The sequence below is a fragment of the Arachis stenosperma genome, chromosome 2, assembly GCF_014773155.1.
Source record: "Arachis stenosperma cultivar V10309 chromosome 2, arast.V10309.gnm1.PFL2, whole genome shotgun sequence".
In the NCBI taxonomy this organism is placed as follows: Eukaryota; Viridiplantae; Streptophyta; class Magnoliopsida; order Fabales; family Fabaceae; genus Arachis; species Arachis stenosperma.
In genome coordinates, this window is record NC_080378.1 from 100,244,606 (window position 1) to 100,305,553 (window position 60,948).

At 34.6% G+C, this 60,948-nt stretch overlaps 3 protein-coding genes, 2 long non-coding RNA genes and 2 other non-coding genes across 7 annotated transcripts; 2 read left to right on the plus strand and 5 right to left on the minus strand.

Annotated features, from left to right (window-relative positions):
- Positions 1–7,057: 7,057 nt before the first annotated feature.
- On the plus strand, positions 7,058–7,165 carry LOC130964895 (small nucleolar RNA R71). The gene has a single exon (XR_009080961.1). It is a non-coding gene; the product is annotated as a small nucleolar RNA R71 (small nucleolar RNA).
- Positions 7,166–23,911: 16,746 nt separating this feature from the next.
- On the plus strand, positions 23,912–24,016 carry LOC130964158 (small nucleolar RNA R71). Its single transcript, XR_009080265.1, has one exon. It is a non-coding gene; the product is annotated as a small nucleolar RNA R71 (small nucleolar RNA).
- Positions 24,017–30,504: 6,488 nt separating this feature from the next.
- LOC130961186 (aquaporin PIP1-1-like) lies at positions 30,505–35,690 on the minus strand. The gene is made up of 4 exons (XM_057886931.1): positions 35,262–35,690; positions 33,704–33,999; positions 31,180–31,320; positions 30,505–30,943 (listed from the first exon to the last, which is right to left on the minus strand). Exons 1-4 carry the CDS (start codon positions 35,596–35,598, stop codon positions 30,851–30,853), a joined length of 867 nt encoding a protein of 288 aa, XP_057742914.1. The 5' UTR covers positions 35,599–35,690; the 3' UTR covers positions 30,505–30,850.
- Positions 35,691–46,877: 11,187 nt separating this feature from the next.
- LOC130960658 (uncharacterized) lies at positions 46,878–48,763 on the minus strand. The gene is made up of 3 exons (XR_009079189.1): positions 48,706–48,763; positions 48,489–48,617; positions 46,878–47,052 (listed from the first exon to the last, which is right to left on the minus strand). It is a non-coding gene; the product is annotated as an uncharacterized LOC130960658 (long non-coding RNA).
- A 3,313-nt stretch (positions 48,764–52,076) lies between these two features.
- Positions 52,077–53,712, minus strand: LOC130963276 (uncharacterized). The gene is made up of 3 exons (XM_057889406.1): positions 53,062–53,712; positions 52,144–52,932; positions 52,077–52,091 (listed from the first exon to the last, which is right to left on the minus strand). The coding sequence occupies exons 1-3, from the start codon at positions 53,710–53,712 to the stop codon at positions 52,077–52,079; spliced, it is 1,455 nt and encodes a 484-aa protein (XP_057745389.1).
- Positions 53,713–54,372: 660 nt separating this feature from the next.
- Positions 54,373–56,258, minus strand: LOC130960659 (uncharacterized). Its single transcript, XR_009079190.1, has 3 exons — positions 56,201–56,258; positions 55,984–56,112; positions 54,373–54,547 (listed from the first exon to the last, which is right to left on the minus strand). It is a non-coding gene; the product is annotated as an uncharacterized LOC130960659 (long non-coding RNA).
- Positions 56,259–56,808: 550 nt separating this feature from the next.
- On the minus strand, positions 56,809–57,917 carry LOC130963277 (uncharacterized). Its single transcript, XM_057889407.1, has 2 exons — positions 57,884–57,917; positions 56,809–57,314 (listed from the first exon to the last, which is right to left on the minus strand). Exons 1-2 carry the CDS (start codon positions 57,915–57,917, stop codon positions 56,809–56,811), a joined length of 540 nt encoding a protein of 179 aa, XP_057745390.1.
- Positions 57,918–60,948: the final 3,031 nt, after the last annotated feature.

The window sequence follows — 60,948 nt, forward strand, 5'->3', positions numbered from 1 at the left end:
CTTGTAGAACAGAAGTGGTTGTCAGGCACTCGTTCATAGGTGAGAATGATGATGAGCGTCACATAATCATCACATTCATCATGTTCTTGGGTGCAAATGAATATCTTAGAACAAGAACAAGCGGAATTGAATAGAAGAACAATAGTAATTGCATTAATACTCGAGGTACAGCAGAGCTCCACACCTTAATCTATGGTGTGTAGAAACTCCACCGTTGAAAATACATAAGAACAAGGTCTAGGCATGGCCGAATGGCCAGCCTCCCAATGATCTAAGATAGCATAAAATGAAGATAGCTACCCCGATGTCTCAATACAATAGCAAAAGGTCCTACTTATAGAAAACTAATAGCCTAGGGTGTACAGAGATGAGTAAATGACATAAAAATCCACTTCCGGGCCCACTTGGTGTGTGCTTGGGCTGAGCAATGAAGCATTTTCGTGTAGAGACTCTTCTTGGAGTTAAACGCCAGCTTTTGTGCCAGTTTGGGCGTTTAACTCCCACTTTGGTGCCAGTTCCGGCGTTTAACGCTGGAATTTCTGAGGGTGACTTTGAACGACGGTTTGGGCCATCAAATCTTGGGCAAAGTATGGACTATCATATATTGCTGGAAAGCCCAGGATGTCTACTTTCCAACGCCGTTGAGAGCGCGCCAATTGGGCTTCTGTAGCTCCAGAAAATCCACTTCGAGTGCAGGGAAGTCAGAATCCAACAGCATCTGCAGTCCTTTTCAGTCTCTGAATCAGATTTTTGCTCAGGTCCCTCAATTTCAGCCAGAAAATACCTGAAATCACAGAAAAACACACAAACTCATAGTAAAGTCCAGAAAAGTGAATTTTAACTAAAAACTAATAAAAATATACTAAAAACTAACTAGATCATACTAAAAACATACTAAAAACAATGCCAAAAAGCGTACAAATTATCCGCTCATCACAACACCAAACTTAAATTGTTGCTTGTCCTCAAGCAACTGAAAATCAAATAAGATAAAAAGAAGAGAATATGCAATGAATTCCAAAAACATCTATGAAGATCAGTATTAATTAGATGAGCGGGGCTTTTAGCTTTTTGCCTCTGAACAGTTTTGGCATCTCACTCTATCCCTTGAAATTCAGAATGGTTGGCTTCTTTAGGAACTTAGAATCCAGATAGTGTTATTGATTCTCCTAGTAAAGTATGATGATTCTTGAACAAAGCTACTTATTGAGTCTTGGCTGTGGCCCAAAGCACTCTGTCTTCCAGTATTACCACCGGATACATACATGCCACAGACACATAGTTGGGTGAACCTTTTCAGATTGTGACTCAGCTTTGCTAGAGTCCCCAATTAGAGGTGTCCAGGGTTCTTAAGCACACTCTTTTTGCCTTGGATCACAACTTTATTTCTTTCTTTCTTCTCTCTTTTTTTTTCGTTTTCTTTTTCTCTTTTTTTTTTCATTGCTTTTTCTTGCTTCAAGAATCATTTTAATGATTTTTCAGATCCTCAGTAACATGTCTCCTTTTTCATCATTCTTTCAAGAGCCAATGATGAGCGGATATTTTATACGCTTTTTGGGGGTAATTTCATGTAGATTTTAGTATGTTTTAATTAGTTTTTAATAGAATTTTATTAGTTTTTAAGCAAAAATCATATTTCTGGACTTTACTATGAGTGTGTGTATTTTTCTGTGATTTCAGGTATTTTCTGGCTGAAATTGAGGAAGCTGAGCAAAAATCTGACTTAGGCTGAAAAAGGACTACTGATGCTGTTGGATCCTGACCTCCCTGCACTCGAAATGGATTTTCTGGAGTTACAGGAGTCCAATTGGCGCGCTCTCAACGGCGTTGGAAAGTAGACATCTAGGGCTTTCCAGCAATATATAATAGTCCATATCTTGCGCGAAGATAGACGATGTAACTTGGCGTTGAACGCCAAGTACATGCTGCTGTCTGGAGTTAAACGCCAGAAAAACGTCATGATCCGGAGTTGAACGCCCAAAACACGTCATAACTTGGAGTTTAACTCCAAGAAAAGCCTCTACTCGTGGATAGCTTTAGTCTCAGCCCCAGCACACACCAAGTGGGCCCCAGAAGTGGATTTATGCACCAATTATCTTAGTTTATTCATATTCTGTAAACCTAGGTTACTAGTTTACTATTTAAACAACTTTTAGAAACTTATCTTGTACCTCATGACATTTTCAGATCTGAATTACATACTTTTTGACGGCATGAGTCTCTAAACTCCATTGTTGGGGGTGAGGAGCTCTGCAGCGTCTCGATGATTTAATACAATTCCTTTGTTTTCCATTCAAACACACTTGTTCTTATCTAAGATGTTCATTCGTGCTTAATTATGGAGAAGGTGATGATCCGTGACACTCATCACCTTCCTCAATCCATGAACGTGTGCCTGACAACCACCTCCGTTCTACATCAGATTGAATGAGTATCTCTTAGATTCCTTAATCAGAATCTTCGTGGTATAAGCCGGATTGATGGCGGCATTCATGAGAATCCGGAAAGTCTAAACCTTGTCTGTGGTATTCCAAGTAGGATTCTGGGATTGAATGACTGTGACGAGCTTCAAACTCCTGAAGGCTGGGCGTTAGTGACAGACGCAAAAGAATCAATGGATTCTATTCCAACCCGATTGAGAACCGACAGATGATTAGCCGTGCTGTGACAAAGCATAGGAACGTTTTCACTGAGAGGATGGGAGGTAGCCATTGACAACGGTGACACCCTACATAGAGCTTGCCATGGAAGGGACTTTTCGTGTATTGAGGGATTTTAAGGAAGAGTTGAAGTTCGAAGGACGAAGCATCTCCAAAACTCCAACATATTTCTCATTACTGCACAACAAGTAACGCTGTTATTCTCTTTTATTTTTCTAATCAAATCTAGTAATTTCACTTATAATCCTATTGGCCTCCTGACTAAGATTAATAAAATAAATATAGATTGCTTCAAACCAATAATCTCCGTGGGATCGACCCTTACTCACGTAAGGTATTACTTGGACGACCCAGTGCACTTGCTGGTTAGTTGTGCGGATTACAAATTCGTGCACCAGCCAACATTCATGAACCACAAATTCAAAAGACATATGCACTGTTTAAGCATACATTCAGAAGACAAAAGTAATGCCACCACATCAAAATAATTAAACTGCTATAAAATTCAAAATTCATGCAATTCTTTTCTTTTTCAATTAAGAACATTTTTCATTTAAGAAGGGTGATGGATTCATAGGATATTCATAACTTTAAGGCATAGACACTAAGACACTAATGATCACAAGACACAAACATGGACAAACATAAGCATTAATTTTCGAAAAACAGGAAAATAAAGAACAAGGAAATTAAAGAACGGGTCCACCTTAGTGATGGCGGCTCTTTCTTCCTCTTGAAGATCCTATGGAGTGCTTGAGCTCCTCAATATCTCTTCCTTGTCTTTGTTGCTCCTCTCTCATGATTCTTTGATCTTCTCTAATTTCACGGAGAATGATGGAGTGTTCTTGATGCTCCACCCTTAGTTGTCCCATGTTGAAATTCAATTCTCCTAGGGAGGTGTTTAGTTGCTCCCAATAGTTTTGTGGAGGAAAGTGCATCCCTTGAGGTATCTCAGGGATCTCATGATGAGTGGGGTCTCTTGTGTGCTCCATCCTCTTCTTAGTGATGGGCTTGTCCTCATCAATAGGGGTGTCTCCCTCTATGTCAACTCCAACTGAATAACAGAGGTGACAAATGAGATGAGGGAAGGCTAACCTTGCCAAGGTAGAGGACTTGTCCGCCACCTTATAAAGCTCTTGAGCTATAACCTCATGAACTTCTATTCCTTCTCCAATCATGATGCTATGAATCATGATAGCCCGGTCTATGGTAACTTCGTACCGGTTGCTAGTGGGAATGATTGAGCGTTGGATAAACTCCAACCATCCTCTAGCCACGGGTTTGAGGTCATGCCTTCTCAATTGAACCAGCTTCCCTCTTGAATCTCTCTTCCATTGGGCGCCCTCTTCACATATGACTGTGAGGACTTGGTCCAACCTTTGATCAAAGTTGACCCTTCTAGTGTAAGGATGTTCATCTCCTTGCATCATGGGGAAATTGAATGCCAACCTTACACTTTCCGGACTAAAATCCAAGTATTTCCCCCGAACCATAGTAAGATAATTCTTTGGATCCGGGTTCATACTTTGATCATGGTTCTTGGTGATCCATGCATTGGCATAGAACTCTTGAACCATTAAGATTCCGACTTGTTGAATGGGGTTGGTAAGAACTTCCCAACCTCTTCTTCGGATCTCATGTCGGATCTCCGGATATTCACTCTTTTTGAGTGAAAAAGGGACCTCGGGGATCACCTTCTTCAAGGCCACAACTTCATAGAAGTGGTCTTGATGCACCCTTGAGATGAATCTTTCCATCTCCCATGACTCGGAGGTGGAAGCTTTTGCCTTTCCTTTCCTCTTTCTAGAGGTTTCTCCGGCCTTGGATGCCATAAATGGTTATGGAAAAATAAAAAGCAATGCTTTTACCACACCAAACTTAAAAGGTTTGCTCGTCCTCGAGCAAATTAAGAAAGAAGAGAGTAGAAGAAGAAGAAATGAAGGAGATGGGAATGGCTTTTGTTTTCGGCCAAGGGGAAGAAGTGGTGTTTAGGTTGTGTGAAAATGAAGGAGTGAAGATGGGTTTATATAGGAGAGGGGGAAGGGTAAGGTTCGGTCAAGTGAGGGTGGGTTTGGGTGGGAAAGTGGTTTGAATTTGAATGGTGAGGTAGGTGGGGTTTTATGAAGGATGGATGTGAGTGGTGAAGAGAAAGAAGGGATTTGATAGGTGAAGGGTTTTTTGGGAAGAGGTGTTGAGGTGATTGGTGAATGGGGAAGAAGAGAGAGAGAGTGGTGGGGTAGGTGGGGATCCTGTGGGGCCCACAGATCCTGAGGTGTCAAGGAAAAGTCATCCCTGCACCAAATGGCATGCAAAATTGCGTTTTTAGCCATTTCTGGCGTTAAACGCCGGGCTGGTGCCCATTTATGGCGTTTAACGCCAGGAGTTTGCCCTTTTCTGGCGTTTAACGCCAGTCTGGTGCCCCTTTCTGGCGTTAAACGCCCAGAATGGTGCCAGACTGGGCGTTAAACGCCCATCTGCTAGCCTCACTGGCGTTTAAACGCCAGCAAGCTCTCCTCTAGGGTGTGCTATTTTTCTTTCTGTTTTTCATTCTGTTTTTGCTTTTTTCATTGATTTTGTGACTTCTCATGATCATCAACCTACAAAAAACATAAAATAACAAAAGAAAATAGTCAAAATATAATATTGGGTTGCCTCCCAACAAGCGCTTCTTTAATGTCATTAGCTTGACAAAGGACTCTCATGGAGCCTCAGAAATGCTCAGAGCTATGTTGGAACCTCCCAACACCAAACTTAGAGTTTGAATATGGGGGTTCAACACCAAACTTAGAGTTTGGTTGTGGCCTCCCAACACCAAACTTAGAGTTTGACTGTGGGGGCTCTGTTTGGCTCTGTTTTGAGAGAAGCTCTTCATGCTTCCTCTCCATGATGACAGAGGGATATCCTTGAGCTTTAAACACCAAGGATTCTTCATTCACTTGAATGATCAACTCTCCTCTATCAACATCAATCACAGCCTTTGCTGTGGATAGGAAGGGTCTGCCAAGGATGGTGGATTCATCCATGCACTTCCTAGTCTCTAGGACTATAAAATCAGTAGGGATGTAATGGTCTTCAACCTTTACCAGAACATCCTCTACAAGTCCATAGGCTTGTTTTCTTGAGTTGTCTGCCATCTCTAGTAAGATTTTTGCAGCTTGCACATCAAAGATCCCTAACTTCTCCATTACAGAGAGAGGCATGAGGTTTACACTTGACCCTAAGTCACACAAGGCCTTCTTGAAGGTCATGGTGCCTATGGTACAAGGTATTGAAAACTTCCCAGGATCCTGTCTCTTTTGAGGCAGTTTCTGCCTAGACAAGTCATCCAGTTCTTTGGTGAGCAACGGGGGTTCATCCTCCCAAGTCTCATTTCCAAATAACTTGTCATTTAGCTTCATGATTGCTCCAAGGTATTTAGCAACTTGCTCTTCAGTGACATACTCATCCTCTTCAGAGGAAGAATACTCATCAGAGCTCATGAATGGCAGAAGTAAGTCCAATGGAATCTCTATGGTCTCATTTTGAGTCTCAGATTCCCATGGTTCCTCATTGGGGAACTCAGTGGAGGTCAGTGCACGCCCATTGAGGTCTTCCTCAGTGGCGTTCACTGCCTCTCCTTCCTCTCCAAATTCGGCTATGTTGATGGCCTTGCACTCTCCTTTTGGATTTTCTTCTGTATTGCTTGGAAGAGTACTAGGAGGGAGTTCAGTAATTTTCTTGCTCAGCTGTCCCACTTGTGCCTCCAAATTCCTAATGGAGGACCTTGTTTCAGTCATGAAACTTTGAGTGGTTTTGATTAGATCAGAGACCATGGTTGCTAAGTCAGAGTGGCTCTGCTTAGAACTCTCTGTCTGTTGCTGAGAAGATGATGGAAAAGGCTTGCCATTGCTAAACCTGTTTCTTCCACCATTATTGTTGTTGAAACCTTGTTGAGGTCTCTGTTGATCCTTCCATGAGAAATTTGGATGATTTCTCCATGAAGAATTATAGGTGTTTCCATAGGGTTCTCCTAGGTAATTCACCTCTTCCATTGAAGGGTTCTCAGGATCATAAGCTTCTTCTTCAGATGAAGCATCCTTAGTACTGCTTGGTGCATTTTGCATTCCAGACAGACTTTGAGAAATCAAATTGACTTGTTGAGTCAATATCTTGTTCTGAGCCAGAATGGCATTCAGAGTATCAATCTCAAGAACTCCTTTCTTCTGATTAGTCCCATTGTTCACAGGATTCCTTTCAGAAGTGTACATGAATTGGTTATTTGCAACCATTTCAATTAGTTCTTGAGCTTCTGCAGGCGTCTTCTTCAGATGAAGAGATCCTCCAGCAGAGCTATCTAAAGACATCTTGGATAGTTCAGAGAGACCATCATAGAAAATACCTATGATGCTCCATTCAGAAAGCATGTCAGAAGGACATTTTCTGATCAATTGTTTGTATCTTTCCCAAGCTTCATAGAGGGATTCTCCATCCTTCTGTCTGAAGGTTTGGACTTCCACTCTAAGCTTACTCAATTTTTGAGGTGGAAAGAACTTTGCCAAGAAGGCATTGACTAGCTTTTCCCATGAGTCCAGGCTTTCTTTAGGTTGTGAGTCCAACCATATCCTAGCTCTGTCTCTTACAGCAAAAGGGAATAGCATTAGTCTGTAGACCTCAGGGTCAACCCCATTAGTCTTGACAGTGTCACAGATTTGCAAGAATTCAGCTAAGAACTGATGAGGATCTTCCAATGGAAGTCCATGGAACTTGCAATTCTGTTGCATTAGAGAAACTAATTGAGGCTTAAGCTCAAAGCTGTTTGCTCCAATGGCAGGGATAGAGATGCTTCTCCCATAGAAGTCGGGAGTAGGTGCAGTAAAGTCACCCAGCACCTTCCTTGCATTATTGGCATTGTTGTTGTTTTCGGCTGCCATGTGTTCTTCTTCTTTGAAGATTTCTGTTAGGTTCTCTGCAGAGAGTTGTGCCTTAGCTTCTCTTAGCTTTCGCTTCAAGGTTCTTTCAGGTTCAGGGTCAGCTTCAACAAGAATGCTTTTGTTTTTGTTCCTGCTCGTATGAAAGAGAAGAGAACAAGAAAATGTGGAATCCTCTATGTCACAGTATAGAGATTCCTTGAGGTGTCAGAGGAAAAGAAAAATAGAAGAAAGAGGTAGGAGAATTCGAACTTAGTGAGATAGAGTTCGAATTGTGCATTGAAGAGGAGTGATACTCCATAAATAGAAGGATGTGAGAAGAGAGGAAGAGCTTTTTCGAAAATTAAGTTAAAGAATTTGGAAACATTTTGAAAAACACTAATTAATTTTCGAAAATAAGGGTGGGAAAGAAATCAAGTGATTTTTGAAAAAGATTTTGAAATTAGAAGTCAAAAAGATTTGATTGAAAATTATTTTGAAAAAGATGAGGTTAAGAAGATATGATTGGTTTTTAAAAAATATGTGATTGAAAAGATATGATTTGAAAACAATTTTAAAAAGATTTGATTTAAAAAAAATAATAACTTGGCTATCAAGAAAAGATATGATTCAAACATTAAACCTTTCTCAACAGAAAAGGCAACATACTTGAAATGTTGAATCAAATCATTAATTGATAGCAAGTATCTTTGAAAAAGGAAAGAAATTGATTTTGAAAACATTTGATTGAAAAGATATGATTTGAAAAAGATTTGATTTTGAAAAACTTTGAAAACTTGAAAAAAATTGATTTGAAAACAAAAATCCTCCCCCTTGTGCCATCTTGGCGTTAAACGCCCAGAATGGTGCACATTCTGGCGTTTAACACCCAATGCACTACCTTTTTGGGCGTTAAACGCCCAACTAGGCACCCTGGCTGGCGTTTAAACGCCAGTCTGTCCTTCTTCACTGGGCGTTTTGAACGCCCAGCTTTTTCTGTGTAATTCCTCTGCTGCATGTTCTGAATCTTCAGTTCCCTGTACTATTGACTTGAAAATAGAACCAAGATCAAATAAATAATGCATGCAAGACACCAAACTTAAAATTAGACACTAGACTCAAACAAGAAACATAAAATATTTTTGGTTTTTATGATTTTGAAATTTTTTTGGATTTTTCGAAAATTATATGGAAATAGAAAATAAAGGTATCAAAATTCTTAATGAGAATTCCAGGAATTATGCAATGTTAGTCTAAAGCTTTAGTCTAAAGGAATTAGACATGGATAGCCAAGCTTCAGCAGGACATTGCATTCAAGAGCTAAATTGATGATAATCAATCAGCTTTGGTGATGGTAAGATCATCACCTTGAAACACTAGAATTCACTCTTAAGAATTCTGAAAAGTACCTAATCTAAGCAACAAGATGAACCGTCAGTTGTCCATACACAAAACAGTCCCCGGCAACGGCGCCAAAAACTTGGTGCACGAAATTGTGATCACTACAACTTCGCACAACTAACCAGCAAGTGTACTGGGTCGTCCAAGTAATAAACCTTACGCGAGTAAGGGTCGATCCCACAGAGATTGTTGGTATGAAGCAAGCTATGGTCACCTTGTAAATCTTAGTCAGGCAAACTCAAATGGGTATGGTGATGAACGAATAAAACATAAAGATAAAGATAGAGATACTTATGTAATTCATTGGTAGGAACTTCAGATAAGCGTATGAAGATGCCTTCCCTTCCGTCTCTCTGCTTTCCTACTGTCTTCTTCCAATCCTTCTTACTCCTTTCCATGGCAAGCTTAAGCAAGGGTTTCACCGTTGTCAGTGGCTACCTCCCATCCTCTCAGTGGAAATGTTCAACGCACCCTGTCACGGCACGGCTATCCATCTGTCGGTTCTCGATCAGGCCGGAATAGAATCCAGTGATTCTTTTGCGTCTGTCACTAACGCCCCGCCCTCAGGAGTTTGAAGCACGTCACAGTCATTCAATCATTGAATCCTACTCAGAATACCACAGACAAGGTTAGACCTTCCGGATTCTCTTGAATTCCGCCATCAGTTCTAGCCTATACCACGAAGATTCTGATCTCACGGAATGGCTGGCTCGGTTGTCAGGCGAGCACTCGGTTGTCAGGCGATCAACCATGCATCGTGTATCAGGAATCCAAGAGATAAATATTAGAGCCTTGTTTGCTTGTAGAACAGAAGTGGTTGTCAAGCACTCGTTCATAGGTGAGAATGATGATGAGCGTCACATAATCATCACATTCATCATGTTCTTGGGTGCAAATGAATATCTTAGAACAAGAACAAGCGGAATTGAATAGAAGAACAATAGTAATTGCATTAATACTCGAGGTACAGCAGAGCTCCACACCTTAATCTATGGTGTGTAGAAACTCCACCGTTGAAAATACATAAGAACAAGGTCTAGGCATGGCCGAATGGCCAGCCTCCCAATGATCTAAGATAGCATAAAATGAAGATAGCTACCCCGATGTCTCAATACAATAGCAAAAGGTCCTACTTATAGAAAACTAGTAGCCTAGGGTGTACAGAGATGAGTAAATGACATAAAAATCCACTTCCGGGCCCACTTGGTGTGTGCTTGGGCTGAGCAATGAAGCATTTTCGTGTAGAGACTCTTCTTGGAGTTAAACGCCAGCTTTTGTGCCAGTTTGGGCGTTTAACTCCCACTTTGGTGCCAGTTCCGGCGTTTAACGCTGGAATTTCTGAGGGTGACTTTGAACGCCGGTTTGGGCCATCAAATCTTGGGCAAAGTATGGACTATCATATATTGCTGGAAAGCCCAGGATGTCTACTTTTCAACGCCGTTGAGAGCGCGCCAATTGGGCTTCTGTAGCTCCAGAAAATCCACTTCGAGTGCAGGGAGGTCAGAATTCAACAGCATGTGCAGTCCTTTTCAGTCTCTGAATCAGATTTTTGCTCAGGTCCCTCAATTTCAGCCAGAAAATACCTGAAATCACAGAAAAACACACAAACTCATAGTAAAGTCCAGAAAAGTGAATTTTAACTAAAAACTAATAAAAATATACTAAAAACTAACTAGATCATACTAAAAACATACTAAAAACAATGCCAAAAAGCGTACAAATTATCCGCTCATCACCTGCTCTGTTTGTTCTTCCAACATTGGTCGTCAGAGTTTATTTTCCACCATGGTATTATGAGCAAGTTTATGACCAAGTGAAACAGAGTTTGATTCCAACCGCTTGCATTCTTTAAGTTAAATTTTAGTTTTAGCACAAGACTTGATCAAAATTGTACTTTTAGTTTATGGCTTGTTCATTATTTCAGATACTGCGCTTATTTAATTGATCTGCATTTATTTATTTAATTTCTCTATAGAGATTTGTTTTTGAATGAATGTTTTTGCTGGATATGTTTAGGATTGTTTTAGTTATAATTATATGTTAAATGTATTGGTTGATATGACCCTGAGTTCTCTTACATTGACCAGAATAAAATAAAAGAAGCATTTAATGCCTTTATTGTGTGTGTTTGTAGGCAAACAAGAAGATAGCAGATGCTAAATTCGCGAAAGATTTTCAGGCCGTGTTGAAAGAATTTCAGATGGCACAACGACTTACGGCAGAGAGGGAAATAGCTTACACCCCATTGTTCCACAAGCAGCTCCATCCAGGTGATTAGTCAACCATTAGTGGAATCTTACAGTGGAAGACTGTGTTTATTTGTGTGGCTTAATGCTTATGTTGATACGATTTTATATATTGAACTCATTCTTAAAGAAGAATATGTTACTATTGGTGATCAATTTTGCTTCTCTACTGGCTGCCATCAATGCACATAAGACTTATTATTTGGGCTTTTCTCTTTGCAGCTATACAGCTAATGAAGCAGATGCTAATAATTTTAATTTTTAACTTACTATTCACCTGCAAAATGCTTTTACTTAATTCTGATAATAAAATTTGTTGACTAAATTTTTATATTTTTTATCCCAAGAGAGTCAAAAGGTATACTGCAGCTTCTTGTTATGTCTAGTCATGTCTTTTGAAGGGGTAGAAGCTAGAAACCACTCGTTTCAGCAGTTTGAAGTTAAACAGCAGAACTCAGTTTCATTCACTTTATATTTTAGTTAGTTTTCACCTTAGTAGTAACAGAGGTTATGGATTCTATTGTAGCATCACACTAATGACTGCTATGGTTATGTATTTGTATGTTATTATTTTTCTTTTTTATTTATTCATATGGATTACGGGATTAGGAAATATTGCGTAGTGGGATTTCTTCTTTTAACCTTTTCTGTTTACCTCTTTGTAGGATTTTACTGTTGTCCCTGCTGTTGTTGATCTGGCTTGCGTGCGTGATGCTATGAATAGACTTGACAATGATTCTAACAAGATCAATCCTCTGGTACACATCGCTCTTATTTCTTATAACTTTCATGTGCTTTGGTTGCATACATACATGTGAAATCATTCCTGGAGGCCACCAAACTGATTTCAATTTTTAAATATGCATGCTTTATAGAATTCTAGAGTCTACTTCAATGGTTAGTTTTAGCCAAAGACCCAAAGTTGGAATAGGAATAACCTATAGGAAGGACCAAACTTATCACTAAATGTTTTAAGCCTATATACATTATAACCCAAAAAAAACTTAAAGAGGCCAAATAAACACATTTTATTGGTAAAGCATAATAAAGACAGGAAATTGAATTGAAAGTTTGGTTGAATACTAAATAAAGAATAGAATCAAGTGTTGTACCTAGAATTCACGCTTATCCAAGTCAAGTTAATTCAGTCTTTCTTATCTAGTTCATTGACTATGCATTATATTGAAAGTCAGTTTATTAAGGATGGCACTTGTTTATTACTTGTCAGTTAATGATAAAAAGGTCAATGTACTATAGAGAAAGCACTACTTATAGATGCTATTATGATGCATATCATTTTACTGGCATAATGGTTCATACTAAAGTGACTTTGAGGATTATTTTCCTCTAATATATTGCCTTATTGCTCATGGCATGGAATATGATGAATCAGGAATCCACTATAAGTTCTGGCATGGATTGTTCTTTGGTTCCTTTTATTGTGATTTATGAACTTATCATGTATGATCATGCTATCACTTCATATTTTGATGGGTTTCTTATTGTGCAGCGGTCTGATTTAGATAGTTTATTAGAGTAGAATAATGTAACATCTTTAGCCAAAATAATTGTTGGCTCAACACCTCTGAAGCAGAATTAAAGGCATGAAGGTAGTGCAAGGATTATTAGCAGCATACTCTCAAACAAGGAAATGCGCCAACGTCAGTTAGCCAGGCCTCAATCGGAGCAGGCAATACCAACATCTAATCTACAAAAAGAAAGACAACCACCTCGCCTTGTACATGTGCAATTGATTTTGAAGTAATTTATTTTTAGAGAAATAAATTGTATTATTCCTAAATAGAAGATCTTATGGCTGCTAATTTATTATGGCAACCTAAATTTTGTTTAAGGATAATTTTTATTATTTAAAGAATATTGGATTGTATTATTATGTATTTATTTTTATTTTATAATATTTTACTAATTTAATTAAAAATATAGGATTATATATATAATTATATTATTAAATATTAGATTTTAGAAAAAAATTAATATATATATATATATATACAGAAAATAAAAAAAATAATGAAGGACTTAAGGCTACACTTATATACAATAGCTATGGTATACTAAAAAAAAAAGAGGAACCTAAGGCTACACTTATAAACGGTAGCCATGGTATACAATGTGGCTACGCTTTTCAGGTGATGTAGTAGCACTGAAAAGCGTAGCCTATTCTGGTAAAAATAGAGGCTGAAAAGCGTGGCCTTTGGTCCTGAACAGCATCATTTGAAAATCGCACCCTATTCCCAAACCCCAAAAATGTAGCCCTTGGTGCAGAAAAACGTAGCCTTTGAGAATAGGCAACGGCCGAATAGGAATCACCCCAAAAAACGTAGTCGTAGCCCAGAAAGCGTAGCCGTAGTCTAAGACATCATTTTTTCACTTTTGGCTACACTTTTCAAGTGTACCTGAATGGGTGTTTTTCTTGTAATGACTTGACATATGAAGGGGACAATTTGTCCAGAAAATAAAAAAAAATGAATTGCAATGGCAATAAGGTCTTAGCCAGGTTTCACATTCATTTTCCCGTCTTGTTGTTCTTCTTCCTACTCTACGTCTCTGTTTTTTTTATTTTGGTAAATTTGTTGCTGTTGTATCTAATTTTTTTAAAATAATATTGGAAAAAAATTGTTGATAGAGTTTATTTGAGAGCGTATTATAATGGCCAAATTTTATTTTAGACATCTGAAGGTGTAAAATTGATGTGTGAGAAGATATATCCTCATATATTGAAAAGAATTACTAGTGTTGTGTACAGATATCCTGTAATAGTATTTGGAGGATTCATACTATTCGAGATGAAGTATGTTACTGATAAAGCAACGATGCAAGAAATATTTTCAATAGATCACGAAAGTCGACAACAAGACTTTGTCATCAAACTATACAATGAGTTCGAACACTTGACTTATAGTGTTGAAGAAGCCGATGGAGACATGGATTGGAAAGGCTACAGTAGTGAAAGCGAAGATGAATTTGAAGGCAACTATAAAATATATGATCCAAACATAGGTGGAGACGATGTTGATTACATTAATGAGCTAGATGTAGAAGAAGTGGCAAATGTCCTAACAAGCCAACATCCATTTGAGAAGCCGTCTTTTATGCGCACTTTGGACCTTGTGGCGTTGAATGCATCAGAGTTTTTTGAGTATTTGACGGCTTGTATGTGAATATGATATTAAGAAAGTAGATATATTTTTTGTACTATGAATTGATTATTCTATCGTGGTTTGGTAAATTATATTGTATAATTGCTTTTTGTGGTATTGTTGCAGACCCACCTATTGTTACAGACGATAAATTTGTAATTGGGATGGAATTCAGTTCCAGAGAAGTTGTAGTTGTAGCCATCAAAGGTTATACAATTCGTAGAGGAGTTGACTACTAGGTATACGAGTCTAAACCAACGACATTTTATGCCAAATATGTACAATATGGCAACAATTGTAATTGGCTTATCAGGGTAAGTTTGATCCGAAAGAAATATTATTGGGAAATAAGACATTATAACGGTAGCCACACTTGCACCAAATCTACCATTTCTTAAGACCACTGCAAGCTGGATTCAAATACAATTGCAGAAGCGATAAAGTCATTAGTTGAAGCTGACCTATCTTTGAAAGTGCGATCTGTGATTGGAGATGTGCAAGCAAAGTTCAATTACACCATGAACTATCACAAAGCATAGTTGGTAAAACAAAGAATATTGGAGAAAATTTTTTGTGGTTGGGAGACCTTATATGAGGCTCTGATCCATGCACTCATCCATTAGGAGGCTTTGACTGCTTATCGTTAACCTTAAAATTGGCATGCCATCAGACCGAAGGACAAGAATTATTGCTACATCCTCCAATGTTATCGTGCATTCACTAGTCGGAAGATGGAAGGTGTGTGTGTATTTGGATGCCATTTTTCAATCAAGGATGTCAACATTGTTGAATGCCTTTACACTCTTCCAATACGAGATATGTGTCCAAATTCAGTCTCATTCAAAAATTCAGTAGCAATTGGATCAATAGTTCTAAGACCTTCAAATGTCTGGATTCCAATAATCTTAAACTCTGATAACCAAATAGAAAATTACGATAAAAATTAAATTTAGAGCATATATCATTAATTTTTTCTAACTCTAGTTTCTCCTCCTTTTTCTCTTCTAACAGCTCTTCGATTTTCTTCTCATCTTCCTTAAGAACCTCCTTGTTAACCACCATTCCACTCCTTAGGGAAATAGCCTTGAATTCCTCTCTAAGGTTTGGAATTTGTCACTTGGAAAGGAATTAACTGGCTACTCTGCCTATTGCTTGACAATTTGTCCCACTTGCACCTCTAGGTTTCTGATATAAGCTTCTTGATTTTTGAAGTTTGCTCTTGTTTTTTGTATGAAGCTTTGGGTTTCTTGCATAAAGGTGGCAGTGGATTGAGAACATTTCTCTATAGCGAGCTCGAGCGGTGATAGTTTCTGAGGGTTGGCTTGCTGTTGGTATAGGACATTCCTTTGTGCTTGATTTTTTAACCACAATTAGGGTGATTCCTTCAGCCAGGATTATAAGTTTTTGAGAATGGGTCGTTGACAAACCCCATTTTGACGGTTTGTCTTGCATTGATTTTAAGAGATTTTAATACCTTTTACCCTCATTTATCCATTGAAATAGCATGGTTTTGTGATTGTCTCCTTATTTGTGTTTAGATGTGAAAACATGCTTTTCAACCCTTAATTTGATGGTTTTAATCTCCCTTTGATTCCACTAGATGCCTTGATATGTTTGTTAGTGATTTCAGATTGAAAAGGGCTAGGAATTGATCAAAGGAGTGAAGAGGGAAAGCATGCAAAGTGGAAAAATCATGAAAAGTCAAAGAAGTTGAACTCGCCCATGGACGCGCGCGCGCACCTGGCGCTCGCGCGCACCTGCGAATCACTCCATGGACGCGTACGCGTGCTGTGCGCGTACGCGTCGGTGTTGGTTTATGATTTTTTAATGAAAACGTGGCCAACGAATTCTGAAGGGTTGTGGGGCCCAATTCCAACCAACTTTGGCGCCAAAGATGCTATTTAAAGCCAAGGATTGAAGAGCAAAGGGGATTCCAACTCATTAGTTCATACACACTCATTAGGATTAGTTTAGAGTTAGTTTCTAGAGAGAGAAGCTCTCACTTCTCTCTAGAATTAGGATTAGGATTAGGATTAGTTCTTAGATCTAGGTTTTAGTCTTTTACTTTCTTCTACTTTTACCTTTCAATTTCTTTGTTGTTACATTCATCTTCTTCTATTCTTTTGTTGTAATTTCCTTTATGTTGTTCTTAGATTTTGTTGTAGATCTAGAATTGCTCCTTCTACATTCTTTCAATTCAATAAAAGGTAATTCTTAATAAATGTGTTTCCTTTGATTTGTTGTTGTTAATTCCTTGTAATTGAGTAGTGTAGATTTACTTTTCTTGCAATTTACTATGCTTTCCTTTTATGCCTTCCAAGTGTTTGATGAAATGCTTGGTTGGATTTTAGAGTAGAATTTTATACTCTTGGCTTGGAAAGGTAACTTAGGAACTCTTGAGTTACTAATGTCCAAGTGATTGATGATTGGGATCCATTGACTCTAGTTCTCACTAATTGAATTAGTGGAGAGTTAGGACTTATGGACTAGGATTGATATAGCTCATTTGACTTTCCTTTACTACTAGTTAGAGGATGATTTAATGAGATTAATCCTTGCCAATTCTCATATTGTGGTTAGTGATTAGGATAGAGATCCTTGACCACCAACCCTTGCCAAGACTTTTTTTAGGCCTTAGTTTACTTTCTTGCCATTTATCTTTCATGCCTCTTATCAAAACCCCAAAATAACTCACAACCAATAACAAGACACTTTATTGTAATTCCTAGGGAGAACGACCCGAGGTTTGAATACTTCGGTTTATAAATTTTAGGGGTTTGTTTTAGTGACAAACAACTTTTTGTATGAAAGGATTATTGTTCGGTTTAGAAACTATACTTTACAACGAGATTTTATTTGTGAAATTCTAAACCATCAAAAATCCAATCGTCAAAATGGCGCCGTTGCCGGGGATTTGCAATGGTGTTATGTTATTGGTTATTGTATATATGTGAATAGTGTGAATATGTTTGCTTTTATTAGCTCTTACTAGTTTTAGGATTTAATTTTCTTGCTTCTTATTTGATTTTGTTTTCATTTTCCTCTTGCTATCATGAATTCTCACCTTGGCTATGAGTTTGGTTATCAACATGTTGTAGGAAATGAGGACTATAATGAAGATGTGTATCAAGAATGGGATAATCAAAGGTGGGAGGAGCCATATGCTTATGATCAATCTTCATGGCAACAACCTCCACCGATGCACTATGAAGAAGAGCCATTCCATGATGCATACCAATCCAATGGCTATGGTGAATCTCCTTGTGACTTTCAAGAACCACCACCATATGCCTATGAGTCATATCCTCAACATGAGCCTCAACCACACTCTCAAGCCTATTTTCACCAAACACCTCCATATGACCATGATTCATATCCACTACACCAACCACCTTTTGAACCATATGAGCCATACATGGAACCACAATTCCAAGACTACTACTCCCAAGAACCACCTCAATATACACCACCACCTTACCAAGAAGAACCACCTTCCTATAATGAACCCTTTCTCCAAGACAATGAACCCTCTTATCCACTCCAATCCTCAATGGATGAAACCCTTAGCCTTATACTTCAAGGGCAAGGAGAAATGCAAAGGGAGACACTAGAATTTATGGCTACTTTGACCAAGGTAGTAAGCAATTTAGTCTCCCAATATTTGAGTACTCAAGGCACTCCCATGGTTACATGTGGAGAATCAATTGAAAAGCATAGCATGAAGGAGAGATTGGAAACTCCGGTGGAGAGTGAGGAATGCTACTTTGTGTTAGAACAATTGGAGGAACCTATGGCCATTGAAGAAGAGGAAGAAGTGGTTGAAGACCTAGGAGATGCGGAACCCCCTTGGGAACTTAGAATTGAAGAAAACCCCTCCAAGAAGATTGAATTTGATGTTGAGGAGGAAAGTGCACAATCTCCAAAACAATTTTTGAATGAAGACTTGGAAGGAATGAAGCAAGAATTGAGTTCCCTTGGTGATGAAGATCATGCATCCAATTTTCTTGGTGGAAAATCCTTTAAATTTGAAGAACCTTCTCCCAATGAATTTGAAAGTGATGTGGAGGTAGATTTCTCTCGTCCTCCAATTTATGATTTGAGTGATGGAGAAGAGCTAGATGAAAATGATGAACAAAGGATTGAAAACGAAGAAGTTTATGAAGAGGTGGAGATTGACAAAGAAGCAAACAAGGGAGTGGAGTTTACTAGCACATTGGAAATACCTCTCCCCAAGCCACCACCATCCACTCTCTCATTCAAGTGGGTAAATTCCTTATGCTCAAGCTTTATTATTCCCCTTGAATATGGTTTGCTTGAGACGGATGGTCAACTTAGACATATTTGTGGCTTTAAGAGTAAAAAGGAGATGGTTAGTGGTTTGAAATATCATTCTAGGTTCATCATGGTTGCATACTCAAAGCTTAATTGTAAGAGTTGGTGTAGAACTAGATTGCTTAGGTCTAGAAGGATGTTTGGTCACTTTGTTGAGAATTCACCTTGCTCACCACCCACACGGATTAATAATAATCAACTTGGAGATGGGTGTGAAGACAAAATATGGGATCCGGGAACACATGAGGATCAACATTGGGAGCCCATGGTTTGTGAAGAACGCCATCAAAGCTTGGAGATATTAATCTTGCATAATGGAGCTTATTGGAAGTCCAAGCATTGGTGGAAGTTCCAAGATGAGTACAAGCACAAGCCACCTTGAGAGAAGCTCCCCATAAGTCCAACTTAAGGACTTAAAATAAAAGTACTAGGTGGGAGACACCCCACCATGGTAACATCTTTTCATTTTCTCTCTTGTAAATATTTGATAGAATTAGTCTAATTTCATGTTTTGTTTAGTTAGTTGAGTCTAATTGGTAGTTTAGTATGTCAAATAAGGTTTTATGGTATTTTGGTAGCTGTTTGGAGGTTTAGAATGCTTAGATTGGTGCAAAAACATAGAAAATTTTTTTTTTGAAAAACAGAGCACCATCCACGCGTACGCGCACTGCGTGCGTACGCGTGCATCAAGCATTTTGGACCATCCACACGTGCGCGCCATACACGCGTACGCGTGGATTGAGAAGTTCCACCGTCCATACCTTGACCCGAGAGTTAGGCCTGCACTATGCGGGAATTGGGCCTGAGGCACAACCCAATTCACGCGTATGCGCACATGACGCGTACGCGCCACTCTCGAAATAAACCATCCGCGCGCGTACGCGCGGATTTCCTTCCTTCACCACATTTCTTTTCTTCTCCTCTTTCCATTTCCTTCCTTCTCATCTCTTCTTCCCTTCTTCTACACCTCATCCAACACCTCCAAACACCATTGATAACCATTTATTTTAGTTAGTTAGTTAATTAGTTAGTTAGTTAGTTGATTAGTTAGTTTTAGTTTAATTTTCATTTTATTTTCTCTCTTTTCATTACAAGTGTTGGATTATTGACTTTGTTTACTACACATTGTTGCCTCCTTATTGCCTAAATGCTAATTTAGCATTAATGTTTTTAGATAATCTTTGTTGGATCCTATGATTGAGGTTATATTTTGCTACTTGGTCTTGAGTTTTTCATGCTTATCTTTTGAAAAATACCAAGTGATGAGAATTGCCTTCGAGATTGTAACTCTTCTTGAATTACATGATTTGGCCACCATGTGATTTGAGCCTTATTTTGTGATTAGGCAACCTCTTGATGGATGATGTTGTGCATTTACCTTAATGCATTGTATTTTATGATTATATGCATCCATATGTGTTTGGCTTGAATGCTTTCATGCTTCTTTAATGCTTGTTTTACCTTACAAGTTCACTTAAAGCATCTCAAGCATACTAGAATGAGTAAAGTGCATGCTTCTTTTGTGACATAACTTTTATGCTAATGTGTGTTCTAAACCGCGCAATTTAGAATTCACACACTTATTTGTCATTAATGTCACACTAATTCACTCACTCAATTCTAGTGATTTACCTCATTCCAACAATTATGCTTCCTTGCTTTTGTATTACCCTACCTTATGGTGTTATATTTTTGTTTTTCATGATGAATGCACCACGAGCAATAACGGAAGCAAGACTAAGAACACGTAGCAATCCGGAGAGTCGTCGTACCCCCTTGCTCATCTTTGAGTGCACCGAGGACGGTGCAAACTTTTAAGTGTGGGGAGGTCGTCCGACCGTTCGACGATTTCGGGTGACAAGTTTCTAATCCCAACACTTTTGCATTTCATTCTAGGATTTTAGGATTTTTACTTGCATTTTCTTGTTTTTGCATACATATACACAATAAGCTTAGTCAAAATAATGAATTTTCAAGATTTCTATCTATAGGGCACCTTAATTGATTTGAGTAAAAACTTTTCATAGAACTTGCTTGAAATATATATATTGTGGATCATATTTTTGAGCTAAGAACACAAGCAAGTGAGATTTGATCCTAATGGTGTGGTTACATCTTATAACCACTTATTTTTCCTTCTTGTGTGCATTATTCTCTTTCTATGATTGTAATCTTTGATTTGTTTGATTCTTTATGTCTATTATTTTGTGTATACATGCATTTATATGATTGAGGCCATCATTTCATTAGCTCACTTATCCAAATAGCCAACCCTTTTATATTCCTTTGTTAGCCAATTTGAGCCTACGATTAACCCACTTGTTCTTAATTTTAGCACATTACAAGCCTTAAAGCGAAAAACAATAAAAGTCCTTATTTGGATCTCTGATTAGCTTAGGCTAGAGTGTGTGAGTATCATTCAAGTGTGGGAACCTTGGGACATTGGGTGAATAAAAGGGTAGTTTTGTATTTTTATTGAGAATATTGGGAATTGGGTACATGCTCATGTATTGATCAAATGTATAGACCTTATGCATTGATGTTCTTGTATATAGAAAAAAAAATGAGAAAAACAAACGAAAAAGAAAAGAAAAATAATATGGAAAAGGAAGAAAAAAATTAGAAAAAAAAAAGAAAAAGAAGAAAAAGAAAGAAATAAAAAGGGGACAAAATGCCCCAAAGCAAAGTGAAGCTCAATAAAGATCAATGCATAAGTGTTGTGAAATGAAAAGAAAATGCATGAGTATGTGAAAAAGTGAAGAATGGGTAGTTAGGTTAGAACTTAATTGTATAGGATGTCATAGGTTAGGTGGGAAGTCTAAGCTTATCAAAGATTCAAACTTCAAGCTCACTTAACCATATATGCATCCTACCTTGACCCTAGCCCCATTACAACCAAAGAAAAGACCTCATGATACTTGTATGCATGCATGAAATATATGTCGATTGTTAGAAGAAGAACAAATCTTAGAAAGCATGATTAGGAGAGAATTGAGAGAATCAACCCTAAACACTTGAGCGAATAGAGTGCAAACACTACCGGTGAGGGTTTGATGCTCAATTACATGTTTCCACCTATGATCATCTTTTCATGCAAGTTTGTAAAATTATTTAATAATTCAAATCAATTGTGGATTAGACTTGTTAGTCCTTAGCCCTTGTTCATATATGCTTCTTGGGAATTAATTTATTTTGACCAAGCAATTGCATTCATCTAGATAATTGCATATAGGTAGATTGCATTTAGTTAGTTTCCATTGAATAAATGCCATACCCTTTACTTCATTCTCGGTTTAAGCATGAGGACATGCTTGGTTTAAGTGTGGGGAGGTTGACAAACCCCATTTTGACGGTTTGTCTTGCATTGATTTTAAGAGATTTTAATACCTTTTACCCTCATTTATCCATTGAAATAGCATGGTTTTGTGATTGTCTCCTTATTTGTGTTTAGATGTGAAAACATGCTTTTCAACCCTTAATTTGATGGTTTTAATCTCCCTTTGATTCCACTAGATGCCTTGATATGTTTGTTAGTGATTTCAGATTGAAAAGGGCTAGGAATTGATCAAAGGAGTGAAGAGGGAAAGCATGCAAAGTGGAGAAATCATGAAAAGTCAAAGAAGTTGAACTCGCCCATGGACGCGCGCGCGCACCTGGCGCTCGCGCGCACCTGCGAATCACTCCATGGACGCGTACGCGTGCTGTGCGCGTACGCGTCGGTGTTGGTTTATGATTTTTTAATGAAAACGTGGCCAACGAATTCTGAAGGGTTGTGGGGCCCAATTCCAACCAACTTTGGCGCCAAAGATGCTATTTAAAGCCAAGGATTGAAGAGCAAAGGGGATTCCAACTCATTAGTTCATACACACTCATTAGGATTAGTTTAGAGTTAGTTTCTAGAGAGAGAAGCTCTCACTTCTCTCTAGAATTAGGATTAGGATTAGGATTAGTTCTTAGATCTAGGTTTTAGTCTTTTACTTTCTTCTACTTTTACCTTTCAATTTCTTTGTTGTTACATTCATCTTCTTCTATTCTTTTGTTGTAATTTCCTTTATGTTGTTCTTAGATTTTGTTGTAGATCTAGAATTGCTCCTTCTACATTCTTTCAATTCAATAAAAGGTAATTCTTAATAAATGTGTTTCCTTTGATTTGTTGTTGTTAATTCCTTGTAATTGAGTAGTGTAGATTTACTTTTCTTGCAATTTACTATGCTTTCCTTTTATGCCTTCCAAGTGTTTGATGAAATGCTTGGTTGGATTTTAGAGTAGAATTTTATACTCTTGGCTTGGAAAGGTAACTTAGGAACTCTTGAGTTACTAATGTCCAAGTGATTGATGATTGGGATCCATTGACTCTAGTTCTCACTAATTGAATTAGTGGAGAGTTAGGACTTATGGACTAGGATTGATATAGCTCATTTGACTTTCCTTTACTACTAGTTAGAGGATGATTTAATGAGATTAATCCTTGCCAATTCTCATATTGTGGTTAGTGATTAGGATAGAGATCCTTGACCACCAACCCTTGCCAAGACTTTTTTTAGGCCTTAGTTTACTTTCTTGCCATTTATCTTTCATGCCTCTTATCAAAACCCCAAAATAACTCACAATCAATAACAAGACACTTTATTGTAATTCCTAGGGAGAACGACCCGAGGTTTGAATACTTCGGTTTATAAATTTTAGGGGTTTGTTTTAGTGACAAACAACTTTTTGTATGAAAGGATTATTGTTCGGTTTAGAAACTATACTTTACAACGAGATTTTATTTGTGAAATTCTAAACCATCAAAAATCCAATCGTCAGTCGTTCTCTGCGCTTAAAGAATGTCCCATGAAACTTACTTGCTCAGTAGATAAATGGACTTCCTTGCACAATTCATACCCTTCACTCGGATTTGTTCCTCCACACAAGTCACACGAGGCTTGGGTTTCAATGGCTGAAACTTGCCTCTATTCTAGTTGCTTTGTGAGTTAAAAAAGTTGTTAAGACATAAGTCTATTTTGTGCTAGAATTGCATTCATGGTGTCTAATGTCATCACACCCTTTTTAGTGGTCCTTTCAAATGAATACATGAAATTATTAGCCGCCACTATTTTGATTAGATCCAATGCTTCCTCAGGTGTCTTCCTATGTAAGAAACCTCTTATTGATGAGTCGATCATGGTTCTTTAGGCTTGGGAGACTCCATTATAGAAAGTTTTTAGATTTGGAACCATCTGGAAAAGGCATGGTGTGGGCATTTTTGGAGCATTTCTGTGTACCTTTTTCAAGCTTCATAGAGTGATTCCCCCTCCTTTTGAAAAAAAATTGATGTCATTTCTCAACCGGGTTAACTTTTGGGGTGAAAAGTATTTAGTTAGAAATTCGCTAACTAAACCATTCCATGATGTAATGCTACCCAAAGGTTGAGTTTGGAGCCATTGTATGCCTCTATCTCTCAAAGATAATAGAAATAGCCTTAGATGGATGGTTTCAAGGCTAACTCCATTACTCTTTATTATGTCACATTACTACAGAAAACTAGCTATGTGGATATTAGGATCCTTTTGAGGAATACCACCGAATTGGTCTCGCTGTACCAATTGGATTAGTGAGGGTTTTAGTTGAAAGTTATTTTCTTGAACCGTGGGCCTCATTATGCTACTTCTACATCTATCAGTGGTGGGTGTGGTATAATCACCAAGGGTCCTTCTCAAATTGTTGTTATCCTCTGTCATTCTCTCTATATCTTCTCTCCTAGCCCTTGATTTCTTCTTTAGTTGTGCAAGTGTCTTCTTTATTTCAGGATTGAAGAGACTGCAATCTTTTTTTTCTTACATGTACAAAAACAAAAAGAAATAAAATGCACGTGTAGAATAAAGAAGAAGAAAGGATGAAAAGAACAATAAACAGAATAATAAAAAATAAAATAAAACAAGATCTAATTTAATAATTCAATTGGATGTATGTTGTCACTCTTAGTTAATCCCCAACGACAGCGCCAAAAAATTGATGACTCAAAAATTTGATATGTTCGAATATTGGCAAGTGCACCAAATTGCTCTAAGTAATACTATAGTGAGTGGATATCGTTCCCACGAGGATTAAAGGATTGAATCAAGCAACTTCTAGTTGAACCTCTAATTAGATCGATCAAACTTTTGTAAGAAGATTCAAATCTTGGAAATAGAATCTTGAAATAATAAAAAACAGTGAAGTAGAGTGTTTAATTGTCAATGAGAGAATGCTTATCGATTTGGGAAAGTAATCAGTAAATGAGATGTTAAAAGTTTAAGAGATGTTTAACTTTTAGAAAAAATAGTGCTTATGTTTTCTTACTTTGACTCATGCAAATATACTTTCACGGCAAATCATATATATATATATAACCAAATTCTAATTCCTTAATTTAATTTCTCTTTAACTTATTCAATCATCAATTTCTTAGTCAATTAATTAAGAAAAAAAGTTAAGCACGGTTTCAATTTAATACTGTACAACTTTCAAAATACTATTCCTAGCCAAGTTGAAAATTATGAGAAAGCGTTTCAAGTTAATCCCAATATTAAATTTTTTAAAATAATAATAGAATTTAAAATAGAATTAAAATATTTTTCAATACTTCTAACCATTAAAGATGAAGAACGAGACTCAATATTGAAAAAGTATTAATGCATTAATTAAAATAAAGAAAACACTTACATTACCAATCCATAAATTAAACAGAGCTCCTAACCCTTAACAAGAGAGGTTTACTTACTCGTGATAAAAAAAAATCCTAAAACTAATGAGATGTTAGATAGATCTAGTAATGATTCGATGATGGATGATAGATGATCCTTGTGAACCATGTATTCACTTATTTATATTCTACTTCTAACCTAGAATTCAAATTAAAAAACTAAATCTAATTTTATCTTTAAAGGATAAGATATATAAAAATAACAATTCAAATTTAATCTAAAACTAAATCTTAATAGCCAAATCTTATCTTTTTAGAAGAAGTTAATGCTAACTAATCATTCAAATCTTGAATCTTTTGAGTTGAATTGGAACTTTCTGAGACAAGATCTAGACTTGGCATTGAACTTGAATGATTGGTGCCTAACTTGAATGCAATTTTAGACCATTGGGAGTGAAAAATCACTTGAAGGCAGACTCCGAGAGTTGGCGCTAGGCGCCCATGTTGTGGCCCTCATCGGGCGTCAGGCTTGAGTCATGGAAATAAGGCGCCAGCCCTTGAGCACCTTCGAAGGTGCTGGGCTTGGAGGTTTGGGCACTGGGCTTGGTGCCTTGGAGTTGGGCGCTAGTTTCTGGCATTGGATTTGCATGCTCCAAGTTGGGCACCTTACTTGGGCGTTTGACTTGATTGGCTGGCGCTGGAATTAAGATTCATGAAGCCTGGTGCCAACTTCTCTTCCTCTCATGGGAATGCACTCTTGTGTTTCCTTGTTTGTTTATTTTTCTCCTGATTACTTTAAACTAATCCTAAAAACACAATCATTTTAAAACAACTCCAAATATATGATTAGTCGTAGAAACTTCACTAAAAACATAAGAATTATGATTTAAACTTAAGTAATTTATTCAAAAAGACATATAAAAATGATTAAAGATGCCTAAGCATCAAACTTCACAGATCTTATGTTTTCTTATCATCTCTCTATGAACTGAAACATTGGTTTTGAGTTTGAATTTGATAAAAGTTAAAAGAGAAAAGTCATAGCGAATACCACTGTATTAATGAAAAATATACACTTTCATCTACAAGTGCTATCTTTTTCTGCGGAGGGAGGCGTGGTGGTGGAGTTAGCGAAAACAATTATATAGTGTTCCGGATAGTGGTAATTGTGTTGTGGGCACAAATAAATTTTGATCTTTTAAATCTAGTTAAAAAAAAAAATAGTGTTTCAAGATGTTGAAGAAGATGATAATAGGAGTAAATTAGAAATTTAATATCACTTTTAATGAAATTAATAAAAAATTAATGATTGAATATTTTTGTCAAATATAATTTATTATTTATGAATATAATATTAGTTTAGAATTTTTTTTCTGACTAATTTTGTCAAGTTCTGAATTTTTTATAATTAAAAATAGTTATTTATTCTTTTATTTATATGCAAAGAACATAAAACAATAAAATTGAAAAAATGAGTCTAGATATATATTGAATATTACACTGTTTCTTTGAATGCATCCTCTAAATAAAATTCATTTGGAACGAAATCATTAAATTTTAAAGATGAAAATATATTAATTTTCTAACCATGTACCCAAAAATTTGTCAAAATTTAACTTTTAAGCCTTTTTCAAGAGTATTTTTTCTATATTTAGTCATTTTTATCGAATTAATACTATCTTTTAAGAAACTTTGTTTTTATGATTATCATTTTTGTGGATTTCAGTTTCCCGGCGTATAAATTTTTGGAGTTTAGCTTAAAAGAAGAAAAATCTTTATTTCCCTCCAACCTAATTAACTATATGAATGGTCGCCAAACTCTGCTGGGCCTCGGAAATGGACCAACAACGATCATCATTCATTAATGTGTAGCTGGGCTGGTCCATTTGCATGTAAGAAAATTGAATGGATGTTAAATTCTATCGTAGTGTGGGGAGACCCTTGGGCCCCTCATGAAACTCCTAAAAGAAATATGTAGTGTACATGTAGAGATATAGATTAGTTCGCCCCCAAAGTCTTAATTATGATTTATGACATCTATTTCAAAAAATGTTCATAAATTACACTTAATGCTTACTATATTATTTATGATATTTTATTTCAAGTAATAGCTGCCTTCTGTGATTTGAGTGGTCGTAATAAGCCAAATAAACTGTGGAGGGCCCAAATCAACTACTGAAGTTGGTAATAAATAGGCTATAGTGTTTAGTTTAAATGTTAAGTTCTCTTTTATTTATTGTTCTTTTTATTTTGGTTTTGTTTTGAGAATTTTTTAAGAAATATACGGTAGAAAAAGTCATCTTTGAAATTTTATTTATAGTCTTTTTAATTTTTATAATTCTAAAAATACAAATTTGAATTAATCGATTACACCGATCAAATAAAAACTAATAAAAATTTGGTTCAATCAATTTAAAAAACTGTCAAAATTAAAAATCATTTCAAAATAAAAAATTGGTCAAAAACCAATCAATCGAACCAAATCACAACGTTATTTTAGTGATAAGGAAAAAAAACCTTAAAATCCTTCATTTCTCCTCGTTCTTTTCTGACCAATATGACATAACCACTTTCAACTTGTGCACCCACTTCGGTCTCCTTCGCTCCAGCTGCTAAGCTGGCTAGTCATCCTCACCTTCTTCTCCGGTCGCCGCCACTTGTCCAAGTCTGCATTTGCTTTTTCATCATCACTTTTTTTTCCTCCATCGAGTTCTATGTTGCTCGTTTCTGGTAGTGGTAGTTCTCTATAGTCGCTTCTTTTTTCTTTTTAGTTCATTTGGTTAGTTCTTGATGGTTCTGTTCTTGTTGTTCAAATGTTATTTTTTTATTTAATTTTTAGTGTTATTTTCTTGTTGTTGATTGTTGTTGTCTGTTTTTGATAGTTTTAGTTGTTGTTGTTTGTTTTTGTTTTTTTTTTTATTTTTTTTTTTTAAATTAGGAGTAAGATTCGAATCTGAAATTTCTAAGTGAGGATAGGAAGATTATGCTATTTAAGCTATAGTTCGTTGGCTGTTGTTTTTTATTGTTACGGCTAATTGTTGCTATTTTTTAATTTTACAGTGCTATTTGTTTGTTTTATTGTTGTTTTTATGCTATATTTTGTATTCTTGTGTTTTGTGCAGCTTAATTTTTTGTATTTTGTGTGTTGTGTTTTGATTATTTAATTATGGTGTTGTATTATTATTGGTTATTAAAATTAGTTTTAGTTATAAGTAAATATGTGGTAATTTTTTTGTAGATTTTAATTATTGATGACAAACTTTAATGTTAGTATTTAATATTTAGATATTTTTTTATTATTTGGTTTTTGAATTTGTAGTTAAAAAATTATAACATTTTAATTGATGTAATATTTTCAATTTGGATGGTATTTTAAAGTTTATATTAGAATATAATTATATTTTTTACATTTATGTATAGTTTATTTATTATTTTATTATAAAACAGTTATTCGGTTTAATCATGATTGAATTTGTTGAACCATTGAACTAATACAATAATTATTCCTTGCTTCTATGAGTAATATATCGTTCTTTGAGTAAATGTTCATGTAGGTAGTATTTGGTTGATGTCAACATGGATATAGTAACATATGTCTCTTATTTGATTTGATGAGACACATATTTTTTATGGACATAGAAAGATACGGAGACATTAAATTTGTTTATATCTAAATAGTTGAGACACTTTGATATAAATGATGAGACGCTAATTTTTTACTCTTTTACCTTTATTTAATTTTTAAATTTTTAAAATTTGTCCTCTCATCTTCTTGAACCTTTTTTTTTCTTCTTCCTCTCAAATTTAGCAACCAACTCTTCCTTTCAGTCATTATCCTCCTCCCTCTGCCTTCCTCTATCCACACCAATGAAAACTCAACTGTCATCTCTTCCTCTCCTTTTAACGTCACAGTCCGATTTGTCGTGCACCGTCGCGTTCTTCCGTCTATTCATGGACGCACATTCCTCCACACTCTATCTCAACACCGCTGTCGAGGCTGCCTTACTTACTGCGCTCTTCCTCTTCTAGATCCATTATATCTCTTTTCCATGTCTTCCATATCCAAGTTCCTCCTTCCAGATCTTCTATATCTTTTTCTTTTTCTCTCAATTTATCTCTTCTGATTCCACCTTCACCTCTCTTTTTCAAAGTGGTTGTTTCCGTCATTCTCTTTTTTGTTGCCATCTCCTTCTAATTTTTCCTGCTTCTTTTTCTCTTCCTTGCAATTATCTTTTTCTTCCTCCGAGTTCTAGCGGTTCTCTGTTTTTTTTAAGAAAAAAAAGTATACATTTAATTTTTTATTTATTTAAATTTTGTTTAATATTTGATAAATTTTGGATTTTGGTCAACAATTATGAACTATAGAAGAAGATGAAGAAGAACACAGGAGAAAACGCATTGCACAATGGAATTAAAATTATAAATTAGGGAGAGACTAAATTAGGTCTAAATTGAAATGAATCTACGTCACTTAGTTATTAAAATTGTCCAGCGTGTGACAAAAGATGGTCACATCAACACTTCGATAACAGACTTAGTATCGAAAATAACACAAAAATTATTATATATAGTGCCTAGAATTTTATCTAAAAAATCACTATAAAAAATTTAAATCTCAAAGACTATTTCAAAAAAAAAAAACATTATGAGAATTTATTCCTTTATGTTTATGTCTCATCCTGTATAATTTTTCTTTCTCATCCACGCATCTTAAATTAATTGCTATGCGAGAACGTATGTCGTATTTGCTTAGTTTTGTGCTTAGCTAATTAGGGACAGCTTTAAACTTTTATTTTCTCATTAAAAATAGTTTTGGAGTAGCAATGAAATTGCCACAAATGAGTTTCAGATTAGTTACAAATTAAGCGATGTATTTGTTATCATATTAGCAAATAATTTGCAACGAATTGGTGATACTCTTTAGATAGCTAATTGGTCCATATGTTTTCTTTTGAAGTGTTCTGAAACAATTCTAGAGTAGAAGATTAAGTATATGTAAAATAATACTGCATTTCTTCGGTTAATATCATGTTTATACATACATACTATTTAAGTCATTATAAGATTAGCAATTGAGCTATCTCAAAGATAATCAATTAAATTTCAAAGAGATAATATACAGGGCTAGTTATATTCAATACCATAACACATTGATTATACAATAATACGGTTGAGCATATTATTTATCCAATCGAATTCCGCAATGTGCAGAGATTTATGTTAAGCCAACAAAATATAAATCATGCGACACCATTTCCACAACCATAACTTGGATTGAATGCACCATTTACATATACAATAAGTATTGAGCATACATATAAATTATATTTAATAAAAGTGGTCGGAAATCCATATATATATATAGTGGAAGTTGTAGGAATTGAACATATATCTTTTTTATCAGAATATATAATAATCCTGCTTAAGACTAATTAAACCAGTTATTATTGTTATTACTATTAATATTATTTCAGGCCAATTAATAATGTTGCATGATGGATTACTTTGACTTGAAGGGAATGGCCCTGATCACAATTTGATGGTACAAAGCTGCAAGTGCTGCCCCAATGAAGGGGCCTACCCAGAAGATCCACTGCACCAAATATCATCATGATTAATAATGTGAGGAATTGTCTTTTTTTTTTATAAAAAAATAACAACAATAAATTTCTATTTGCCACTTGTACTATATAAAAAGTTTTAACATATGGTCCAAATGTCCAATGAAAGTGAAAAAATTATACTCCTTGAAAGCGGATTTTTTAAATTTCTAGTAATTAATAAAATTTGAAAATTAATAAAAAAAAATTAAGGAGGTAGAAGACTCACATGGTCATCCCAAGCTTGGTCCTTGTTGTAAACAAGGGCTGCACCAAGACTTCTAGCTGGATTGATGCCAGTTCCAGTGACAGGAATTGTAGCCAAATGCACCAAAAATACAGCAAAACCAATAGGCAATGGTGCCAAAATCTGACCAATTATTTCAAAATGCATGTAATTAATCCAAAATAAAATAAATAGAAGTAATGAAACTAACTATTTTAAAAGTTTAAGTTAATAAAAAAATATATATAAATAATTGTATATCTGTTATGTCTTTTATGCAAATTTTTTTTTTTTGAATTTGCATCAAATTTTTTTAATAGTATTCTCCAATCCGTTAGATCAATGACTAATTCGTCATGAATCTAAATACTACTAGTCAATAAATAATTATATATTGGCGAGATTTGAATCTCAATACTCACTTAAGCTGCTTTTATACTGAATTTTTTTTGGGTCGACGAAGATCGAAATATAGACCTGTAAGCAGTGACGGACCCAGAAAATTTTAGGAGTGGGGGCAAAAATATATATATATTAAATAAATTTTGTTAAATATTATTAATTATACGGAGATATAAAAATTAGAAAGAGTTAGGGAATACTTTTATTCTTAAAATATTATTCATTATATATAATTTATAAAAAAATATTTTTTTATTTCTAAAACTTAAAATTAAAATATTTTTATTAAACTATAGATAACTTATTATTCTAACTAATTTTTTTATACACATTTAATAAAAAAAGACTGAATTAAGTCAATTAACTGACATATTAACGCTTAATGATACATTAGTATTTATAATTTGAAATTAAAATTATATATAAATACTAGAAAAATTAAATCTTTATATAAAAAGTATGTTTATATAAAATAATAGAAACATAATTTATAATTTTTTTATTTCTTTTTAAAATAATTAAATTTGTTATATATTTTTTAATTTAATTTTGATATAATGTTAGATGAAAGATTTTATACATCTGTTTAGTTATATATTGTAATTAAAATATTTTTTATCATTATTTTTAAAAATAAAAAATATTTTAAATTGGTAAATTAATCAGTTTATTTTAAAATTTTATATGTAACATATGTACATATAATAGAACAAAAGATAAAAAAATAAGTAATAAGGATGAATAGATCGAGAATAAAATAAAATATATAAAGTCACGAAAAAAATAAAATATTAAATTAATACCTAAACTATAATTGTTTGAATTAAAAATTATAATTAAAAATATAAAAAAGAGAAATAATAAAACTGAAAGATACATAGAGTCATGGAGAGTTATATAAAAAAATTAGAGAATTTAAAATTTATTTTTTGATGAAAAGAAGATGACCACTAAATAAGGAATAGAAAAAGAAGGTTGAAAATATAAAAATAAGAAAAGGGTTTAAGAGAATAAAGGAGTAACGGTACAATAATTAAATTTGATTAGGTTAAATAATAATCAAAATGATAGAAAAATAAAAAAATAAATTTAAAATTTTAGTTAATTGAATTTATTTTATTTATAGTGGGATCATTTAAAATTTAAAGTGGAGGCATATTATATATAACTATATTTTTAAAACAGAAATTAATAACACCGTGGGGGCAAGTGCCCCCTCATTGCTGTGCTTGGGTCCGTCCCTGCTCGTAAGTTATCGAACCTCTAGTCTTATATCATAAAACTAAACCTACTTATCGCAAAAGTTTAAATTGAGAAGATGAGGTATATAAATATTTATATATGTATTAGTTTATTAATGAATTTAATTATAAAGAATATATTAGTGGCGGAATTTGAAACAAAATTTTGGGGGGTCAGATAGAAGATAATTATCAAAATGCTTTTGATATGGACCCTATTTAAGATAAGCTCGTCTAATCTCATCTCTTTGGTTTAGGTGACATTGCCAAATTTAAAACCGTTTTTCAAGGTCTCGTTACAAAAAATTAAGGTCAAACTCATCAGATGTAACTTTTTGAACTTTTGAAGGTTGTATCTCACTTTTTTCGTGATTCATTAAAGTAGAAGAACCATCTACATGTGTTGATATTGTAAAAGTTATATGTTCTCCTTAAATATTAGCCTTCCTTTTAAAAAATGCATCAATTCTTTGATTTTTCATTACTATTTTATATAAAAATTTGAATATATATCCTGTAAAATATATAAATAAGAAGTTAGAAGGACAAATATTAAAATTTATAATATTTATTGAATTTTTTTATCAATTCATGCAAATACAATAATATTAATACTTATTAAATATTCTATTATTTTTTATCATATAAAAAATTAAATTAAATAAATAATAAAATATAAAATAGTATTAAATTAAATAAATAAAAAATATCTATTTTTTTATATTTAAACTAAAGATGAAAAGAGTGTTACTTATTGAACTTATTAAATATTTTAATTCATAATAAAATATTTAAACCAATTGAATTATTTTTTAGTTTTTAAAACAATACTACTAATTTTTTTATAAAAAATTTGGACTATCGTCTCCGCCATATATACTTACAGGAACATGGGAGTCTCTGGCATTTCTTTTGGCATCAGTGGCAGAGAAAACAGTGTAAACAAGAACAAAAGTGCCAACAATCTCAGCACCAAGGCCACCACCTTTGGAGTAGGTTCTGCTAACAGAGTTGGCAGCGCCACCAAGCCTTTCAAATTGGTGTGGCTGGAACCCCTTTACAACCAGAGCACCACAAATGGCCCCCAAACACTGAAAGATTATGTAGAACACTGCTCTTGTTAGTGACAGCTTTCGCGCCAAGAACAGACCAAATGTCACTGCTGGGTTTATGTGACCCCCTGCATCACCAACCAATCATATATATACCTCATGCTTTAATAAACATTCTCATCCATTATTAGAGAACTAGTTTTATGTTTGTGAAAAAAGGTTGATTTTATATGTTTGAAATAGTTTCAACTTAATATAAATTACGAATTTGATATACAACATATAAAGAAGATTTAAATCAGAACTTCGTATACCAAATAAAAAGGTATAAAAATAAAAATCAGAACTTCGTGCATGGTCAAATTTTTTTTATTGAATGATTTGACATGAATTTTCAAATTCTAAAATCATATAATTCATTATTTTAATTTTAGTACTTTAATACATTACATCCAAATCAATCCAATTTCAGAATTTATTTTTGATATTTTGTACCGTATATAATATGTTGTATATAAAATTTACACTTCTGAACTTTATTACTTTTTAAATGGTTTGAGTAGTTGTTGAAAAAACATTTTATATTTATTGAAATAATATTGCCTTAAGTCTTCATAAATTTTGTTGAAAACTAAGAAAAATGATTTTCATTACTCATCATAAGGCTTTTTATACCATGACATCTAGTTTCACCTAGAGTAATATAATATAAACATTAAGAGTTATTGTTTACGGATACTCAACAAGGTCTAATTAACAATATAAGAACTAAGATTTGAAATGGTATAGAGTGAAAAAGCAAATCAGAATCTAAAAACATAATAGCAAAAATGATGATTTAAAATGTTTGAAAAATGTTCAAAACACATTTTCCTTACTTATTGTCAGAACTAACATAAAACTTGCAAAATATGAAGTAGATTTAGGCGCATATATATACATACATATATATATATATATATATATATATATATATATATATATATATATATATATATATATATATATAAAATAATTGTTTAATTATTTTGTTACTTCTTATAGTTTTATCAAATTTGTAATTAGGTGTTTATATTTTTTTTCAATTGTATTTTTAATTTTTTATGCTGTTTTTAATTTTGTAATTAACTCTTTTTTACATCAAAAATGTTAAAATTAATCGAATATTTTTCTCAAAAAAATATACCATCAAAGTTTAAATTAGGTTTTTAATTATAAATATTTTCAATTTATAAAAAAAATATTCAGTTAATTCTAACATTTTTTACACTAAAAAAATTTAATTACAAAATTAAAAATAGTATACGACTCGATCAAAAAAAAAAAGTATAAGAAGCTAATTATAAATTTAGTAATCTATAGGATTAAACCTATAATAATATATACCGACCTGAGATTCCAGCAGTACAATAGACAAGAGCAAAGATCATGCCACCAAAAGCCCAAGCAATCCCTTGAACACCAACAGTGTTACACTTGCTACTGGATTTAGCCACACCCATAACCGTCAACACTGTGATGTAGAGAAACAAAAACGTGGCCACAAACTCAGCTATGCATGCCCTGTAGAAAGACCAGGATGACAATTCACCAGCCTCAAACAATGGTGCTGATGGTGGTTCCTTATAGTCCTTCCCATCTTGTTCTGCTTGTGCTGCTGTTCCTATTGCTTGTCTCTCTCTATACCTATTTGCTCCAACTCTCACATCTTCATCTTTTCCCTCCATTATTATCAAATTATTTTACTTACTCTTAATGTGACTAGTTGGGGTGCCCTTAATTTTGTTAATTAAGGGGTTTTGTGAAATGTGATCATGTGTTATGGGGAGTGAGGTGTGGGTATTTGTAGTGTGAGTTTGGGGACAAAGGTTGATGACTTTGTAGGTGGAATATTTCGGTTGTGGTGGATTGTGATTTGTGAGTAGATTCAAAGATTATGACAAAGAAATTATTGTATAATTTAAAAGCAATCATGATACCCGCCCATACACTAAAAATTAGTCACTGCATATAAATAGCTTTATGTATTTGATATTTTAAATCATTTTTATTATTCTGATAATTGATTATTTAGTTAAAAAAAGTGTAAATAATAAGTATGTATAAATGTATACAAATTAATATATGATAATTTGATTTATTTTTGTATGTAAATAATATTTTTAATTTAAAATAATATATTTAGTGCATGTTCTAAAAATTATCTATTATATACTATAAATTTTAATACTTTAAAATTATATTAAAAAAATAAATGATTATGAATAACTTAAAAAATATATTCTTTTGAGGTATATAAATTTCAAACGCTCAAAGTATTATAGAAGATTAGAAAAATTATCAAAATAGTTTCGCTAAAAAAATTAACTAGGAATAAAGCTAACTTTAGTTAATTAGTTGAAAAATAGATTTGTTAATTAAAAATAATTCTATTACTCTAATTTCTTTAATTTTAAAATAAAAAATAAAAAAGTTGACTTACTTATATTGTAATTAGTCTCCAAATTTTTCTTTATAAAAAAAATAAATCATGCACAAACTCAATAAAATAATTAAATGGTGAATTATCATCCACTATACCGGTATTTATACTTAAGTCATACCTATCTATTTATGCGATCATAACACCAATTATTTACCATACTAACACATATCATAATCAATATTAAATATGTTCTTAATTTCTAATTAATACTAGAAAGAAATTATTTTGCGACACTTCACCGGCCAACCACGTTTAGGCCTTGAAAAATTCGCTTTTCTTTGCCGTCACAGTTGGAAACTGCACTTTTCAGGCTCATCGTACTCATTCCTTTCGGAAAATTATTAGAGTGGAGTGTGCAATAATCCGAAGAAAGTACTATATTTATTTAATTTTTTTTGTAAGGTTTTTCATAAATCTCTTACTACACATACCAAAAGTGTTAGCAAAAACATGACGGATATCAGGATTTAACTCGGGATGTGCATAATCGGACTAAGCCAAATTTTGTTTGACCGAATCCAACTTTAATATTTTATCCGATCTATTTTATAAATTTAAATCCAATTCTAAACTAATCTAAAATATAATTAAATATATATACTTTTGTAAATTTTATAAATAAATTAATAAAATGTAATTTTTAAAGGTTAAATTTAAAAATATTATATACTCAAATACTTGTACAATTGTGTTTATTCAAAATTTTTAATAAAAATTTTTGCAACTAAAATTGTGTATCATTAGATGATATTACCAGAGAATTTAAAAAGATTTATTCTTTTTGTTAGTGATCTTGGAGTGACTATTACCGCAATCATTATTTTTGAGGTATGGTCGTCCCTGCTATCACCATAACCAAGGTTCTTCTGGTCCTCCTTTTTATCACATTGTTTGTCTTGCATTGGTTCAAGAGTTCGGTTATTTTTTAAATTTTTGCTTTCAGTGATTCCTTGGTCACTAATAATTCTATAGTAGGGAGTTAAGGAGGTGGATTATTTTGCTTTTCTGCCATGATTAAAACCTGCAAAAGAGCGTAGGTAATCGGTCAGAAAAGACGATAATGGAGTTAAGTAAAACTCGACTCCACGGTGGGCATGCACCAAATTTTCCTTCGTGGTAAGCCGGACTTGATGTATAACTTGTCCTATTCAGAGATTGAGTATCCCTTTAACTGAGACGGATAAGGTATACGTTGACTTCAAAAGAAAAGGCAGCGGCGAGCGCCTGCAAAGGCACTTTGATGCTCAAGTTAGTAAGAGTAGAAGATGAATATAATTTTACTCAAAGTGAGTAGCGTACTTTTTACATAGTTGGGGTTTGGTATTTATAGAATGTTACCTCTTTAGAGAGGTTGAGATATTTGCTGATCTTTCGGTCATTATTTGAGTTAGTTTCTGAGTAGGTTTGTTATCAGGGAGATTCTCTCTAACTAAAAATAAGCCACGTTTATTATTGGGTTTGAATTTTGATTTATAGGCATAGTTGGATCGAATTATAACTACCAAATCACAGCCTCCAAGTTTGACCTGCCGAGTTGTTTGGTAAATTGGTGGGCCGACATAATAGGTCGGTTTGGGATTGGGTATAGCGTAGACGATGCCGATATGCATGGGAGTTGTATGAAGTTATAGATCGGTTTGTTTAAAATTATTCTGACTCATAGGTGTCAGGTTATTTAAAACGATTCCAACTTATAGATGTCGGTTTGTTGGAAATAATAGATAGTTTAGTAGCTTATGCTTTTGAAAACCGAAGTATAACTCGATTTTGATTAGTTGATTAAGCTGTTTGTTGCAATTTGAATGTTATTACTAATCGATCATTGGACTAGTAGTCATTTTAGATATTTGTTTGGGTTGTTAAAATATTTGTTTGTGGATAATATCTGAAATTGCTTATCAGATAATAGAGGAATAAAAGTTGCAATTTACTTAAAACCCGAATTATAATTCAGTAAGGAGAACTGAATTAAATAATGGATTTGGATATCCCTTTAGATAAGCCTGAGCAGCTGGCTCAATGTTAATGGATTTATAATTTATTTTTGGATTTGATTATCTGAATTGTAAGTTTGTTTTGGTATGGAAAGAATTGGTGATATATAACTTGGTAACATGAGCACTTTGTGAAGGAGTATATCTCAGTCAGAGATTCGGTGACTTAATCACATATATGTGATTTTGAAAATTGTGACAGAGTGATTTGATTTGGTTGTGTATGAGATAACTTATAGATCAATGAAAAATAGTGATAAATAAAATTTAATAGAAAAGATTGAAAGTAAAAGAATAAAGATTATTAATGAAAGGAGAGAACATTACCGTGTTTTGACGTATAAGCTTATCTGTAATGCACCTTTAGGCTAGTCTTTGTATATCAATTTTGGTGTCGAGCGGTTGTTAGAAGGTGCAAATTGTCTGAGTTATAGTCCGCATGGTGTACTGTTGCTGGGGTTGTGTTTTGGTGAGATTGTTTATACCACTGTTAAACTTTTTTTTGGTCGGCATGATTGTATTATCCTGTATATAAAATTTGGCGCAGAAATGTATGGTAAAAACAATAGTACGAGATATACTTAAACAAAGTCAATCAAAAATGAAATACAGACTGATAATTTACGACAAAATGTAGCATGTCCAAGGTTCGTATATGAAATAGTAAGATACATAAAAGTAGAATGGTTCAAGTATATAGGTTAGTGTATATCTAATAAGAGGTTATGTCATATTGAAAATTAAAATAAAAGAATTATATAAGTTGGTTAGGTTATGCTTACGAATTGTTTCACCGTAGTATATGACTTGTCAATTTGATATGTTAAGGTTATTTGTCTCTCAATTGTCTTTTAAGTTAATTTTATATTTTTTATTTTGTATAATAAACACATGTTCGTCAGTTAAAGTTAAAATTGAATCTCCTTATTTTGGGAGTAAAATAATTGAAAAAAATGAAGAAAGAGCTTGAATAAAAAACATGAATTAAGACCGAGTAATCAGCGCAAGATAATAATTATAGCAATAGTAATGTAAACAAAAATGAGAGAAATTCATTGTAAGTTGGTTTAGATTGTTTGGATTGTATATAATCAGTCTCTTGGTTATATATAAAAATAATAAAATTAATTTCGTTATTTACTCAAATGCTTGCACAATTTTGCTTATTCAAAATTTCTAATGAAAATTCGGGAGCCAAAGATGCATTATGTGCTTGTTTGGGTGTCATTAAATTGATAAAAAAGATTTTTTTTATTTTTTTTAATTTTTAGTGTGTTTGCTAAATTTCTAATAGTAAAAGTAAAAGTAATAGAAAAATAAAAAATATCTTTTTTGAAAAGTTACAATTTATATCTTTTTTTAAAAGATCTTTTTTTCTTAAAAAAAATATATTTTTCACATAATAAATGAATAAAAAAATATTTTTATCTTATTTTACTCAAATATAATTGATAGATAAAAGATCTTTTTACATAAGATATTCAAACATAAAATCACTTTATTTTACTTTTGTAAAAGATCCTTTGAAAAGAGATCATTAAAAAAAATATCTTTTTTGAAAATGGCATCCAAACAAGCCCTATATGCAAGTAAAACTGTGTACCATTAAATAGTATTACCAGGAAATTTGGAAGGGCTTGTTCTTTTTGTTGGTGACCTAAAATGTTCCTACGCGGTAAGCCGGCCTTGATGTACAACTTATTTTGTTCAGGGATTGAGATTTCCTTCGCCTGAGATGGATGAGATATACATCGGTTTCAAGAGAAACGGCGACGTGCAGGCTTCTGCAAAGCGGACTTCTGCAAAGACACTCCGACACTCACGTTAGTAAGAGTAGAAGATGAGTATAATGTTACTTAGAGTGAATAGCGTACCTTTTACATAGTTAGAGTTTGGTATTTATAGAATGTTACCTTTTTAGAGAGGTTAAGATATTTGCTGATCTTTCGGTCATCATTTGAGTTTGTTTCTGAATGAATTTGTTATCAGCGAAATTCTCTCTAATTGAAGATAAGCCATGTTTATTATTAAGTTTGAATTCTGTTTTATAGACATAGTTAAATCTAGTTATAACTATAAGATCAATTACTAATTTTATTATAAAATATGTATTTTAATTATAGAATATGTGTTCGAATCAAATTGGATCTACCTGAAAATACATTTAATTAAATAAAAATAACGAACCCAAATCTAACAAAATAAATTGAGTCCATGGCGAATTTTGAGTCAGATCTTACACAACCCTAGTTTGAACACTAGATAGGACTTTGGTGGACTATAGGTAGCATTTGTTTTGAAGTAGTCTGAGACAGAAATTGAGAGACTGAGACTCAGTATCATGTTTATTGGTTCAGAGACTAGTACTAAAATTTCTGTCTCTATCTCCAAAATTTCAGTATTTCAGTACCTCCAAAAAGTAGGTACACAGAGGACTAAAATTTTTAGAGATGGAGACTGAAATTTTAATAAAATTTTATACTTAAAATACCTTCATTTCAATTAATTAATTCTAATTTTATCCTTTATGCAAATTAAATTAGAATTTCATTCTTTTTTTAGTTTCTGTCTCTCACTTTATACCAAACAGAATACTGAGATTTATTTCAATCTCTATCTCTTAGTCTCTACCTCACAGTCTCAATCTTTTCGTATCTGTCTCTCCACCAAATACTACCATAGAGAATACTAGCTACTGTTAACTACTAGTTAAACTAAAAAATTGGTGGATTATCAACACTCGGTTGGTTGAACAATGGATAAATTAACTTATTATCTTTTATATTTCTCAAACTGAAAGTTGATAATTCTTAACATCTTTAAATAAAATTATACATTAGCTAGTATTAATATTGACACGTTGATTTTATAAAATTATATCTTTAATAAGAAAACTATAGCTACTATATTATATTCTTATATTTAGTAACTATATATTTGATCAATAAACATAATCAATATAAACATAAAATAAAATAAAATAAAATAAAAGAAGAATAATTAATTAGTATCTACTTAATTCTTTTGAAGCCGTGGCCTATGTTTTTCATATTTCATAAAACAGTTTGATTAAGACAAATAAAATTAATCTATTTTTTTTTTCTAAATATTACATAAATCTCTTTCTAGCTAAGGGATGTCCTTGAGAGTAGATTTGTGTAACTTTACCCCACCGTTCTTTATTCTTGACTTTGAATGCAAGTTTACTCGATTGAAATGCTGAAACGCCAAGAGTGTACGTGTTTGTGGCCCTATAATATACTTGCACGCGATGATGCACGACTACTATGAAGTCATTTGTTAATATACAAGCTTTGTTGGTTTGGTGAGACACTACAAAGTGGCCTCCATCGTTTTAACTTTTAAGGTTTGATGAATCTATATATGAAGCAAAATGAAGAAAAGAGAAAAGAGAGGAATGAATGATTTGTTTAGCCAACATATGCTCTAAAAATAGTTATGTAGTTATGTTATAAATAACAAAGAGAAAAGAGAGGAAGGAATGAAGGAAAGAGAAGGGGAATACTGTTATTAATGATTTTTTGAAGTGTATTTTACAAAGACAGAATATTTATTAGAATGAGCTAATTATATAGGTATGATTTGGTAAAGTTTTGACATTTTAAAAATCATTTATTAAAACTAACTTTTTTGGAGATATTTTTTAAAAATTATGACAACTATATATAACCTATTTTAATAAAGTTTTATTGACTTCACAAGAATTATAACAGCTATATTTAGTAAATTAAAATAAAAATGACTTCGCATTAACACAAGTTAATTACAAAACAACATTTTTTACGATTAAAAACAAGATATTTTTTCCTTCCAAAATTTCATTTTAAAAGGATACATTGTCGGCAATAATGATGTCGGTGTAGAGTGCAGGAAATTTCATGATGATTCATCATAGTTGCGATCGTATATGTATATTATGGGCCATAAGATTGACTCAAATAAGTTCAAAATTCAAAGCAATATATATAGAGTGACGACCGACTCCTACCGCCAACTTATTTTAAATCACGTTCATTAGTCACTACTGAAAGGGTGGTTGTAATTAGGAGTGTTCAAAATTTTAAATCCAAACTAATTTAAATTAAATTATTTATTTAATTTAATTTAAATTAAAAATTGATTAAAATTATATTAATTTAAATTTAATTAAATTATATTTTTCTGCAAATTATTAGATCAGATTGAATTTTGAATTTATTTTTTATAATTGATCAAATCTAATTTAAATTGCACAATTTAATATAATATTATTATTTTATTATTATATTTATAATTATATTTATGACATGTTCAATTATTATACATTTTTATATTATTTATGTATTATTATTATTTAATAAATATTTTATATTCAAAATGTGATTTATTTATTTATTTAAGTAACTTATAATTTTTATTTTTATTGTTATGTTATCATTGGTTTTTTAAAATATTGTTGAGATTTATTATGTCATTGTTACTTATTTAAAATTTGATGTTGAAACTTGTTATATATATATATATATTTAATTTTTTTAATTTACAAAATCACAAATCCAATCCAATCCAAATATCTTAAAATTAGATCGAATTGGATCAATTCTTTTTTAAGAAATCATTCGATTAGTATTTTTCAAATCGAATAAATTTTTTACTCAAAACCGATTCCAACCGTATCGCAAACCCCCTAATTGTAATGTTGTGGCTTTAGGCTAATTATAGAAAATAGATCATAAAGCACTTTTCTATTGCAGCGTAAATTTTTGCATTAATTTATATTAGATATTAGATTTTGCTTGCTTTCTTAATTTAGTCTCACACTACACAAAAAATAATTTTTAGCAATAAATTTTTAATGACAATAATATAATGACCATTAGTTTTTTAATTTATGTTATGTTTTTATAACAATTATATATTTATTATTATTATTATTATTATTATTATTATTATTATTATTATTATATATTTAATGACAATTATCATTATTGTCACTAAATATTAAAAAAAAGTTTTTAATGACAAATTTTTAATAATCATAGTACTATTGCCACTATTGTTCTTATTAAAATAATTTTTTTGATAAGTATACATAAAATTTTTTTTTCTTTATTTTTTTTCATCGTATCCCAATCACACTTCACTCTCATACTTTACACTGCCGCTCACCGTAGCTCATTGTTGAGTACCACCGTTCACTGCATTGTGTCTCTGCCAATTTCACATGCACAAAAACTATTTAAATGACAATCTCGTTTCGATCTCTCAAACACACTAGAACCTCTCAATCTCCACTCTCATTCGATTTCTTTCATTGTCGAGCTGTAACTGCTGCACTTCCATCGTCATCGCTCTCGCGCGTGTATACAATTTTCAGATCTTGATTTTGATCTTAGTCTCGATCTTATTTTCACAGCCAACTCTCAGTCACCACTCTCACTCGGTCTCTTTCACTACCAGATCTCCAGATCTATCACTTTCACCTCCGCCACTTGCACTGCCATTGGTCTATCGCTCGAAAACATACGATCATTGCCTTTCATTGTTGCTCCATTGTAGGTATATCTTTTCTCTTATTTTTATTTTCTATTTTTGTGTGTCTATTATTGTGGCTTCTGTTTCTCTTGATTTAGCTTTTGTTTTTCATCTTTGATTATTAAATATTCGTCGTTGATTCTGCTGCTGTTTATGTGACCGCTTCCACCATGGTTGCCGTTCACGTTGTCGTCACTGCCGCTTCTATCACCACCACGTTAGACTGACCCTGCAGTCACTATCATTAGATTTATTGTTGGTATAATTATTTCATTTTTACATATTAATTTGTGACTTTAGCATTTTGTTAGGGTTTAGTTTAAATCAGTGGTAAATTTTGTTTAATGAAGTGTGTAATTAGAGTTTGTTGTATTTCAATATTGTGGATATAAAAATTAAATAATGTTAGAGTAGATTAAATAAGGTGAGATTAAGAGTGCTTGAGTTGTTAGAAGATTTTAGTGGAGTTTAGTGAATGAGTTTCTTTCAATTGGATTAAACTTATGTCGATTATTTTTGACATATCTCTTGTTAGTTTGGTGAAATTATAATTAGGTTATAATTAATTAGACTAATGAGTTTACTTATTCTTTCAAATTAGTTTCAGCTTGTGAACTTGATACATTGTCCATTTTATTAGGACGATGATATTCTCTCTGAGATCAGTAGGAGTTTGCTTTCTTTGTTGTGAATATAGTAATATTCCAGTTTGGTTTTCTATCTCTGAAAATAATGAACGTTTAAATTTTAAGTCAGACTTACTTTTCCTAAGATAGAGTTTTAGTACAGAAATGGAAGAAGGTCGCATGGTGGCGCCTTCTCAAAACCCTTGTTTGCTGAAAAATTGTGGATTTATAAGGGGTTGCGCACTAGAACAGTTAGGTTTTGATGTTTTGTTTGAATGCGTGTATGTTATAATTTATGCCTCCAGCTGTTTTCTATGTGAAAACTATTATAAATTGTTTAAATTGTTTAAAACATATTTAGTTTTTCAGAAAATGATAATTTTATTCGGCGAAAGAGTCTAATTACAAGGTACACTCTATCAATTTTTCTAAAAAATTGAATAATTTGTGTTGTTCGTTGAATTCTTGGGTGAGTATTTTGATATGATTCCAAGTCATCGTCTATGGATATATGAGGGGAATAACGGTGGCCAGGGATTTGAAACCAGAATTTTTTGACAGGGTTGACGCGTTTGTCGCGCATGTCTTCAGCGTGAAACCATTTAGGTCTGAAGAAGTATCTAGGTATCCGTGTCAAAAGTGTTGGCTGACTTAGTAGTTAGGACCTGCGGACATAACACTTTACCTTTACTGTAATGGGTTTAAGGATGGGTATTAGATTTGGACGGAACAAGTTGAAGTGGACGAGTAGGAAATTAATCATACTACCTCTAATTTGAATATGTTTGGTTGTCAATCAAGGAGAGTCCGGGTGGTGAGAGACTTAAACATGGATGAAATGACATGGGAGGCTAACCAAAAGAGATTCAACGAGATAGTGTGTGATACAACAGGTGTTATAAAATTGGAAGAGGCTGAAGAAGAGCCTAACTCAAAGGCGAAGACATTTTATCATCTGTTAGAATCTGCTGCGAAACCTTTGTACAAGGGATGCATTCATTCAAAGTTGTCTGCATGTGTTAGGATGATGAGTATATATTAAGTCTGAGCCAAATCATATCGAATAATGCTTTAATAAGTGGATCATCCTTTACAATGAACTGGTACTTGTCAGTGCATTGGCATCCTTCAAAACCACTACGAAGCAAAGAAACTAGTTTCAAAGTTGGGTCTAAATGCGGTGAAAATTGATTATTATTTGAATGGTTGTAAGCTTTACTATAAGACGGATGCAGACCTAACTGAGTGCAAATTTTGTAGATCACTGAGGTTCCAAGTCGAGAGAGAACATATTGGTAAATGCAGTTAAAGAGACTTCCAATGAAACGGATGCACTACTTTCTCTTAATCTCTAAGCTGAAACGGTTGTATGCATCGATGACTTCGGCCCCTCACATGACTTCGTATAATAACAACAAGAGAGATGATAGAATCATGATGCATCCGTCACAGAGAGAAGCTTGGAAGCAATTTGATCGGGTCTATTTTACATTTGTGAGTGATCCCAGAAACATTAGACTAGCTTTATGCTCTGACGAGTTCGCACTGAATTCCAATTTCGGTAACGTGTACTCTTGTTGGCCTGTAGTCGTGACACCTTATAACCTGAGTCCTGAAATGTGCATGAAGGATCCAAACATGTTCCTAACTTGCCTTATACTTAGTTCCAGCAATCCAAAGGCCAAAATAGATGTCTTCTTACAGCCCTTGGTGGATAAGTTAAAGTAGTAATAGATCTATGGCATAGAAACGTATGATATTTCGACGAAGAGAAACTTTCAACTGCAGGCTGTACTGATATGGAACATTAACGACTTTCCTACATACAACATATTGTTAGGTTGGTCCATTTAGGGCAGAATAGAATGCCCCATTTGTATGGAGGATACGAAAATATTTTGATTGCCGAATGGTGGTAAGAATTCATGGTTTAATTGCCATTGAAGATTCCTCAACTTTGATTTCTTTTTGGCGCAATAGGGACTCATTAAAAAAAATAAAGAATATAACTAAACATGAAGAGGCACCTGTTGTAACACCCTACCACGCTAAGCTTTACGCTTAAGCCGTAAAACAAAGGTGGTGTGGTATTACGACCTCTAAAATAAAATATATATTTATAATAGCAGAAGAATTATAATATGCTAGGAGCCGTGAAGAAAAGAGGAAACAAAATCGCAAAATAAAAGCGCAACGCTCAAGGAACGGGTTAACCTGCGTGCTAAGGAAACCATAACTATTAAACATATGATAACAGAAGTAGGAATAGAGTGCCAAAGATACAAAATAACAAGCTCCTAACTCAGCTTGCGAAGTCAAGACTGGCCGGAGAATATTTACATATATATACATACATATCCATAACCCAAAAGTACATATACACAATCCTACCTCTCCATAAACCTCTAGGAGGATCAAAAGAATAAGTTATGCGGAGAGAAAACCAAGTATATATATACACATCATAGCATAACAAAATAACCCTGTAACCACTCCGCTTCAAGGGTCCAGATGCCTAACGAGATGCCTCTCGACCTGCATCTGAAAAACAACAACATAGTATGGAATGAGAACCGGAGGTTCTCAGTATGGTAAAGGTGCCACACACATAATATATAAGGTCCTGGGAATGCCAGAGGCAATCCTAGAACGCCGACACTCAGATTATAGAGCTTAAAGTATTAAATAGAAGCCATAAAAGGTGGTTTACTAAGGATATTTAAACCTAACTTAACTTAACCTTAAATCTAAATCCCATTCTGCCATTCCTCCTTACCTCCAACTCCATCATGTATTTTCACAGACAACTAAACAGACAAAGGCAAACACAAGAAGGTTACAAGTACTGCAAATAACAAATATACATTTAACATGGCAAGTACATTTAAGCACACCCAGTTAATACACAAGCAAGTAATTCAAGTAATATGCATATGATGCATGCCTGTCCTATGGCTGATGAGGCTCATCTGTCGGTTATCCAGCCAACCCGACAAGTCTGAATTGTACTTAGACTGTCCCCCGACGTGCATCCCCAAGAGTCTATGCATAGTTTTTTCTCAAATAATCAATAATACTCAATGGGGGTAACATTCCCGGGAATTTATATAGTGCCCGGTCACACACTTACGTCGTAGGGTCAACAGAGTATCGAGTTTTCAACCTGGTACACGTGGTGGCAAGCCACGACACTTAATCCAGGGAATCTCGTATCTCAGATTATTCAAATTCATAAGCCATATAAATAATTCAATTATAATTCATCAACATCAACATCATTCTCAATCGCATTTCATTCATCATCATACATCAATCATATTCAATCCTTATCCTTCACTATCGCACCTCCCATTCCGTCCATCAATAGTTCCAATTCAAAACATAATTCATTCTTTTCTAAATGAATCAAACTTAAAACATGCTCATTTTCTTAATAACTCTAAATCAAACCATATACCCTTTGAATCTAAATCTTTTTAGATAATCATATAAACAAAATCTCTAATTTCTATAAAATTTCGGCAGCATCTCCTCTAAAACTCGGATTTTGCCACCCTTTTCGGGTCCAAACCTGCATTCTTTTCAATTCAACATACCCTTCCTTATCATCATAACAATCACCACAATAAATCTACCTCAGATCAACAATTAAACTCATACAATATTCGAATCCAACAACCAAAAATTCAATTAAGGATCATAGTTCACTAATCCTAGGCTTCTAACACAAGATACCTCAAATCAATAATTCACCAAATTATTAATTAATCAACAAGCACCAAACTAACCATGTTCATCAATAATAACATTCACCATCCAAAATTAATAACTAATTATCCAATAAACTTCAACCAAATATATTCATCGAAAAATTACTAAACATTAAACATACACCCGCATTCCAACTTATCCTATGGTCATCTAGCCTAAGTTTTCACAGAACATTATATATTAAATGCAAGAAACCTAAACCATACCTTAGCCGATTCCCAAGTATTATTCCAAGAAAATTTTCCTAAAAGAACACAGCCCTCAAAACCTCAACTAATCCGCTTCCTCCAAGTTCCAGTATTCACAATTTCAAGCTCCAATTATCTATTTTCAACCTAATACACATTCATAACACATATATACCCAATTTAATACTCAAAGCTCAAATTTAATGAAAATAAAATATAATTATCGTATCCTCACCTTACCCAAGCTTCACATAAGCAAGAGTGAACGTTTTCCTCAAGCTAATTGGATCCTAAAACATCAAAAATCAAAGAAATTCAACACCCTTTCTCAAAACTCAAAAATTGGGGAAAATGAGAGACTGAAGTGGAATATCAAGTTACCTATGAAATTGTTCCGGTAGAAATGTAGAGCTCAACGCGGTGAACGCGTGGCCACAAACGGTGCGGCGATCGGAGCTCAAACGAGGAAGTTACGGGAAATTGAATTCACCGTAAACGAATTTCTCTTCTTCTCTTCCCTGGGAGGCTGCTGCATCGTTGAGGGAAATGAAGAGAATAAGAGCCCGTGGCTCTTTTTAATTGTTGGACTAATTGGGCCCACAGCCCGGTTTAACCGGTTCGGCCCGATTTAACCAGTTCGGCCCGGTTTAACCGGTTCGGTCCGTTCGGTCCAATCTTGGACCGTTTTCTTCGAAATTGGTGTCAAAATTCTCGTTTCGATGAGCTCTATCCTAATTTAATATAATATTCACATTTCTAATCTTCCTTATTAAAAATTAATTTATTGACTAATTATCTACTAATTTAACCGGGGTTTACATCCTACCCACCTAATAAAGAATTTTGCCCTCAAAATTCAAATCTAGTTACCTGAAAAGAGATGTGGATAGTCCTTTCGCATATCTGATTCGAGCTCCCAGGTATGTTCCTCGATACCAGCTCGACTCCAAGCCACTTTTACCAATGATACTTCCCCTCCTCGTAATCGTTTAACACTGGTGTCATCAATCCTCACCGGAATTACTGGGAGTGTTAGATCTTCTCTCACTTGGATTGGTTCTGGTTCTAGAACATGACTTGCGTCAGGGGTGTACTTCCTAAGCTGAGACACATGAAACACGTCGTGCAAATTCGAAAGATATGGCGGTAAGGCAATTCTATAAGCCACTGGCCCAATCCTCTTCAGAATCTCAAAGGGTCCAATATAACGGGGATTCAGTTTCTTAATCTTAATAGCTCTTCCCACTCCAGTGGTTGGTGTAACTTTCAAAAAGACATGTTCTCCTTCTTCAAACTCCAAAGGCTTTCGCCTCTGATCAGCATAGCTCTTCTGGCGGCTTTGGGCTATAAGCATTCGACTACGAATCTTCTTTATCAGTTCAGTTGTTTCAGCTATCATTTCAGGCCCTAATAAACTTCTTTCTCCAGTTTCATACCAACATAGTGGAGACTGACATTTTCTGCCATACAGAGCCTCATATGGAGCCATTCCGATGCTCGCATGATAGCTATTATTATAAGCAAATTCTATTATTGGCATATTCCGATCCCAGCTCGTCGGCTGGTCTAAAACACAAGCCCTTAACATATCCTCCAAGGTTTGAATAGTTCTTTCTGACTGACCATCTGTCTGAGGGTGATACGCAGTACTCAAGCTTAACTGAGTCCCAAATGCACGCTGAAAAGCTTTCCAGAACCTTGATGTGAAACGAGGATCTCTATCAGATATGATAGTAGAAGGCACGCCATGCAACCTGACAATCTCTTTAATATACATTCGAGCCAATTCCTCCATTGTGCAACTTATTCGGATAGGAAGAAAGTGAGCTGATTTTGTTAGTCGATCTACAACCACCCAAATAGCGTCACAACCAGATCGGGTTTTAGGCAAACCTATCACAAAATCCATTGCGATACTCTCCCATTTCCACTGTGGAATCTCCAAAGGCTGAAGGGTTCCTGATGGTCTCTGATGCTCAATCTTAACCTTCTGACACGTTAAACATTTAGATACATGCAATGCCACATCATTCTTCATCCCTGGCCACCAGAACATCGCTTTCAGATCCTGATACATTTTAGTACTCCCTGGATGAATTGAGAACCCACTCTTATGAGCTTCCTTCAAGATACTTTGTCGCAGGTCTCCAACATTAGGCACAATAATCCGGTTCTTGAACCTCCATAAACCATCCTGACCTTCTGACACTCTCCACTATTTTCCCTGTTCAACTGCTGGTAATACCTTACGTAACGCTTCACTATCTCGATGGGCCTTCAGAAGTTCTAATTTAAAATCACTTGAAATCTGCAACTGACTCAAACACAGGATTCCATATTCTTCTCTAATTCCCAAATTCAAACCTTGAAATGCCCTTAGTAATTCTTCCTCCCGTAGCATCATCCAAGCTGCATATAAAGACTTCCGACTCAAAGCGTCCGCCACAACGTTCGCTTTTCCTGGATGATAATTCAATTCAAAATCATAATCTTTTAGAAGCTCCATCCATCTCCTCTGACGCATATTCAACTCTTTCTGCTCAAAAAGATACTTCAAACTCTTATGGTCTGAGAAAACATGAAACTTAACACCATAGAGATAATGCCTCCAAATCTTTAAAGCAAACACAACAGCAGCAAGTTCCAAATCGTGTGTCGGATAGTTCATTTCATGCGGCCTTAACTGCCGTGAGGCGTATGCCACAACATTCTGGTGCTGCATCAGAACGCACCCTAAACCTTTCAGAGATGCATCACAATACACTTCAAACGGTTCACCTGGTTCAGGTAATACCAATACAGGTGCAGTAGTCAACCTGTGCTTCAATGCTTGGAAACTCTCTTCACACTCCGGAGTCCAGATAAAAGGCGTATCCTTCCTAGTCAACTTAGTTAAAGGTAAGGCGAGCTGTGAAAATCCCTTAATGAATCTGCGATAATACCCCACCAAACCTAAGAAACTCCTAATCTCTGTCACTGAAGTTGGTCGCTCCCAATTCATCACTGCCTCCACCTTAGCAGGATCCACAGCTATTCCCTGCTTACTCACCACGTGGCCGAGAAACTTCACTTCACTCTTCCAGAACTCACATTTAGATAACTTAGCATATAACTTTCTGTCTCTCAAAATTTGCAGCACAGTTCGCAAGTGTTCAGCATGTTCCTCTTCAGTCTTAGAATAAACAAGAATGTCATCAATGAAGACAATAACAAACTTATCCAGATACGGTCGGAAAATCCTGTTCATATAATCCATAAATACTGCCGGGGCATTAGTTAACCCAAAAGACATTACTGTATATTCATAATGACCATAACGCGTCCTGAAAGCAGTCTTCGGAATATCCTCATCTCTAACCCTTATCTGATGATATCCGGATCGCAGATCAATCTTAGAAAACACACCGGCTCCCTGTAATTGATCCATTAGATCATCGATTCTAGGCAACGGATATTTGTTCTTCACAGTGATCTTATTCAACTGCCGATAGTCGACACACAAACGCATACTCCCATCCTTCTTCTTTACTAGTAACACTGGTGCTCCCCACGGAGAAACACTTGGTCGGATGAAATGCTTACCCAACAAATCTTCCAGCTGAGCTTTCAGTTCAGCCATTTCTAAAGGTGATATCCTATAAGGAGTAATTGAAATTGGACCGGATCCAGGTACCAACTCAATTGCAAATTCAACCTCTCGATTAGGTGGGAATTCATTAATATCATCCGGAAACACATCTGGAAATTCACATACAACCGGAATTTGCTCTAAACTCTGATCATCACCTGATACTCCCGCAGTTAATAACATAATACCCTGACATTCAGTTCCAGAACAGGTTACTATCATAGAATTTAAATAGTAACTATTCACCACAACCGGTGCTTCTGACCCTTCCGGCATAAACTGTACTGACTTCTCAGAACAATCAAGCAAAACATGATTCTTGGATAACCAATCCAATCCCAAAATGAGATCAAGACCAGTCATAGGCAAACAAATCAAATCATGCACAAATTCACGCTGTTGTACTCGAAAGGAAACTTGTGGACATCCTATCCTAGTCACCATAGCTTCATGAGTAGCATTATATACTTTCAAATCATAACCTAAAACCACCATTCTCAATCCTAATTCATGGGCCTTTTCAAATGCAATAAATGAATGACTTGCTCCTGAATCAAATAAAGCATTTAAGATTTTACCAGCCATTTCACAATTACCTCTAATCAGTATCTCAGATCCCTCAGCACCTATGGTAGAAGTGGTGTATACTCTCCCTGGCTGCTGCACCCTACCAGTCTCATACTTCTTCTTCTCCGGACAATTGGTGGCCATATGCCCGGGCTGTCCACAAGAATAGCATACTCCAAGTCCGAATCTGCACGGAACTCCAGGATGATACTTTCCGCACCTCTGACAATTCAGATCCTGCTGTGGCTGCTTCCAAAATCTTCTTCCCTGATTAACATTGGTATTCAGCCTTCTGTAATTACCTTGACCCTGAGTCTGCTGCGGAATAGAGCCTCCACGCTTGAAATTCCTACCTCTCGGAGCAAAGTTCCTTTCTGAAGGTCTCTAAAAAGGCACCCTCAAACTTCCTTTCTCTGCTGCTGCCTTCCTCACACAATCCTCAGCCACCCTACTCTTATTCACCAATTCAGAAAACACCCTGATCTCCATTGGGGCAACAAAGCTCAGAATATCACTCCGAAGACCTCCTTCATATTTAATACACTTCCATTCAGCAAAATCTTCAGGCGCACTTTGACAGATACGAGAAAAGCGACACAACTCCTCAAACTTACTAGTATACTCAGCAACAGTCATCTGTCCTTGTTTTAACTGCATTAATTCAAGTTCCTTGGCATTTCTGACTGAATTAGGAAAGTATTTCTTATAGAACTCTGTCCGAAAAACCTCCCAAGGAATCGCAGCACCATCAGGCTGCAGGATACGTCGTGTCCCCTGCCACCAATACTGAGCTTCACCTTGCAACTGATAGGTTCCAAATTCAACCCATTGCTCTTCAGGAACCTGTTGTGCCTGTAACGCCCTTTCCATAGCCTGAATCCAATTATCTGCATCAGTGGGATTTGAGGTTCCCCTGAAGGTTGGAGGATGAACTTTTATAAATGTAGCAAGTGTCATAGGACCATCCTCATCATTATTATTTCCATGATAGCCCTGATTTATCTGATTACCCAGTGCCTCAGCTGTCACCTGCATAGCTGCAGCCATATTTCCCAGGGCAGCCATAAAGTCTACTGGATCAGTCCCTATGGGGGTAGGAGTAACGGTGCCTGTCCTACCTCTACCTCGCCCGCGACCGCGTCCGCGAGTTGACATCTGGTCCCTATATACACCAAACAAGTGATATTAAGTTGATCAGTCTCAATATCGCAGGTCTAATGCTTTAAGTTCCAAATGCATGCTCACAAACGTTTATGCCATATATATCAGTTAGATATCCTAAAAGCACATAAACACATATACAGAGAATGCACAGAAGTACAATCAGTCCGTCTTTCAGGCTCTATAGGAACAAACTGCTCTGATACCATAATGTAACACCCTACCACGCTAAGCTTTACGCTTAAGCCGTAAAACAGAGGTGGTGTGGTATTACGACCTCTAAAATAAAATATATATTTATAATAGCAGAAGAATTATAATATGCTAGGAGCCGTAAAGAAAAGAGGAAACAAAATCGCAAAATAAAAGCGCAACGCTCAAGGAACGGGTTAACCTGCGTGCTAAGGAAACCATAACTATTAAACATATGATAACAGAAGTAGGAATAGAGTGCCAAAGATACAAAATAACAAGCTCCTAACTCAGCTTGCGAAGTCAAGACTGGCCGGAGAATATTTACATATATATACATACATATCCATAACCCAAAAGTACATATACACAATCCTACCTCTCCATAAACCTCTAGGAGGATCAAAAGAATAAGTTATGCGGAGAGAAAACCAAGTATATATATACACATCATAGCATAACAAAATAACCCTGTAACCACTCCGCTTCAAGGGTCCAGATGCCTAACGAGATGCCTCTCGACCTGCATCTGAAAAACAACAACATAGTATGGAATGAGAACCGGAGGTTCTCAGTATGGTAAAGGTGCCACACACATAATATATAAGGTCCTGGGAATGCCAGAGGCAATCCTAGAACGCCGACACTCAGATTATAGAGCTTAAAGTATTAAATAGAAGCCATAAAAGGTGGTTTACTAAGGATATTTAAACCTAACTTAACTTAACCTTAAATCTAAATCCCATTCTGCCATTCCTCCTTACCTCCAACTCCATCATGTATTTTCACAGACAACTAAACAGACAAAGGCAAACACAAGAAGGTTACAAGTACTGCAAATAACAAATATACATTTAACATGGCAAGTACATTTAAGCACACCCAGTTAATACACAAGCAAGTAATTCAAGTAATATGCATATGATGCATGCCTGTCCTATGGCTGATGAGGCTCATCTGTCGGTTATCCAGCCAACCCGACAAGTCTGAATTGTACTTAGACTGTCCCCCGACGTGCATCCCCAAGAGTCTATGCATAGTTTTTTCTCAAATAATCAATAATACTCAATGGGGGTAACATTCCCGGGAATTTATATAGTGCCCGGTCACACACTTACGTCGTAGGGTCAACAGAGTATCGAGTTTTCAACCTGGTACACGTGGTGGCAAGCCACGGCACTTAATCCAGGGAATCTCGTATCTCAGATTATTCAAATTCATAAGCCATATAAATAATTCAATTATAATTCATCAACATCAACATCATTCTCAATCGCATTTCATTCATCATCATACATCAATCATATTCAATCCTTATCCTTCACTATCGCACCTCCCATTCCGTCCATCAATAGTTCCAATTCAAAACATAATTCATTCTTTTCTAAATGAATCAAACTTAAAACATGCTCATTTTCTTAATAACTCTAAATCAAACCATATACCCTTTGAATCTAAATCTTTTTAGATAATCATATAAACAAAATCTCTAATTTCTATAAAATTTCGGCAGCATCTCCTCTAAAACTCGGATTTTGCCACCCTTTTCGGGTCCAAACCTGCATTCTTTTCAATTCAACATACCCTTCCTTATCATCATAACAATCACCACAATAAATCTACCTCAGATCAACAATTAAACTCATACAATATTCGAATCCAACAACCAAAAATTCAATTAAGGATCATAGTTCACTAATCCTAGGCTTCTAACACAAGATACCTCAAATCAATAATTCACCAAATTATTAATTAATCAACAAGCACCAAACTAACCATGTTCATCAATAATAACATTCACCATCCAAAATTAATAACTAATTATCCAATAAACTTCAACCAAATATATTCATCGAAAAATTACTAAACATTAAACATACACCCGCATTCCAACTTATCCTATGGTCATCTAGCCTAAGTTTTCACAGAACATTATATATTAAATGCAAGAAACCTAAACCATACCTTAGCCGATTCCCAAGTATTATTCCAAGAAAATTTTCCTAAAAGAACACAGCCCTCAAAACCTCAACTAATCCGCTTCCTCCAAGTTCCAGTATTCACAATTTCAAGCTCCAATTATCTATTTTCAACCTAATACACATTCATAACACATATATACCCAATTTAATACTCAAAGCTCAAATTTAATGAAAATAAAATATAATTATCGTATCCTCACCTTACCCAAGCTTCACATAAGCAAGAGTGAACGTTTTCCTCAAGCTAATTGGATCCTAAAACATCAAAAATCAAAGAAATTCAACACCCTTTCTCAAAACTCAAAAATTGGGGAAAATGAGAGACTGAAGTGGAATATCAAGTTACCTATGAAATTGTTCCGGTAGAAATGTAGAGCTCAACGCGGTGAACGCGTGGCCACAAACGGTGCGGCGATCGGAGCTCAAACGAGGAAGTTACGGGAAATTGAATTCACCGTAAACGAATTTCTCTTCTTCTCTTCCCTGGGAGGCTGCTGCATCGTTGAGGGAAATGAAGAGAATAAGAGCCCGTGGCTCTTTTTAATTGTTGGACTAATTGGGCCCACAGCCCGGTTTAACCGGTTCGGCCCGGTTTAACCGGTTCGGTCCGTTCGGTCCAATCTTAGACCGTTTTCTTCGAAATTGGTGTCAAAATTCTCGTTTCGATGAGCTCTATCCTAATTTAATATAATATTCACATTTCTAATCTTCCTTATTAAAAATTAATTTATTGACTAATTATCTACTAATTTAACTGGGGTTTACATCCTACCCACCTAATAAAGAATTTTGCCCTCAAAATTCAAATCTAGTTACCTGAAAAGAGATGTGGATAGTCCTTTCGCATATCTGATTCGAGCTCCCAGGTATGTTCCTCGATACCAGCTCGACTCCAAGCCACTTTTACCAATGATACTTCCCCTCCTCGTAATCGTTTAACACTGGTGTCATCAATCCTCACCGGAATTACTGGGAGTGTTAGATCTTCTCTCACTTGGATTGGTTCTGGTTCTAGAACATGACTTGCGTCAGGGGTGTACTTCCTAAGCTGAGACACATAAAACACGTCGTGCAAATTCGAAAGATATGGCGGTAAGGCAATTCTATAAGCCACTGGCCCAATCCTCTTCAGAATCTCAAAGGGTCCAATATAACGGGGATTCAGTTTCTTAATCTTAATAGCTCTTCCCACTCCAGTGGTTGGTGTAACTTTCAAAAAGACATGTTCTCCTTCTTCAAACTCCAAAGGCTTTCGCCTCTGATCAGCATAGCTCTTCTGTGAGGTTGGGTGGTAGGCAAGTTTGGCAATATGTACTTAGAATCCCAAGGATCGTCAATAACGGGGCAGGTCTGAGACCTCCGAGATATCGCTGGGAGCATAATTCGACTAAACATAATATATTTTGGGAGTTGCCTTATTGAAAAGATAACTTGATTCAACATTGTCTTGATGTGATGCATATTGAAAAGAATGTGTTTAATAATATCATGCACACAGTAATAAACGATGAGTGAACAAGGATAATGATAAGGTTAGGTTAGACACTATTGACATTTACAGGTAGCCAGATAAAACATAAAGAGACTTGATAACGGGCAGTGGGCTAAACCAAAGGCGGTGTTAGCTCTAATGAAAGAGTAGAGATAAAATGTTTGTAAGTGGATCAAAGGGTTAAGATTTTTTTATAGTTATGCCTATAACTTAGGCAGGTGTGCAAACATGCCACAGGGTAAGCTTACTGGGTTAAAGAGTCATGATTGTCACGTCTTCATGGAGTCTTTGCTTCTTGTCGCGTTTAGAGAATTTCCAACCAACATCTGAAAACCCCTCACAGAAATAAGTGAGTTCTTTAAAGAGTTATGTGCTATGAAACTTAGCAAACACAACCTCACAGTCATGAACAAGAACATTCCCATCATACTTTATAAGCTAGAAAGGATATTTCCTCGATCCTTTTTTGACGTTATGGAACACTTAACAGTCCACCTACCGTATGAAGCAATACTATGTGGGTCGGTTCAATTTAGGTGGATGTACCTATTTGAGAGGATGGTTTATTCAAGTGCACGGTAAAGAACAAAGCTTGGACTGAGGGGTAGCATCTGCGAAGCAATTCTAGCTAATTAAGGAAACATCTGCATTTTTCTCATTCTATTTTCAGTCTCATGTTGAGTTACGTAGAACAAGGATTGCAAGGAATGATGAGAGGGGAGAATCCTCGTCAAGTAGAACAATATACTCAATCTTTTTACCAGAAGGAGCTGCAATGGGTGCGAGCAGTGACTACTGGTTAGAGTCGAAAGAAATCGATGCTACATATTTGCATGTGTTGCTTAACTGTGACCAAATTTTACCATACCTCATGTGAATTTTTTTAAATCTTGGTAAATACTGCAATCAGTAAGATACTAACTTCTAAATATGACTAAAACTTTTTTATCCTATGCTGAATCATATATGTTATTCCAAGAGGTAAATTCCGATACCTCATTAAACAATTTTTCACATTGGTTTAGAGAATACATCAGCGTGTAGCTAATTGATACAACAGATTCGGAACTAGTTGCATCTAGTTGGGGCCCATTGAATAAGAGCACTAGCTACCCGATGTACACTGTTAATGGATATTGGTTCCTTACCTTACAGTGGTTAATTAGAAAGAAAATAGATAACACCAAAGTTTGGGTTCATGGGGATTCAGGCAGGGTCACTCTGATTGGTTTGGTGTGTTGCACAACATAATTGAATTAGAGTATTTCTATGGCACTACAATACTACATACAAGTTATGCGTGTTTAAATGTGAATGGTATAATCCAAGTTTGCGACAAGAAACACAAAAGAACAAGGACTACAATATGACTAAAGTTAATGTAACCAGGAAATATAAGCACGATCCTTTTATTCTACCTCAAAATGCATGACCGTTATATTATTTGCCTTATTCGGTTCATGCAAGTCTAGTTGGGTGGTTGTGGTTAAGAATAAGTCAAGAGGCCGCATCGAGTCTGATGATAGGACAGAGGGTCAAGAACCTTACCAGATTGACGACCCAACACCTACGAAAATGGTGGTTGATACCGGTGAGCCAATCACACTTTGGTCTGCTACTATGGGTGATGACATCATTGACATTGGAATAGATGCCAACACACTTCCACCAGAGGATGACGATTTTTAAAAAGAAGATGGGGTCAATGGTGATAAAGAAGAGGAAGATGAGTTCAATGAACATTAGGAAACTACCTCGGTAGATGAAGATGGTGAATCAGAGAAAGAAGATGATGAGTCTGAATAGAATTAATGTAAATATAGTTCTGTGATATGTATTTTTTTAAGAAATTTTACGGAGAATGTAATATAGTTAGCTTTATTTTAGATATTTCATTCAATTCCAAGTCATTCCGTATTTTTAAGTTAATTTTTTTATATTTCAAATCAGGTTTAACGCAGTATTTCAATTATTAATTATTAGGGGTATATTATAGATGGATAGAAAAAGATTATTTTAGAAAATAAAACACTACCGTCGGAACTACAATCAGAATATTCCAACGGTAATAGCCCTACCATTTATTTTTAAATTTAAAATTTCTTCCGTCAGAGTTACCGTTGGATTAATTCGATGATAAGTTAACAGGTGAAATATGTCTTGGCGCAAACGTTACCGTCGAAAAAAATTCGCCAACGCTCATCAAATTTTGTTTTCATAGTGACTATATTCCGTCATAGAATCCGACGGTAATTACCGTCGAATGAAAAAATTTCGACGGTAACTATTTACTGGCGAGGTTTATACCGTCTGATTTATTTCAATGGTAAATTCGACTGTAATTTATTTATCGTCAGATTTTAATTTTTTTTCTGACAGTAGATACGACGATACTCAGCGTTTTTCTTGTAATACTCAAGGAAAGAAAATATTTTTCTCTATCTCTTGTGTGGAATGCCAAAGAATCCAAGAAGCATTGTTGAAGGTGGTTGCTGCCACCTCATCCTATCTTAGTCTTTAAAAGATTTTTCTAATTAAATTTGTCCTTTAAAAATTTTAAGTTAGACATTTTATTCCTTTCCTTTCTTCTGTTGCTAACAACATCAAAATTTATTGATGTAACACGTTAAGTGATACCATAACACACACCTAGTAATCATAATTGGCAATTAATACGATAAATTTATAAAATCAGATCAAATCAACTCTAAATTTCTGGTGATAAATTTGAATAATCTTTTGGGACTAATCTTATTATTTACTCAATATTAATATTAATATTCATTTCTTGCACTTCCCCTTTAGTAGTGGTGGCAAGAAAAAACTGATTCCGATGAACGTGGAAGAGGCTGCACTCGATTTGCTGAGCCATGTGACTCAGCCTCGGATCCCATTCTTGCTTGCTTTACTGTTCTTCATTGCTTGCTGGGTTTCTTCTTTCTCCAATTTGCTTCTCCTTGCACTTACTATTTGGACAACTATCCAAGTAACGACCCCTTCTCTCTCTTCCCTTTTCCTTTTGGCCTCTTAATTAATTATTTTATTTATTGATTAATTAATTAATTAATAATTTTTCTATTTCTAGTATCAGAGTTTCAACGCAAACTCCTTGAGGTGCATTAAACTTTCCTTACTGCGCCTGGATTCTATATATTTAATTTGCTAAACTAGATCACTTAGGTGCCACTTTATTTTGATTTTGTAAGCCAAATTGGTTTAATATGATTGCATATAAGTCTGAGGTTAATTAAGTTTGTTTTTTCTTGTGTCCTTATCTTGAACATGGGTTTTGATTGGAACTACCGAATTATGATTAATAGTCTTCATCTCAAGGGTGACGTATGTCAAATAGCATTATCTATATTTCTCTAAGATTCTAAGGCACTAAGCTATATATATAAAATGAAACAATTTATATGAAAACAAATTAAATAAGCAAGTTTGATTTTTTAAGCA

Coding starts and splice junctions, on each gene's coding strand:
- LOC130963276 (XM_057889406.1), bottom strand. CDS start 53,712: ATGGCTGCAGCTATGCAGGTGACAGCTGAGGCACTGGGTAATCAGATA. Junction 52,933..53,061: donor CAGAGAAAGGAAGTTTGAGG/GTGCCTTTTTAG, acceptor AATGTTAATCAG/GGAAGAAGATTTTGGAAGCA.
- LOC130963277 (XM_057889407.1), bottom strand. CDS start 57,917: ATGGGAATGTTCTTGTTCATGACTGTGAGGTTGT. Junction 57,315..57,883: donor GTTCATGACTGTGAGGTTGT/GTTTGCTAAGTT, acceptor TGGGATTCTAAG/TACATATTGCCAAACTTGCC.
- LOC130961186 (XM_057886931.1), bottom strand. CDS start 35,598: ATGGAGGGAAAAGATGAAGATGTGAGAGTTGGAGCAAATAGGTATAGA. Junction 34,000..35,261: donor TTGTACTGCTGGAATCTCAG/GTCGGTATATAT, acceptor TTGGTGATGCAG/GGGGTCACATAAACCCAGCA. Junction 31,321..33,703: donor CCAGAGACTCCCATGTTCCT/GTAAGTATATAT, acceptor ATAATTGGTCAG/ATTTTGGCACCATTGCCTAT.